The sequence below is a fragment of the Mytilus californianus genome, unplaced genomic scaffold (assembly GCF_021869535.1).
Source record: "Mytilus californianus isolate M0D057914Y unplaced genomic scaffold, xbMytCali1.0.p SCAF_12, whole genome shotgun sequence".
Lineage (NCBI taxonomy): Eukaryota > Metazoa > Mollusca > Bivalvia > Mytilida > Mytilidae > Mytilus > Mytilus californianus.
Window position 1 is genome coordinate 51931608 of NW_026262604.1, and position 72089 is coordinate 52003696.

Below are 72089 nucleotides of genomic sequence, written 5' to 3' on the forward strand. Positions count from 1 at the left end.
CTGTACGGTAAAGTTCGCCACCGGACATGGCTCAAATGAAAGGTAATAACTTGGGGAAGGCCACACTGAAATGAATTTTTGGGAGTTAGGCCCATTCGGAAATTGTTGGGGTTCAAAGTTGCTGCTAAGGAAAAAAATATGTATACACCCTATATTCTTTCGGTAAGCCTCGCCAGCGCTGTACGGTAAAGTTCGCCACCGGACATGGCTCAAATGAAAGGTAATAACTTGGGAAAGGCCACACTGAAATGAATTTTTGGGAGTTAGGCCCATTCGGAAATTGTTGGGGTTCAAAGTTGCTGCTAAGGAAAAAAATATGTATACACCCTACATTCTTTCGGTAAGCCTCGCCAGCGCTGTACGGTAAAATTCGCCACCGGACATGGCTCAAATGAAAGGTAATAACTTGGGGAAGGCCACACTGAAATGAATTTTTGGGAGTTAGGCCCATTCGGAAATTGTTGGGGTTCAAAGTTGCTGCTATGGAAAAAATATGTATACACCCTACATTCTTTCGGTAAGCCTCGCCAGCGCTGTACGGTAAAGTTCGCCACCGGACATGGCTCAAATGAAAGGTAATAACTTGGGGAAGGCCACACTGAAATGAATTTTTGGGAGTTAGGCCCATTCGGAAATTGTTGGGGTTCAAAGTTGCTGCTAAGGAAAAAAATATGTATACACCCTATATTCTTTCGGTAAGCCTCGCCAGCGCTGTACGGTAAAGTTCGCCACCGGACATGGCTCAAATGAAAGGTAATAACTTGGGAAAGGCCACACTGAAATGAATTTTTGGGAGTTAGGCCCATTCGGAAATTGTTGGGGTTCAAAGTTGCTGCTAAGGAAAAAAATATGTATACACCCTACATTCTTTCGGTAAGCCTCGCCAGCGCTGTACGGTAAAGTTCGCCACCGGACATGGCTCAAATGAAAGGTAATAACTTGGGGAAGGCCACACTGAAATGAATTTTTGGGAGTTAGGCCCATTCGGAAATTGTTGGGGTTCAAAGTTGCTGCTATGGAAAAAATATGTATACACCCTACATTCTTTCGGTAAGCCTCGCCAGCGCTGTACGGTAAAGTTCGCCACCGGACATGGCTCAAATGAAAGGTAATAACTTGGGGAAGGCCACACTGAAATGAATTTTTGGGAGTTAGGCCCATTCGGAAATTGTTGGGGTTCAAAGTTGCTGCTAAGGAAAAAAATATGTATACACCCTATATTCTTTCGGTAAGCCTCGCCAGCGCTGTACGGTAAAGTTCGCCACCGGACATGGCTCAAATGAAAGGTAATAACTTGGGAAAGGCCACACTGAAATGAATTTTTGGGAGTTAGGCCCATTCGGAAATTGTTGGGGTTCAAAGTTGCTGCTAAGGAAAAAAATATGTATACACCCTACATTCTTTCGGTAAGCCTCGCCAGCGCTGTACGGTAAAGTTCGCCACCGGACATGGCTCAAATGAAAGGTAATAACTTGGGGAAGGCCACACTGAAATGAATTTTTGGGAGTTAGGCCCATTCGGAAATTGTTGGGGTTCAAAGTTGCTGCTAAGGAAAAAAATATGTATACACCCTACATTCTTTCGGTAAGCCTCGCCAGCGCTGTACGGTAAAATTCGCCACCGGACATGGCTCAAATGAAAGGTAATAACTTGGGGAAGGCCACACTGAAATGAATTTTTGGGAGTTAGGCCCATTCGGAAATTGTTGGGGTTCAAAGTTGCTGCTATGGAAAAAATATGTATACACCCTACATTCTTTCGGTAAGCCTCGCCAGCGCTGTACGGTAAAGTTCGCCACCGGACATGGCTCAAATGAAAGGTAATAACTTGGGGAAGGCCACACTGAAATGAATTTTTGGGAGTTAGGCCCATTCGGAAATTGTTGGGGTTCAAAGTTGCTGCTAAGGAAAAAAATATGAATACACCCTATATTCTTTCGGTAAGCCTCGCCAGCGCTGTACGGTAAAGTTCGCCACCGGACATGGCTCAAATGAAAGGTAATAACTTGGGAAAGGCCACACTGAAATGAATTTTTGGGAGTTAGGCCCATTCGGAAATTGTTGGGGTTCAAAGTTGCTGCTAAGGAAAAAAATATGTATACACCCTACATTCTTTCGGTAAGCCTCGCCAGCGCTGTACGGTAAAATTCGCCACCGGACATGGCTCAAATGAAAGGTAATAACTTGGGGAAGGCCACACTGAAATGAATTTTTGGGAGTTAGGCCCATTCGGAAATTGTTGGGGTTCAAAGTTGCTGCTATGGAAAAAATATGTATACACCCTACATTCTTTCGGTAAGCCTCGCCAGCGCTGTACGGTAAAGTTCGCCACCGGACATGGCTCAAATGAAAGGTAATAACTTGGGGAAGGCCACACTGAAATGAATTTTTGGGAGTTAGGCCCATTCGGAAATTGTTGGGGTTCAAAGTTGCTGCTAAGGAAAAAAATATGTATACACCCTATATTCTTTCGGTAAGCCTCGCCAGCGCTGTACGGTAAAGTTCGCCACCGGACATGGCTCAAATGAAAGGTAATAACTTGGGAAAGGCCACACTGAAATGAATTTTTGGGAGTTAGGCCCATTCGGAAATTGTTGGGGTTCAAAGTTGCTGCTAAGGAAAAAAATATGTATACACCCTACATTCTTTCGGTAAGCCTCGCCAGCGCTGTACGGTAAAGTTCGCCACCGGACATGGCTCAAATGAAAGGTAATAACTTGGGGAAGGCCACACTGAAATGAATTTTTGGGAGTTAGGCCCATTCGGAAATTGTTGGGGTTCAAAGTTGCTGCTATGGAAAAAATATGTATACACCCTACATTCTTTCGGTAAGCCTCGCCAGCGCTGTACGGTAAAGTTCGCCACCGGACATGGCTCAAATGAAAGGTAATAACTTGGGGAAGGCCACACTGAAATGAATTTTTGGGAGTTAGGCCCATTCGGAAATTGTTGGGGTTCAAAGTTGCTGCTAAGGAAAAAAATATGTATACACCCTATATTCTTTCGGTAAGCCTCGCCAGCGCTGTACGGTAAAGTTCGCCACCGGACATGGCTCAAATGAAAGGTAATAACTTGGGAAAGGCCACACTGAAATGAATTTTTGGGAGTTAGGCCCATTCGGAAATTGTTGGGGTTCAAAGTTGCTGCTAAGGAAAAAAATATGTATACACCCTACATTCTTTCGGTAAGCCTCGCCAGCGCTGTACGGTAAAGTTCGCCACCGGACATGGCTCAAATGAAAGGTAATAACTTGGGGAAGGCCACACTGAAATGAATTTTTGGGAGTTAGGCCCATTCGGAAATTGTTGGGGTTCAAAGTTGCTGCTATGGAAAAAATATGTATACACCCTACATTCTTTCGGTAAGCCTCGCCAGCGCTGTACGGTAAAGTTCGCCACCGGACATGGCTCAAATGAAAGGTAATAACTTGGGGAAGGCCACACTGAAATGAATTTTTGGGAGTTAGGCCCATTCGGAAATTGTTGGGGTTCAAAGTTGCTGCTAAGGAAAAAAATATGTATACACCCTATATTCTTTCGGTAAGCCTCGCCAGCGCTGTACGGTAAAGTTCGCCACCGGACATGGCTCAAATGAAAGGTAATAACTTGGGAAAGGCCACACTGAAATGAATTTTTGGGAGTTAGGCCCATTCGGAAATTGTTGGGGTTCAAAGTTGCTGCTAAGGAAAAAAATATGTATACACCCTACATTCTTTCGGTAAGCCTCGCCAGCGCTGTACGGTAAAGTTCGCCACCGGACATGGCTCAAATGAAAGGTAATAACTTGGGGAAGGCCACACTGAAATGAATTTTTGGGAGTTAGGCCCATTCGGAAATTGTTGGGGTTCAAAGTTGCTGCTAAGGAAAAAAATATGTATACACCCTACATTCTTTCGGTAAGCCTCGCCAGCGCTGTACGGTAAAATTCGCCACCGGACATGGCTCAAATGAAAGGTAATAACTTGGGGAAGGCCACACTGAAATGAATTTTTGGGAGTTAGGCCCATTCGGAAATTGTTGGGGTTCAAAGTTGCTGCTATGGAAAAAATATGTATACACCCTACATTCTTTCGGTAAGCCTCGCCAGCGCTGTACGGTAAAGTTCGCCACCGGACATGGCTCAAATGAAAGGTAATAACTTGGGGAAGGCCACACTGAAATGAATTTTTGGGAGTTAGGCCCATTCGGAAATTGTTGGGGTTCAAAGTTGCTGCTAAGGAAAAAAATATGTATACACCCTATATTCTTTCGGTAAGCCTCGCCAGCGCTGTACGGTAAAGTTCGCCACCGGACATGGCTCAAATGAAAGGTAATAACTTGGGAAAGGCCACACTGAAATGAATTTTTGGGAGTTAGGCCCATTCGGAAATTGTTGGGGTTCAAAGTTGCTGCTAAGGAAAAAAATATGTATACACCCTACATTCTTTCGGTAAGCCTCGCCAGCGCTGTACGGTAAAATTCGCCACCGGACATGGCTCAAATGAAAGGTAATAACTTGGGGAAGGCCACACTGAAATGAATTTTTGGGAGTTAGGCCCATTCGGAAATTGTTGGGGTTCAAAGTTGCTGCTATGGAAAAAATATGTATACACCCTACATTCTTTCGGTAAGCCTCGCCAGCGCTGTACGGTAAAGTTCGCCACCGGACATGGCTCAAATGAAAGGTAATAACTTGGGGAAGGCCACACTGAAATGAATTTTTGGGAGTTAGGCCCATTCGGAAATTGTTGGGGTTCAAAGTTGCTGCTAAGGAAAAAAATATGTATACACCCTATATTCTTTCGGTAAGCCTCGCCAGCGCTGTACGGTAAAGTTCGCCACCGGACATGGCTCAAATGAAAGGTAATAACTTGGGAAAGGCCACACTGAAATGAATTTTTGGGAGTTAGGCCCATTCGGAAATTGTTGGGGTTCAAAGTTGCTGCTAAGGAAAAAAATATGTATACACCCTACATTCTTTCGGTAAGCCTCGCCAGCGCTGTACGGTAAAGTTCGCCACCGGACATGGCTCAAATGAAAGGTAATAACTTGGGGAAGGCCACACTGAAATGAATTTTTGGGAGTTAGGCCCATTCGGAAATTGTTGGGGTTCAAAGTTGCTGCTATGGAAAAAATATGTATACACCCTACATTCTTTCGGTAAGCCTCGCCAGCGCTGTACGGTAAAGTTCGCCACCGGACATGGCTCAAATGAAAGGTAATAACTTGGGGAAGGCCACACTGAAATGAATTTTTGGGAGTTAGGCCCATTCGGAAATTGTTGGGGTTCAAAGTTGCTGCTAAGGAAAAAAATATGTATACACCCTATATTCTTTCGGTAAGCCTCGCCAGCGCTGTACGGTAAAGTTCGCCACCGGACATGGCTCAAATGAAAGGTAATAACTTGGGAAAGGCCACACTGAAATGAATTTTTGGGAGTTAGGCCCATTCGGAAATTGTTGGGGTTCAAAGTTGCTGCTAAGGAAAAAAATATGTATACACCCTACATTCTTTCGGTAAGCCTCGCCAGCGCTGTACGGTAAAGTTCGCCACCGGACATGGCTCAAATGAAAGGTAATAACTTGGGGAAGGCCACACTGAAATGAATTTTTGGGAGTTAGGCCCATTCGGAAATTGTTGGGGTTCAAAGTTGCTGCTAAGGAAAAAAATATGTATACACCCTACATTCTTTCGGTAAGCCTCGCCAGCGCTGTACGGTAAAATTCGCCACCGGACATGGCTCAAATGAAAGGTAATAACTTGGGGAAGGCCACACTGAAATGAATTTTTGGGAGTTAGGCCCATTCGGAAATTGTTGGGGTTCAAAGTTGCTGCTATGGAAAAAATATGTATACACCCTACATTCTTTCGGTAAGCCTCGCCAGCGCTGTACGGTAAAGTTCGCCACCGGACATGGCTCAAATGAAAGGTAATAACTTGGGGAAGGCCACACTGAAATGAATTTTTGGGAGTTAGGCCCATTCGGAAATTGTTGGGGTTCAAAGTTGCTGCTAAGGAAAAAAATATGAATACACCCTATATTCTTTCGGTAAGCCTCGCCAGCGCTGTACGGTAAAGTTCGCCACCGGACATGGCTCAAATGAAAGGTAATAACTTGGGAAAGGCCACACTGAAATGAATTTTTGGGAGTTAGGCCCATTCGGAAATTGTTGGGGTTCAAAGTTGCTGCTAAGGAAAAAAATATGTATACACCCTACATTCTTTCGGTAAGCCTCGCCAGCGCTGTACGGTAAAATTCGCCACCGGACATGGCTCAAATGAAAGGTAATAACTTGGGGAAGGCCACACTGAAATGAATTTTTGGGAGTTAGGCCCATTCGGAAATTGTTGGGGTTCAAAGTTGCTGCTATGGAAAAAATATGTATACACCCTACATTCTTTCGGTAAGCCTCGCCAGCGCTGTACGGTAAAGTTCGCCACCGGACATGGCTCAAATGAAAGGTAATAACTTGGGGAAGGCCACACTGAAATGAATTTTTGGGAGTTAGGCCCATTCGGAAATTGTTGGGGTTCAAAGTTGCTGCTAAGGAAAAAAATATGTATACACCCTATATTCTTTCGGTAAGCCTCGCCAGCGCTGTACGGTAAAGTTCGCCACCGGACATGGCTCAAATGAAAGGTAATAACTTGGGAAAGGCCACACTGAAATGAATTTTTGGGAGTTAGGCCCATTCGGAAATTGTTGGGGTTCAAAGTTGCTGCTAAGGAAAAAAATATGTATACACCCTACATTCTTTCGGTAAGCCTCGCCAGCGCTGTACGGTAAAGTTCGCCACCGGACATGGCTCAAATGAAAGGTAATAACTTGGGGAAGGCCACACTGAAATGAATTTTTGGGAGTTAGGCCCATTCGGAAATTGTTGGGGTTCAAAGTTGCTGCTATGGAAAAAATATGTATACACCCTACATTCTTTCGGTAAGCCTCGCCAGCGCTGTACGGTAAAGTTCGCCACCGGACATGGCTCAAATGAAAGGTAATAACTTGGGGAAGGCCACACTGAAATGAATTTTTGGGAGTTAGGCCCATTCGGAAATTGTTGGGGTTCAAAGTTGCTGCTAAGGAAAAAAATATGTATACACCCTATATTCTTTCGGTAAGCCTCGCCAGCGCTGTACGGTAAAGTTCGCCACCGGACATGGCTCAAATGAAAGGTAATAACTTGGGAAAGGCCACACTGAAATGAATTTTTGGGAGTTAGGCCCATTCGGAAATTGTTGGGGTTCAAAGTTGCTGCTAAGGAAAAAAATATGTATACACCCTACATTCTTTCGGTAAGCCTCGCCAGCGCTGTACGGTAAAGTTCGCCACCGGACATGGCTCAAATGAAAGGTAATAACTTGGGGAAGGCCACACTGAAATGAATTTTTGGGAGTTAGGCCCATTCGGAAATTGTTGGGGTTCAAAGTTGCTGCTATGGAAAAAATATGTATACACCCTACATTCTTTCGGTAAGCCTCGCCAGCGCTGTACGGTAAAGTTCGCCACCGGACATGGCTCAAATGAAAGGTAATAACTTGGGGAAGGCCACACTGAAATGAATTTTTGGGAGTTAGGCCCATTCGGAAATTGTTGGGGTTCAAAGTTGCTGCTAAGGAAAAAAATATGTATACACCCTATATTCTTTCGGTAAGCCTCGCCAGCGCTGTACGGTAAAGTTCGCCACCGGACATGGCTCAAATGAAAGGTAATAACTTGGGAAAGGCCACACTGAAATGAATTTTTGGGAGTTAGGCCCATTCGGAAATTGTTGGGGTTCAAAGTTGCTGCTAAGGAAAAAAATATGTATACACCCTACATTCTTTCGGTAAGCCTCGCCAGCGCTGTACGGTAAAGTTCGCCACCGGACATGGCTCAAATGAAAGGTAATAACTTGGGGAAGGCCACACTGAAATGAATTTTTGGGAGTTAGGCCCATTCGGAAATTGTTGGGGTTCAAAGTTGCTGCTATGGAAAAAATATGTATACACCCTACATTCTTTCGGTAAGCCTCGCCAGCGCTGTACGGTAAAGTTCGCCACCGGACATGGCTCAAATGAAAGGTAATAACTTGGGGAAGGCCACACTGAAATGAATTTTTGGGAGTTAGGCCCATTCGGAAATTGTTGGGGTTCAAAGTTGCTGCTAAGGAAAAAAATATGTATACACCCTATATTCTTTCGGTAAGCCTCGCCAGCGCTGTACGGTAAAGTTCGCCACCGGACATGGCTCAAATGAAAGGTAATAACTTGGGAAAGGCCACACTGAAATGAATTTTTGGGAGTTAGGCCCATTCGGAAATTGTTGGGGTTCAAAGTTGCTGCTAAGGAAAAAAATATGTATACACCCTACATTCTTTCGGTAAGCCTCGCCAGCGCTGTACGGTAAAGTTCGCCACCGGACATGGCTCAAATGAAAGGTAATAACTTGGGGAAGGCCACACTGAAATGAATTTTTGGGAGTTAGGCCCATTCGGAAATTGTTGGGGTTCAAAGTTGCTGCTATGGAAAAAATATGTATACACCCTACATTCTTTCGGTAAGCCTCGCCAGCGCTGTACGGTAAAGTTCGCCACCGGACATGGCTCAAATGAAAGGTAATAACTTGGGGAAGGCCACACTGAAATGAATTTTTGGGAGTTAGGCCCATTCGGAAATTGTTGGGGTTCAAAGTTGCTGCTAAGGAAAAAAATATGTATACACCCTATATTCTTTCGGTAAGCCTCGCCAGCGCTGTACGGTAAAGTTCGCCACCGGACATGGCTCAAATGAAAGGTAATAACTTGGGAAAGGCCACACTGAAATGAATTTTTGGGAGTTAGGCCCATTCGGAAATTGTTGGGGTTCAAAGTTGCTGCTAAGGAAAAAAATATGTATACACCCTACATTCTTTCGGTAAGCCTCGCCAGCGCTGTACGGTAAAGTTCGCCACCGGACATGGCTCAAATGAAAGGTAATAACTTGGGGAAGGCCACACTGAAATGAATTTTTGGGAGTTAGGCCCATTCGGAAATTGTTGGGGTTCAAAGTTGCTGCTATGGAAAAAATATGTATACACCCTACATTCTTTCGGTAAGCCTCGCCAGCGCTGTACGGTAAAGTTCGCCACCGGACATGGCTCAAATGAAAGGTAATAACTTGGGGAAGGCCACACTGAAATGAATTTTTGGGAGTTAGGCCCATTCGGAAATTGTTGGGGTTCAAAGTTGCTGCTAAGGAAAAAAATATGTATACACCCTATATTCTTTCGGTAAGCCTCGCCAGCGCTGTACGGTAAAGTTCGCCACCGGACATGGCTCAAATGAAAGGTAATAACTTGGGAAAGGCCACACTGAAATGAATTTTTGGGAGTTAGGCCCATTCGGAAATTGTTGGGGTTCAAAGTTGCTGCTAAGGAAAAAAATATGTATACACCCTACATTCTTTCGGTAAGCCTCGCCAGCGCTGTACGGTAAAGTTCGCCACCGGACATGGCTCAAATGAAAGGTAATAACTTGGGGAAGGCCACACTGAAATGAATTTTTGGGAGTTAGGCCCATTCGGAAATTGTTGGGGTTCAAAGTTGCTGCTATGGAAAAAATATGTATACACCCTACATTCTTTCGGTAAGCCTCGCCAGCGCTGTACGGTAAAGTTCGCCACCGGACATGGCTCAAATGAAAGGTAATAACTTGGGGAAGGCCACACTGAAATGAATTTTTGGGAGTTAGGCCCATTCGGAAATTGTTGGGGTTCAAAGTTGCTGCTAAGGAAAAAAATATGTATACACCCTATATTCTTTCGGTAAGCCTCGCCAGCGCTGTACGGTAAAGTTCGCCACCGGACATGGCTCAAATGAAAGGTAATAACTTGGGAAAGGCCACACTGAAATGAATTTTTGGGAGTTAGGCCCATTCGGAAATTGTTGGGGTTCAAAGTTGCTGCTAAGGAAAAAAATATGTATACACCCTACATTCTTTCGGTAAGCCTCGCCAGCGCTGTACGGTAAAGTTCGCCACCGGACATGGCTCAAATGAAAGGTAATAACTTGGGGAAGGCCACACTGAAATGAATTTTTGGGAGTTAGGCCCATTCGGAAATTGTTGGGGTTCAAAGTTGCTGCTATGGAAAAAATATGTATACACCCTACATTCTTTCGGTAAGCCTCGCCAGCGCTGTACGGTAAAGTTCGCCACCGGACATGGCTCAAATGAAAGGTAATAACTTGGGGAAGGCCACACTGAAATGAATTTTTGGGAGTTAGGCCCATTCGGAAATTGTTGGGGTTCAAAGTTGCTGCTAAGGAAAAAAATATGTATACACCCTATATTCTTTCGGTAAGCCTCGCCAGCGCTGTACGGTAAAGTTCGCCACCGGACATGGCTCAAATGAAAGGTAATAACTTGGGAAAGGCCACACTGAAATGAATTTTTGGGAGTTAGGCCCATTCGGAAATTGTTGGGGTTCAAAGTTGCTGCTAAGGAAAAAAATATGTATACACCCTACATTCTTTCGGTAAGCCTCGCCAGCGCTGTACGGTAAAGTTCGCCACCGGACATGGCTCAAATGAAAGGTAATAACTTGGGGAAGGCCACACTGAAATGAATTTTTGGGAGTTAGGCCCATTCGGAAATTGTTGGGGTTCAAAGTTGCTGCTATGGAAAAAATATGTATACACCCTACATTCTTTCGGTAAGCCTCGCCAGCGCTGTACGGTAAAGTTCGCCACCGGACATGGCTCAAATGAAAGGTAATAACTTGGGGAAGGCCACACTGAAATGAATTTTTGGGAGTTAGGCCCATTCGGAAATTGTTGGGGTTCAAAGTTGCTGCTAAGGAAAAAAATATGTATACACCCTATATTCTTTCGGTAAGCCTCGCCAGCGCTGTACGGTAAAGTTCGCCACCGGACATGGCTCAAATGAAAGGTAATAACTTGGGAAAGGCCACACTGAAATGAATTTTTGGGAGTTAGGCCCATTCGGAAATTGTTGGGGTTCAAAGTTGCTGCTAAGGAAAAAAATATGTATACACCCTACATTCTTTCGGTAAGCCTCGCCAGCGCTGTACGGTAAAGTTCGCCACCGGACATGGCTCAAATGAAAGGTAATAACTTGGGGAAGGCCACACTGAAATGAATTTTTGGGAGTTAGGCCCATTCGGAAATTGTTGGGGTTCAAAGTTGCTGCTATGGAAAAAATATGTATACACCCTACATTCTTTCGGTAAGCCTCGCCAGCGCTGTACGGTAAAGTTCGCCACCGGACATGGCTCAAATGAAAGGTAATAACTTGGGGAAGGCCACACTGAAATGAATTTTTGGGAGTTAGGCCCATTCGGAAATTGTTGGGGTTCAAAGTTGCTGCTAAGGAAAAAAATATGTATACACCCTATATTCTTTCGGTAAGCCTCGCCAGCGCTGTACGGTAAAGTTCGCCACCGGACATGGCTCAAATGAAAGGTAATAACTTGGGAAAGGCCACACTGAAATGAATTTTTGGGAGTTAGGCCCATTCGGAAATTGTTGGGGTTCAAAGTTGCTGCTAAGGAAAAAAATATGTATACACCCTACATTCTTTCGGTAAGCCTCGCCAGCGCTGTACGGTAAAGTTCGCCACCGGACATGGCTCAAATGAAAGGTAATAACTTGGGGAAGGCCACACTGAAATGAATTTTTGGGAGTTAGGCCCATTCGGAAATTGTTGGGGTTCAAAGTTGCTGCTATGGAAAAAATATGTATACACCCTACATTCTTTCGGTAAGCCTCGCCAGCGCTGTACGGTAAAGTTCGCCACCGGACATGGCTCAAATGAAAGGTAATAACTTGGGGAAGGCCACACTGAAATGAATTTTTGGGAGTTAGGCCCATTCGGAAATTGTTGGGGTTCAAAGTTGCTGCTAAGGAAAAAAATATGTATACACCCTATATTCTTTCGGTAAGCCTCGCCAGCGCTGTACGGTAAAGTTCGCCACCGGACATGGCTCAAATGAAAGGTAATAACTTGGGAAAGGCCACACTGAAATGAATTTTTGGGAGTTAGGCCCATTCGGAAATTGTTGGGGTTCAAAGTTGCTGCTAAGGAAAAAAATATGTATACACCCTACATTCTTTCGGTAAGCCTCGCCAGCGCTGTACGGTAAAGTTCGCCACCGGACATGGCTCAAATGAAAGGTAATAACTTGGGGAAGGCCACACTGAAATGAATTTTTGGGAGTTAGGCCCATTCGGAAATTGTTGGGGTTCAAAGTTGCTGCTATGGAAAAAATATGTATACACCCTACATTCTTTCGGTAAGCCTCGCCAGCGCTGTACGGTAAAGTTCGCCACCGGACATGGCTCAAATGAAAGGTAATAACTTGGGGAAGGCCACACTGAAATGAATTTTTGGGAGTTAGGCCCATTCGGAAATTGTTGGGGTTCAAAGTTGCTGCTAAGGAAAAAAATATGTATACACCCTATATTCTTTCGGTAAGCCTCGCCAGCGCTGTACGGTAAAGTTCGCCACCGGACATGGCTCAAATGAAAGGTAATAACTTGGGAAAGGCCACACTGAAATGAATTTTTGGGAGTTAGGCCCATTCGGAAATTGTTGGGGTTCAAAGTTGCTGCTAAGGAAAAAAATATGTATACACCCTACATTCTTTCGGTAAGCCTCGCCAGCGCTGTACGGTAAAGTTCGCCACCGGACATGGCTCAAATGAAAGGTAATAACTTGGGGAAGGCCACACTGAAATGAATTTTTGGGAGTTAGGCCCATTCGGAAATTGTTGGGGTTCAAAGTTGCTGCTATGGAAAAAATATGTATACACCCTACATTCTTTCGGTAAGCCTCGCCAGCGCTGTACGGTAAAGTTCGCCACCGGACATGGCTCAAATGAAAGGTAATAACTTGGGGAAGGCCACACTGAAATGAATTTTTGGGAGTTAGGCCCATTCGGAAATTGTTGGGGTTCAAAGTTGCTGCTAAGGAAAAAAATATGTATACACCCTATATTCTTTCGGTAAGCCTCGCCAGCGCTGTACGGTAAAGTTCGCCACCGGACATGGCTCAAATGAAAGGTAATAACTTGGGAAAGGCCACACTGAAATGAATTTTTGGGAGTTAGGCCCATTCGGAAATTGTTGGGGTTCAAAGTTGCTGCTAAGGAAAAAAATATGTATACACCCTACATTCTTTCGGTAAGCCTCGCCAGCGCTGTACGGTAAAGTTCGCCACCGGACATGGCTCAAATGAAAGGTAATAACTTGGGGAAGGCCACACTGAAATGAATTTTTGGGAGTTAGGCCCATTCGGAAATTGTTGGGGTTCAAAGTTGCTGCTATGGAAAAAATATGTATACACCCTACATTCTTTCGGTAAGCCTCGCCAGCGCTGTACGGTAAAGTTCGCCACCGGACATGGCTCAAATGAAAGGTAATAACTTGGGGAAGGCCACACTGAAATGAATTTTTGGGAGTTAGGCCCATTCGGAAATTGTTGGGGTTCAAAGTTGCTGCTAAGGAAAAAAATATGTATACACCCTATATTCTTTCGGTAAGCCTCGCCAGCGCTGTACGGTAAAGTTCGCCACCGGACATGGCTCAAATGAAAGGTAATAACTTGGGAAAGGCCACACTGAAATGAATTTTTGGGAGTTAGGCCCATTCGGAAATTGTTGGGGTTCAAAGTTGCTGCTAAGGAAAAAAATATGTATACACCCTACATTCTTTCGGTAAGCCTCGCCAGCGCTGTACGGTAAAGTTCGCCACCGGACATGGCTCAAATGAAAGGTAATAACTTGGGGAAGGCCACACTGAAATGAATTTTTGGGAGTTAGGCCCATTCGGAAATTGTTGGGGTTCAAAGTTGCTGCTATGGAAAAAATATGTATACACCCTACATTCTTTCGGTAAGCCTCGCCAGCGCTGTACGGTAAAGTTCGCCACCGGACATGGCTCAAATGAAAGGTAATAACTTGGGGAAGGCCACACTGAAATGAATTTTTGGGAGTTAGGCCCATTCGGAAATTGTTGGGGTTCAAAGTTGCTGCTAAGGAAAAAAATATGTATACACCCTATATTCTTTCGGTAAGCCTCGCCAGCGCTGTACGGTAAAGTTCGCCACCGGACATGGCTCAAATGAAAGGTAATAACTTGGGAAAGGCCACACTGAAATGAATTTTTGGGAGTTAGGCCCATTCGGAAATTGTTGGGGTTCAAAGTTGCTGCTAAGGAAAAAAATATGTATACACCCTACATTCTTTCGGTAAGCCTCGCCAGCGCTGTACGGTAAAGTTCGCCACCGGACATGGCTCAAATGAAAGGTAATAACTTGGGGAAGGCCACACTGAAATGAATTTTTGGGAGTTAGGCCCATTCGGAAATTGTTGGGGTTCAAAGTTGCTGCTATGGAAAAAATATGTATACACCCTACATTCTTTCGGTAAGCCTCGCCAGCGCTGTACGGTAAAGTTCGCCACCGGACATGGCTCAAATGAAAGGTAATAACTTGGGGAAGGCCACACTGAAATGAATTTTTGGGAGTTAGGCCCATTCGGAAATTGTTGGGGTTCAAAGTTGCTGCTAAGGAAAAAAATATGTATACACCCTATATTCTTTCGGTAAGCCTCGCCAGCGCTGTACGGTAAAGTTCGCCACCGGACATGGCTCAAATGAAAGGTAATAACTTGGGAAAGGCCACACTGAAATGAATTTTTGGGAGTTAGGCCCATTCGGAAATTGTTGGGGTTCAAAGTTGCTGCTAAGGAAAAAAATATGTATACACCCTACATTCTTTCGGTAAGCCTCGCCAGCGCTGTACGGTAAAGTTCGCCACCGGACATGGCTCAAATGAAAGGTAATAACTTGGGGAAGGCCACACTGAAATGAATTTTTGGGAGTTAGGCCCATTCGGAAATTGTTGGGGTTCAAAGTTGCTGCTATGGAAAAAATATGTATACACCCTACATTCTTTCGGTAAGCCTCGCCAGCGCTGTACGGTAAAGTTCGCCACCGGACATGGCTCAAATGAAAGGTAATAACTTGGGGAAGGCCACACTGAAATGAATTTTTGGGAGTTAGGCCCATTCGGAAATTGTTGGGGTTCAAAGTTGCTGCTAAGGAAAAAAATATGTATACACCCTATATTCTTTCGGTAAGCCTCGCCAGCGCTGTACGGTAAAGTTCGCCACCGGACATGGCTCAAATGAAAGGTAATAACTTGGGAAAGGCCACACTGAAATGAATTTTTGGGAGTTAGGCCCATTCGGAAATTGTTGGGGTTCAAAGTTGCTGCTAAGGAAAAAAATATGTATACACCCTACATTCTTTCGGTAAGCCTCGCCAGCGCTGTACGGTAAAGTTCGCCACCGGACATGGCTCAAATGAAAGGTAATAACTTGGGGAAGGCCACACTGAAATGAATTTTTGGGAGTTAGGCCCATTCGGAAATTGTTGGGGTTCAAAGTTGCTGCTATGGAAAAAATATGTATACACCCTACATTCTTTCGGTAAGCCTCGCCAGCGCTGTACGGTAAAGTTCGCCACCGGACATGGCTCAAATGAAAGGTAATAACTTGGGGAAGGCCACACTGAAATGAATTTTTGGGAGTTAGGCCCATTCGGAAATTGTTGGGGTTCAAAGTTGCTGCTAAGGAAAAAAATATGTATACACCCTATATTCTTTCGGTAAGCCTCGCCAGCGCTGTACGGTAAAGTTCGCCACCGGACATGGCTCAAATGAAAGGTAATAACTTGGGAAAGGCCACACTGAAATGAATTTTTGGGAGTTAGGCCCATTCGGAAATTGTTGGGGTTCAAAGTTGCTGCTAAGGAAAAAAATATGTATACACCCTACATTCTTTCGGTAAGCCTCGCCAGCGCTGTACGGTAAAGTTCGCCACCGGACATGGCTCAAATGAAAGGTAATAACTTGGGGAAGGCCACACTGAAATGAATTTTTGGGAGTTAGGCCCATTCGGAAATTGTTGGGGTTCAAAGTTGCTGCTATGGAAAAAATATGTATACACCCTACATTCTTTCGGTAAGCCTCGCCAGCGCTGTACGGTAAAGTTCGCCACCGGACATGGCTCAAATGAAAGGTAATAACTTGGGGAAGGCCACACTGAAATGAATTTTTGGGAGTTAGGCCCATTCGGAAATTGTTGGGGTTCAAAGTTGCTGCTAAGGAAAAAAATATGTATACACCCTATATTCTTTCGGTAAGCCTCGCCAGCGCTGTACGGTAAAGTTCGCCACCGGACATGGCTCAAATGAAAGGTAATAACTTGGGAAAGGCCACACTGAAATGAATTTTTGGGAGTTAGGCCCATTCGGAAATTGTTGGGGTTCAAAGTTGCTGCTAAGGAAAAAAATATGTATACACCCTACATTCTTTCGGTAAGCCTCGCCAGCGCTGTACGGTAAAGTTCGCCACCGGACATGGCTCAAATGAAAGGTAATAACTTGGGGAAGGCCACACTGAAATGAATTTTTGGGAGTTAGGCCCATTCGGAAATTGTTGGGGTTCAAAGTTGCTGCTATGGAAAAAATATGTATACACCCTACATTCTTTCGGTAAGCCTCGCCAGCGCTGTACGGTAAAGTTCGCCACCGGACATGGCTCAAATGAAAGGTAATAACTTGGGGAAGGCCACACTGAAATGAATTTTTGGGAGTTAGGCCCATTCGGAAATTGTTGGGGTTCAAAGTTGCTGCTAAGGAAAAAAATATGTATACACCCTATATTCTTTCGGTAAGCCTCGCCAGCGCTGTACGGTAAAGTTCGCCACCGGACATGGCTCAAATGAAAGGTAATAACTTGGGAAAGGCCACACTGAAATGAATTTTTGGGAGTTAGGCCCATTCGGAAATTGTTGGGGTTCAAAGTTGCTGCTAAGGAAAAAAATATGTATACACCCTACATTCTTTCGGTAAGCCTCGCCAGCGCTGTACGGTAAAGTTCGCCACCGGACATGGCTCAAATGAAAGGTAATAACTTGGGGAAGGCCACACTGAAATGAATTTTTGGGAGTTAGGCCCATTCGGAAATTGTTGGGGTTCAAAGTTGCTGCTATGGAAAAAATATGTATACACCCTACATTCTTTCGGTAAGCCTCGCCAGCGCTGTACGGTAAAGTTCGCCACCGGACATGGCTCAAATGAAAGGTAATAACTTGGGGAAGGCCACACTGAAATGAATTTTTGGGAGTTAGGCCCATTCGGAAATTGTTGGGGTTCAAAGTTGCTGCTAAGGAAAAAAATATGTATACACCCTATATTCTTTCGGTAAGCCTCGCCAGCGCTGTACGGTAAAGTTCGCCACCGGACATGGCTCAAATGAAAGGTAATAACTTGGGAAAGGCCACACTGAAATGAATTTTTGGGAGTTAGGCCCATTCGGAAATTGTTGGGGTTCAAAGTTGCTGCTAAGGAAAAAAATATGTATACACCCTACATTCTTTCGGTAAGCCTCGCCAGCGCTGTACGGTAAAGTTCGCCACCGGACATGGCTCAAATGAAAGGTAATAACTTGGGGAAGGCCACACTGAAATGAATTTTTGGGAGTTAGGCCCATTCGGAAATTGTTGGGGTTCAAAGTTGCTGCTATGGAAAAAATATGTATACACCCTACATTCTTTCGGTAAGCCTCGCCAGCGCTGTACGGTAAAGTTCGCCACCGGACATGGCTCAAATGAAAGGTAATAACTTGGGGAAGGCCACACTGAAATGAATTTTTGGGAGTTAGGCCCATTCGGAAATTGTTGGGGTTCAAAGTTGCTGCTAAGGAAAAAAATATGTATACACCCTATATTCTTTCGGTAAGCCTCGCCAGCGCTGTACGGTAAAGTTCGCCACCGGACATGGCTCAAATGAAAGGTAATAACTTGGGAAAGGCCACACTGAAATGAATTTTTGGGAGTTAGGCCCATTCGGAAATTGTTGGGGTTCAAAGTTGCTGCTAAGGAAAAAAATATGTATACACCCTACATTCTTTCGGTAAGCCTCGCCAGCGCTGTACGGTAAAGTTCGCCACCGGACATGGCTCAAATGAAAGGTAATAACTTGGGGAAGGCCACACTGAAATGAATTTTTGGGAGTTAGGCCCATTCGGAAATTGTTGGGGTTCAAAGTTGCTGCTATGGAAAAAATATGTATACACCCTACATTCTTTCGGTAAGCCTCGCCAGCGCTGTACGGTAAAGTTCGCCACCGGACATGGCTCAAATGAAAGGTAATAACTTGGGGAAGGCCACACTGAAATGAATTTTTGGGAGTTAGGCCCATTCGGAAATTGTTGGGGTTCAAAGTTGCTGCTAAGGAAAAAAATATGTATACACCCTATATTCTTTCGGTAAGCCTCGCCAGCGCTGTACGGTAAAGTTCGCCACCGGACATGGCTCAAATGAAAGGTAATAACTTGGGAAAGGCCACACTGAAATGAATTTTTGGGAGTTAGGCCCATTCGGAAATTGTTGGGGTTCAAAGTTGCTGCTAAGGAAAAAAATATGTATACACCCTACATTCTTTCGGTAAGCCTCGCCAGCGCTGTACGGTAAAGTTCGCCACCGGACATGGCTCAAATGAAAGGTAATAACTTGGGGAAGGCCACACTGAAATGAATTTTTGGGAGTTAGGCCCATTCGGAAATTGTTGGGGTTCAAAGTTGCTGCTATGGAAAAAATATGTATACACCCTACATTCTTTCGGTAAGCCTCGCCAGCGCTGTACGGTAAAGTTCGCCACCGGACATGGCTCAAATGAAAGGTAATAACTTGGGGAAGGCCACACTGAAATGAATTTTTGGGAGTTAGGCCCATTCGGAAATTGTTGGGGTTCAAAGTTGCTGCTAAGGAAAAAAATATGTATACACCCTATATTCTTTCGGTAAGCCTCGCCAGCGCTGTACGGTAAAGTTCGCCACCGGACATGGCTCAAATGAAAGGTAATAACTTGGGAAAGGCCACACTGAAATGAATTTTTGGGAGTTAGGCCCATTCGGAAATTGTTGGGGTTCAAAGTTGCTGCTAAGGAAAAAAATATGTATACACCCTACATTCTTTCGGTAAGCCTCGCCAGCGCTGTACGGTAAAGTTCGCCACCGGACATGGCTCAAATGAAAGGTAATAACTTGGGGAAGGCCACACTGAAATGAATTTTTGGGAGTTAGGCCCATTCGGAAATTGTTGGTGTTCAAAGTGTGTAGGTTTTTACTATACAATTTTTGGGACAGGTGGGGGCTTTCCATAAATATTTCTATTGATATTTTTTAAATGTTTCTAGCGTTAAGGTTATATTTCTATTGTTTTAAGAAATATTGTATATAAAATACATCTTCAATGTTGTTTTATTTATAAAAACTATATTTTACATAAAGACAATTATGCAACTTACATAAGGGATTATATTCGAGGACAACGAGAATTTACGACAGCTTGAAGGGGTCATAAAACGATTTCCTACGTATTTTTTCACTCCTCTTAATCCTCAATTTTTTATGATTTTCAAATAAGTTTGAATATTGAACCGACTGCTCACAGCTAGTTGAATATAGAATATCGAACCGGCGGCTAACTGCACATATATTAGTTATGCAGAAACTAGATATTTCTATACACATTGACACCAATATGCCGGATTTAGAAATCAAGCTAGTGAGTGCTTTCAGTTACTGACGTCATTTGTGTTGGTTTGTTCAACGTTCACTTCTAAGGCTGAACATCTGTGGTCATTTAGACGTTAAAAAATAATACATATCGTATTGGTAGCTATAATTTCGAAAAAAAAGTGGCTGCTATCATTATTGGTATTTAAAACGAAAAAATCCTTTGAGAATCACTACAAGCCGTGAAATTGTCGAATTCCGCTCTTAAATTACATTTAACTTAGATTTTGAGATTTTTGGAACATTCGAGTCTGTTATAGTTTTTGGGCTTTTAGAGATATCATCAAAATTGGCTGCTGGAAAAAAGTGGCTGCTATCTTGATTGGCTGCTAAAAGTGGCTGCCAGCTTGAGTCTAGTACTTCAGAGGAATGATTTTCTCCTAATTATAATAATAAAATTACTCTAATCGTGGTCCTTGTTCGTGCGACATGATCTGTCAAGCGTTAAAAGCATTATTTATTAATGTATTTATTATTTTATTTGTAGCTGAAAAGGATATTAGGAAGAATGAGAGCAACACCAGAGGTCGATTTGTCCAAAAACGGACGATGACAAATATTTTGCAAAAGGAAATGCCCTACAAGCACCAGAAAACAAAACTTACAACAAGCATTATAACCAAATTGATGCTTAAAGAGACAACCCAAAAATGGAGAAAAATAGCCTTGAAATAAGTACGGATGCTGGCTGTGTTAAAATCGATTTGAAAGGTTTGTTTTTAAAGAAACCGTCATAATGAGTGACGAAATTATTGTAATTGAAGGTGACCTTCATAATATGTTTTAATGTAAATTTCATTTGTTCTTTCGTTGTATTTCTTTTCATATGATAAAACAAATTGTGTGAATTAATTGAGTTTTTTTTCAGTCCTTGAACTATCACCTACCTTTAAGAATCAATTATGCTACCTTCAGCTGTCCGATATTTTTAAGAAAGAGGCGAGTTATTCTTAACAATATTGGATAGTTAAAGGTTGCATAATGGTTTCGTACAGGTAAATGATAGTCCAATCACTGAAATTAAGAACGGGTACAACAATAGAATGACGTCACAACAATGTTTTAAAAGGAAATCTGTATGCACCCAGATTGATCATTCTCTTATTGATCTCGCATGAACATGTCCAGTTCATTTTTTAATGTTACAGATCAGTTATGGTTAAATGGACTCTCAATTTCCCTCTTGTTACTCTATTCTTTTAATGTTACACAGTTCTCATCGGGGTCTCGTTCATCGGAAAAAAAATTATTTCAGGATCTTTGCATAAGAATGAGAAGTACACCTACCGTAACTTCATGGACATGTCTTGCTCATGATGCATGAAAGCCTCTAAAACAAAATCTGCTGTTCATGAAATACTATATTTCCTTGATTAAACACTTGTTCGACCACTGTTTTCTAACCAATCACATAAGATTCTCAACGATTAAATTTGTATATGAAGACCTTAAACAAAAACATGCTTTGTTCTGATAGAAATATGTTTGCCGAGTTGCACAATTGACTAATTGTATCAGGTTGGCATACATTTATTTCTGGTTAGACAATTGACAGAGTGCATGTTCATAAAACGGTAATTATAAGATGTAAGTATGAAACGCATTGTTATATTTGGTTGTCATTAAGGAAATACATTGTATCTTATTCTATAGCAATATTTATATATTATATACTATAAACTAAGCTAGAGCAAAAATACGAACAGTTGTGCTTGCGCATAATATAAAGGTGAAAGTACCAGAGATAATAAGGGAAATGCATATATTTCAAAGCATAAGGTTATGACGAATTTGTCAAGTTAGACTTAGAAAATGCTGATTGTAACGATTGTTTTCAATATTGTCCACGGCTGCTATTGTAATATCGCCAGGATTCAAGGGAGGAACCACATATTCAAGTTGAATGTTTCAAAGATGATATATTCTAGTTGTCATACAGATTGTTGCAATTGCTTATTTAAATGCAACATCAAAATAATCATTTAACAGGATAAGCAAGCACATGCCTTGTTAATGGCCTGGCAAGCCCGAGATAACTGCATTTTTTAAGATCATTACTATGTCCTTTTCAAATTGATCATAACGAAAACTGTTCGAATCGAGAATTATACATTCTAGTTAATTCTAGCTTAAATATTGGGAAAACGCCGGTGTCTATACGTGATCTGTCGTTGTTGACTATTGTTCTGCAAGAATGGTACCGTAGTTGCGATTTTCTATACTTTCCTCACAAATGCTTTGATGGATGTCTTTAGTATATATCTATATATATATATATATAAACAAGTCTAAATTGAAAACAACGTTCAAACCTATGATTGCGTTGGATAAAAACCGCAATTTTTATACGTGTGAATGCAAAACAAATTTCTTGTTAGAGGGGTCTAAATACAGCACAAACAACATTTTCCAAAAATTCAAAAAAGTGAAAAAGTATATTTTAACAAAACGCATTTGACTAACAGGTCGAACAACAAATGTTCTTAAACCCTGCTGACTGCCATAGGCGATTGCCAAATAAACGGATCACCCGGTGTAATAAATGGATCTTAATTATAAATTTAATACCAAACAGAAAACAATAAACTTGCGGAAAAAATGGTATACCGCAAACAAAAGATGCAAAAACTTTTGGTACACCATATCTGGATTTCAACAATTAATGTCTCTTCAGTGATGTTAGGAATCAAAACGGTATTTCGAAGGCCATATAATTTACCTCAATTTAGGATAGACTCAAAATAGGATGAACGGATCATATAAACCCGAAGGCAAATATAATACAAGCCCAAACGAAAAAATATAAACAAGTCTAAATTGAAAACAACGTTCAAACTTATGATTGCGTTGGATAAAAACCGCAATTTGTATACGTGTGCATATATATATATAACGGTATAATACTATCTCCAGATAGACGGCACTAGTATGGGCACAAAAATGGCCCCGTCATATGCCAACATATTTATGGGCCAACTCGAAAAACGCCTCTTGGCTAGTGCTCCATACCAGCCATTATCGTGGTTTAGATTCATTAACGATATTGATTTTAAATGGACAAACTCGCAAGACCATCTTAATGAATTTCTAGAACACTGTAACTCTTTCCACCATTCAATTAAATTTACATACATCTATGGAGAAAATAAACTTCCTTGATACTACGAGTTTCATCCAGAACGGAACCATTATGACGGACCTTCATGCCACAAAAACCGACAAACATCAATTCCTTTCTCCTAAAAGTTGCCATCCTAAACACTGCTCCCGTGGTATCCCATTCAGCCAGGCATTGCGAATCAAGAGAATATGCTCTACTGAAAATAAGCAAAATGCTAGATTTGGACAACTACGTAAACATCTAGTTGTTCGAGGATACAATAACAACATCATTGATACAGCTATCGAAAGAGCAAACAAAACTAGTAGCCAAGAACTTCTAGAGTACAAGGATAAGAATAAAGAAGTCAACAGAACACCTCTTGTACTCACTTACCATCCTGATTTTAAAAATGTGTCATTCATTGTTCAGAAGCATTGGAAAATTATAGAAAATGACTCAAATCTAAAGAAAGTATTTTCCTCACCACCAGTCATGGCCTTCAGAAGACATAAAAACATCCGTGACAAATTAGTGACATCTGTATTAGCAAAGCAGCCTACTCCACCTCCCGGTTGCTACAAATAATGTGGTCGAAGGAATTGCTTATGTTGTAAAGCTGCCAATACAAGCAGTTCTTTCATCAGCTCCGTTACTTAACAAAATTATACCATCTACTCAAATTCCAACTGTAAAACGGAGAACTCAATGTATATACTAACATGTAACACTTGTGGCATTCAGTATGTGGGAGAAACAATGGATAAATTCAATATTCGGCTCAATAACTATCGTTCATGGTACAAAACCAACAAAAATTGTCTTCTCACAAGACATCTTCGCTCAAAGAAACATCCTTTTGATAATGTAACTTTCCAAATCATAGAAGTCAACACCGAGTGGGACACCACGGCGAGAAGGACAAGAGAAAACTTTTGGATCCACCATCTCCACACTTTAGAACCGGATGGTCTTAACGAAAAAGACGAGAAGAGATACAGGAAAGATATAGAATAATTTAATACACAGCATCGTTGTTTTTATCCTGTAATATTGGCCTATGGACGTAGCAAACTTCAACCACAAATTTTGTATATAATCTTGAACTTCATCCACGTTATGTATTATTTACAAGGCAGCTTAATTCATGTGCAACATGTACATTGAGCTGCAAAAGTTTCATATCATCTACACCCGATTTCACCTGGATAGATGCACGCTTGATAAAGCTAGTTTGTCTAGCGAAGTATTGCGTTTATTTTTATTGTTTTGTAAATATTTTAAACATTCTAATATTTACATACTAAATTGTGTGTTAAAATTACATTGTTAGGCAATCTATAATTTTATGTGTAATTGTATTAATCTCTGTACTGATTAATCCACACTCCCATAGATTTGTATGTCATGTGTTGCTATTTATAGGCACTTATATAACGATATATTCATCCAGTCTATACTCCCCTCCGTCATCCTTCAATGAAAGAGGCCGAGATACGGTCAGATAGGTTGGTTATGTCGAGTAATGTCATTTTATTGGAAATCTCTATTATAGCATAAATAGGTATGTCATATCGTAAAAAAATATCTTACAAAACGACCTGTATACATTGACTAGCTATACAATAGTGATAAATAATTAAAAAAAAATGGAAAATAGGTGAACCGGGGTCGCAATTCCGAACGTTTTGAAATAGGAAAAATCCGTAGCTCTATGGTCCGCAAATTGTCAAAATATATCATAAGGACCTATGAGCTACGGTTCCGCAGCTATATATAAATTGGATTCGTGTTGCTTAATCCTGAGTTTCTGTGCATAAGTCTAAAATTTCAGTGTTTAGGTTTGAGCGTTTCTGATGAAGGTAAGTCCAAACTAGAGGCTCTTAAGAGCCTTTGCAGCTCACCTTGGTCTTGTGCATATTCAACAAAGGACACTTTCTAATATTGTAGACGAGAATAGAATTCATGACAAAAATCTCTGTTTTGTTGATCTTGTTTTGCTGATCATTTAGTCTGTTAAGTTTTTCTCTATCTTGTTTAGTTTTGCTGAAAACAAGACAAATGGTAAAAAAAAACTCATATAAAGGGCAATCACTCCTATAAAGAGTGACAGTCTACTAACTATATCGTCAAAATTTGACTTGTAAGTAGATCTTGCCTTGTTGATCATTTTTGTGATTAAAAGTGTCTATTTATCTATTATAATTTTTATCACATAAGGCAATATGCCAAAAAAATTGTAAAAATCGTCATTAAAGGGCAATTACTGCAATGAGGAGTCGTCGAACAATTTCCTCCTTATTGTTTTAATTGTAGCTCCTGTCTTGCTTATCATGTTTGCTTATTCAAGTTTCTATCTATCTAAAAAGATTTTTACGATGTGAGACAAAAACGCAAAAAATGGTTAAAATCGTCATCAAAGACCAATAACTCTAATTAGGAGTCGACTGACGATTTCGATTATTGAACTTATTTGTAGAACTTGTCTTGCTGATCATTTTTGCAATTTAAAGTTTCTCTCTAATTATTATAGTTTTCAAGATAATAGACGAAAACAAGAAAAAGGGTAACATTTGTCATTTAAAGGCAAAAACACCTATAAGAAGTCATCTAACAGTATTGACGTATACGAACAAATGGTAAAGCTCAACATTCTGAACACATCGGCTCCTGTCAGATTTTCTCTATCTATAACGGTTTTCAAAATAATAGAAAAAACTTTCATTTTACTCATTCGTTCTATTTTTATCCATCTTGTTGGCAGGCAGGGTCATCGCACACAACTAAATACCCAAATAATGATTGTGGCCATGTTTGGTTTAATATGGTTCAGTAGTTTCAGAGGAGAAGAGTTTTGTGAAAGTTAACGACGACGAAGCAGGTGAGTTAAAAAGGGCCTCAAAATTGATACATTTAAAAAAAAGCATTCACTGTCGAAATAGCCTCATACTGTTACTGTTAATATTAAGATATGACCCAAGGCTTTACTAAATTATGTGCTGCAAGAGGTCTTCTCCAAATATGTTTTTTGGGTAAAATATGTTCTGAGTAAGGTCCTGCTTGCCAACATATCGGCGTAAAATGGATTTTTAATGTTTAATAAGTCACTTTTTTCTAAAGATTCCAGTCGTAACTGTGATATCAATGCTGGCATATTTGTTTTAAAGTGTCAATATTATATAATTAACACAAAGCTGAAAGGGTGATAGAGCAGATTGTTACCCGAGAAAACATTGTGAACCGAGGCGAAGACAAGGTTGACAAAGCAGATTGTTACCCGAGAAAACATTGAGATCTCGCAAAACAGGTTTAGCCCCGCCGCATTTTGGCGCCTGTCCCAAGTCAGGAACCGCTAGCATTTGTTAGTCTTGGATTTTTATTAAATTTTTGTTCATTTATATAATTCGGAGTTTAGTGTGACGTCTATTTTCGCTGAACATTATTGTTTAGGGGCCAGCTGAAGGCCGCCTCCAGGTGTGGGGTTTCTCGCTGTGTTGAAGACCCATTTTTGGCAATGGGCTATTTCTAGCTCTTTTGTCAGGTTATTGTCTCTTTGACGCATTCTCCGTTTCCATTCTCAGTTTTATTGATGTTAGAGTTGTTGTTATTTTTCATATGTTATTTAATTTTTTCTTTTAGTATACTGTAAATTCAGAAATTACTGCGTGCATTTATTATTGCGATTTTGTCATTTTAGACTAAAATGCGATTTTAATTGTTACGATATTGAGACAAATATTGTTTAATTCATATACAAAATTTCAAAATGCGAGTTTAAATTATTGCGATTATAACCCTGTCGCATTTTTCGCAATAATTTCTGAATTTACAGTATACTAGATACATATATATATATTCGAAAGTGTGAATATCCAGAATTGTCAACAATAAAAGATTATTTCTTTGAGAGCGCAGTCCGAAGTGAGAGTAATTTGTAGGGTTGACAATCTTGAATATGCACCGCTTAGAATGAACCACATTTGATTAATTGTACAATAAGGAAGGGCCCTTCGAACCATTGAAAAATATATGTTGAAGAAGTTCTTTGTAGTAACAAATAATTTGTCAAAACACTTAGTGATTAACGTCAGAGAATTGTTTTGTGATATAAAATGCCTCATATGTACATCAAAAAGAAAACTCTCTCTATAAAGTATTGGTGGCCCTGAACATGGCCGTTTGTGAAAGCTATCCTCGGGACGAGATGGATTTCAAATACTTGTTTCTTTGTCATTGACCGGTTCTTACCTGGACGTTGCCATTTTGTTTACAAACGTCATGGATGTCATTTTGATGGGAGATAACTCGTGGATAATCAAGAGGTTCAAAGGGTTATTAATCGGTAAATAAAAGGGTAATTCATCGCACATTACTAATTTTTATGGTCATATAATTACTTGCATTAAAATTATCATTAACCCAACTAGTTCATATTGATCCTGAATGAGTCTACCTACAGTCGTGTTTATTCTCAGTCAGCTTTGGTGGTTATTTTGAGGCATTGGTTAATAAAGGTGTCAATCAGTTTTAGTTTGTAACCCGGATTTGTTTTTTTCTCAATCGATTTATGAATTTCGAACAGCGGTATACTACTGTTGCCTTTATTCATAAAACGGATGTTTGCAATACTGTTTTATGTTTAAGTATAGTCGAATTGGATCGAGGTTAGCTGTATTGGCTGTATCGAAGCGTTTATTAATAATCCTACTGTTAAAGTGATTTTAGAATATTGAATTATTTTGAAACGGCAACTGCAAGATAATTCATCTCATAGTACGTTCTCTTACGACATTTTCTTTGTTCATGATATACCGAGTGTTAGAAAGCTTTAAAATAATGATAAATTGATGTATCATATATTTAGTAATAAATACAGACATTTTGTATATTTAATAAAGGTGCTTTTCTATGCTGTATTTGGCAAAACGTTTAGGAATTTTTAGTCCTCAATACTCTTCAACTTCGTACTTTATTTGGCATTTTTAACTTTTATTCGAGAGTCACTGATGAGTCTTTTGTAGACAAAGACGAAACGCGCGTATGGCGCAAGTACAAAATTTCAATCCTAGTATCTATGATGAGTTTATTTTATCCAGTCTGTATCACATACCCTGTATCTCATACCCCGTATCGCACCCCTTTCGGAGTATCTCCAGATTGTTTTCGAAACTCCTCAATTTTATCCGCTTGAAATTTCAGAAGACAACAATGTTGGATATGTAAGCCCTTTTGCCACAATAAGGATACAAGTGCCAATATATTTAATTTATGCAAGCACTTGTTCATTATCACATCTCTTTCAAATAAAAACCCCGCAGAAAATAGAGTAAATTTTTTTTCTTCAATAGGTCTCCAATGTAACGTCATCAAGGCGTGACGTCATATTTTGAATAACGTCAAAGTTTTACATATGACGTCAAGTTGCTGTATTTCCTGGCATGTAACCACTTTCAATAAGCGACAACAATATGTTTGATCCGCAGTCTGCGAACAGTGGAATTGGGAATTAACTTCAGCCATGCCTGAAATTTGTTCATATCGGACTTCGTTTTGCTGATTGTGTTTGTATAATTTAAAACAAAGGACAAAGACTGATTATCTCAGAGAAAGTAAAATGAGTTGGTTTTCCTGTCATTTCCTCTGTCCGCGGACTATGGAATAATGTTGACGCACTCTAGACACATTGGCATCGAGAAAAATCTGCGCCAGGACAATTCGGCTTCCGTGAAAAACATTTCGGCACTCAAGAAAGTCAGTTCGGTATCAAGACAAATCAGCACATAGACAAATCAGCACATCATAAAGCTACTTTTTTATATTTCACTGTTGAGCTTTCAGACCTTAATATTAACAACTAATTGTGAGGCCACAATGGCCTGATCCTGATGTAGGATTGCTTAGAATTAAATACATGTTTTCGATTTGGAAATTTTGTGTATTGGGGGGGGGGGGGGGGGGGGGTCAGTCAAAGCAAATATTTTGTAATATGAAATCATTTATAGAATACATTATACATTCGTTATCTATGTTTTGAATTGTAATTTGGAGAAGTAGGTGTTGATGACAGATCCTTTTATTATGATATCAGATATGTTTCACCATGCACGTAACAATTTATATGTTAATGTATACTGGTAAATTTTATCCACGGTGATATGCATGGATCTTTAGTTAAATAACAAAATACGTGTATCATTTTTATTCTATTTATTTCAACTATCAATTCAATCAAAATAAATACAAGTACATTATTTTCGTAGACTTGATTCATGTTTATACACTAGACCGTTGTTGAAGACCTGCAGACCTTTATTGGATCTCTATATTTACTGTGGATTTATTCATTTTCTTTGGTACCACTTATACTCTAGGTAAACAGTTGCATCACGCAACCTTCTGAAGCTTTGAATTAAATTGCTCTTTAACCTCGTTATTGATTTTGCCATCCAACTATTTTGCTTCGCGCGCAACTTATGATTCGTATGAATTTCAAATCTCGCGTCTGCCGTACGTAGTGTTTATAACCATTTGATATATTAATTTTGTATTGGCCAAAACTAATTGATAAATGATATATTTCAATTTTGATTGGCCCTGAAACTATAATTTTTTTTCTTCTAAGAATGATAATGATGATGATGATGGTGGGCACTTCTATTATAATTATGATTATGATTATGAATATGATTATGGTTATGAATATGATTATTATTATGATTATGATTATGATCATGGATATTATTATAAATATGATTATGATTATGATTATGATTATGAATATGATTATGATTATGATTATTATAATTTTAAGTGTAACAGATTTCCTATGATTTGCACTAGAATCAAAATATAACGTCAGCTTTAATTTGTTTTATTAAGGATGTCAGTCAGTGACTTCTTCTCCTGCTGACGTTATTTTCGTTGTTGATGAATCCGGAAGTGTAGGCAGTACTAACTTTGATAGAACAAGAGCCTCCATTGTGGATACAATCCGTGATCTTGATATTAGAAATGATATTATACGAATCGGGGTCATGACCTTTGACGATACAAGCCGGACAGTTTTTAATCTTAACACTTATCCAGGAAATCCTCAATGCCATATTCCTCTGGAAAAGACAACTAACATAGAAGTAATTTAATCTGCTGCAACATTAAAAGGAAAGCGGATTTCTATTATGATTTGGAAATTTTGTGTATTGGGGGGGGGGTCAGTCAAAGCAAATATTTTGTAATATGAAATCATTTATAGAATACATTATACATTCGTTATCTATGTTTTGAATTGTAATTTGGAGAAGTAGGTGTTGATGACAGATCCTTTTATTATGATATCAGATATGTTTCACCATGCACGTAACAATTTATATGTTAATGTATACTGGTAAATTTTATCCACGGTGATATGCATGGATCTTTAGTTAAATAACAAAATACGTGTATCATTTTTATTCTATTTATTTCAACTATCAATTCAATCAAAATAAATACAAGTACATTATTTTCGTAGACTTGATTCATGTTTATACACTAGACCGTTGTTGAAGACCTGCAGACCTTTATTGGATCTCTATATTTACTGTGGATTTATTCATTTTCTTTGGTACCACTTATACTCTAGGTAAACAGTTGCATCACGCAACCTTCTGAAGCTTTGAATTAAATTGCTCTTTAACCTCGTTATTGATTTTGCCATCCAACTATTTTGCTTCGCGCGCAACTTATGATTCGTATGAATTTCAAATCTCGCGTCTGCCGTACGTAGTGTTTATAACCATTTGATATATTAATTTTGTATTGGCCAAAACTAATTGATAAATGATATATTTCAATTTTGATTGGCCCTGAAACTATAATTTTTTTTCTTCTAAGAATGATAATGATGATGATGATGGTGGGCACTTCTATTATAATTATGATTATGATTATGAATATGATTATGGTTATGAATATGATTATTATTATGATTATGATTATGATCATGGATATTATTATAAATATGATTATGATTATGATTATGATTATGAATATGATTATGATTATGATTATTATAATTTTAAGTGTAACAGATTTCCTATGATTTGCACTAGAATCAAAATATAACGTCAGCTTTAATTTGTTTTATTAAGGATGTCAGTCAGTGACTTCTTCTCCTGCTGACGTTATTTTCGTTGTTGATGAATCCGGAAGTGTAGGCAGTACTAACTTTGATAGAACAAGAGCCTCCATTGTGGATACAATCCGTGATCTTGATATTAGAAATGATATTATACGAATCGGGGTCATGACCTTTGACGATACAAGCCGGACAGTTTTTAATCTTAACACTTATCCAGGAAATCCTCAATGCCATATTCCTCTGGAAAAGACAACTAACATAGAAGTAATTTAATCTGCTGCAACATTAAAAGGAAAGCGGATTTCTATTCTTGTAAACGCAAATAATCAACTGCTACATGTGGCTTTATATTGATCGAATAGAGGCTGGATCGTCAGGTAAAAGGTTTTTCGCCTTTAGATGAAGAATGTACATGGATCCTTTTCTTTATTTACAATCGATTGCGTTCTGCATCAAAATGATATATATATATATATATATATAAAGAAACGCTGTTTTGTGTTTTTTCTGTATGTACTTGTAGAGGCAATGATTATTTCACGTGACATACGAATGCTAAATTTCCATTTAGTTAAATTAAAAAACTGTAATTGCATTTTTACAATGAATGTGATAAGACTTATTAATGATACAGTATAAATATCTGAATGTTGTATTATATAATATCATACCCTATCGTATTCACAGTTTTCAGGATAAGACATTTAATTCACACCCTTTGTTATCCTCCTTGGTATTTTCGCCTCTTTTTTTTTAAAACATGAAATGAATAAAGAAAACCCAAATAAAGAAACAAACAAAAAATCAAACTTGGAGTCAACTCCATCTAACAAATGAAAACTATTTATGTCAATTATAAAATATTTAGCAGCTATTGTGTGTAAAAGAAAAACAGAGCTTATTTGTCTTTAAAAATATAACCGATGAAATAAGCCTAAATAATAATTGTTTTCAACAGAATCAACAAATGCCAAACATATCAATGTTAACTGTCAGCACAGTAGTTGGTATGTTAAAGTCCACCTACCGCCATTGGAACAACAGTATTCCGACTTTAAAGAGACCGACGTCTACCTCGGCTCTCACAGTTGTACTGGAACAAGATCCGGCGATTACCTCATTTTTAATGAAGATTATACAACATGCGGAACAAATAAGATTGTAAGTAGTGCATTGATAAACATGTATTTTCAATTCTAAATAAACATCTAAATTGCAATTTTTATTGACTAGTAGATGGTTAATAAGCCGGCATTGGTATCATGGGTTCATGAGATATATTTCACAGAATCAGATAGCAAAAAGGGTGACAATTCAGCTGTCAAATGAGTCTCATTTGTATCGAAAAATACCAGTAACGAAGCAGCAATATTACCAACTCAATAGTTTTCCCTTACTACAGTCTAAATTGAATGTTTAACTAATTATGCATATCTTTGTTTTGGTCGAAGTTTGAGATACATTTTTTTTTCTGAATTTCGAAATCGTCTGGCAATTGTTTAAATGACCGGATTTCTCATATTACATATAACCTGTACGCGTCCTATATCAGGATCATAAAGCTATCGACGACGATGCATTTTTACATATAAATTGTTTTACACATATATAGAAAGTAATACATGTCAGTAAAAAACACATATGGAAAGTAATACATGTCTTGTTGACCAGATTTTAGCCCGTATAGGTTGGGTGATGGATTTTTGTGTTGAACGCCACCGTCAGTTACATCATGGTTGTCTTTTTTATATCGGAAGAACCCTGGGAGGATCATTAATCTTTAGTGCATATAGTTGGAATGTTCCAAATTCAAAAACGTGATTAGAGAGACATGTCTTTTTCGATTTGGTTCAAGATGAAAGACTATTGATACAAATTAATGTAAAGAAAACAACTTAGGTCTTTGAATATTCAGCGACATATATCATCCTTGAAAGAACTAGATGTTTTAGACATCTGTATTTCGTGTGACAAAATAAATTGTTGTGATGCATACCAACACGTTAAAATAACTTTGTTTTTTTGTTATATCAGCTCTTCAAAATATTCTTTTAGGTTTTGGAATTTAAATTTATTTGGCATAAAAAAAACCAAAAAAACACTAAAGTCTTCTTTAACAATTCCGCCAGAAGATTAATAACTTAATGTTTTCCAAATTTGCATTTTACTAAATTCGACAATAAACTATTTTTGTTACAGTTATATTTAATAATATTTGTTTGTTATTTTCATACTGCCATGGTCATTTTGATATTACTTTTATATTATATATCATCAATGGAAGAAGGATTATTACGTTCTTTTACGAAGCTTGTTTTATTTCACAGACATCTGCAAATGGAGTTATTTATACAAACACACTTGTCTACGCTGTGCACGATCCAAACCAATCATATATTGTCCACGAGTACAGGTTTCGTGTAAGTGTCGAATGTGACATGTCAAAGCGGGAGTCAGGAGAAAAAAACATCAACAACATCCATGGCAACTTAGAACAACAGACAATTTCTGGTGTAGGACATTTTGTCGTTCAACTGAAGTTCTTCAGTGATTCAAAATTTCAGCACGAATTCAATTGATTCCCTCCGTCCTACATGGTTGGTCAGAATGTTTACGCCAAGGCAACAACTCCATTCCTTGACTATAATGTTAAAATGAGGTTATCAGACTGCTACATAAAGCCAAGTAAATCAGCAAGTGATTCGTACATCTACTATCTAATCAAAAATGGGTGCGATGGACTATTTAATCAGAAATGGGTCAAATTATTAATAAATGTTCATGAATTATTTCATCAGAGATTAAAGTGCAACAATTTAATGGCTATTCATAAAGAAGCGATAACGGAATGATAACTTCCTAAAGCTTTCAGAAGATTGGTCACAACTCTTGAAATATGGTTTGGTCTCTATATCCGGCAACATCAGATAGAGCTGCGGACTAAGCAAGAATCTAACATCATGAGTTTTCAAATTACACAATGAATTAAGCTTGAAGACAAAAACTCTTTGCTTTAAGATCTCGCAGCTAGCAGACGACACCATTTTTTCTCTTTAATCTAAAGATGATGTGAGAAATACACAAAATATCATTAACACAATTGAATTAGTAGGTTCAAAAATTATTTTTAAATTGATAGGTAAAATTCTGTAGGCCAGACGTATGCTATGTCTTCATATGATTCGTCAGTACCGCTAGTATTATGAACAGTTAAAAGCCAAATACTAAGTTGAATAGTATTAAAACCAAAGTTAAAAATTGCCAAATACGTCTATTGCAATCTTTTCCTTGGTAGGAAAGCATAAGTGGTTCGAATAATTCAAGATTTGATAAACTTAAAAATCATATCAAACCTGACATATCTAGTTTACAGAATAAATGTATTCAAGAGTTTAAAACTCTTAACTTTATAGCGAAGTCTAAGAAAAGTAAACCGAACGACAAAAAGTCAAGAAACGTCTGTCAGATGTCCTCTGTTGATAGATATAGACAATTATATAACAGCACTTCAAGTAGAATTGGTCAGGTGACTGACAATAAATTATCTTGCTAACGGGTAAATAATTCAGACATTCAACATTAAAAAAAAATTTGAATAATATCAAATTAAATTTAGATTTACATAATTTAGAAAACATAAGACTAGACATCATAACGTAATCTATGTATTACTGGTAAATTATTAAGCCAGGGATTTCGTTACCACAAATTACTTAAAACCTTTTCTAAATTCTTCTCTTCCACAGATATAAAGATTAGGTTTTGAAGTTTGGTTGTACCTGTAGCAAACGTTTTCAAACGGGATTGCACATCCTCATTTTTACGGCAATATTGTTTACCGTGCCCGGAAATTTAGAAACGATCCTGGTAAACTTATCGATCCTTTAAATAAACTTATTCTGGGGGGTTACCGGTTCGGCACTGTGGTTGAATCATTGAGTGTTGTGTTTGTTGGTGCTGGTGTTGGTTTTGTTGTCGCTGGGTTGGGGGCAAGCTGAATGTTGTTGTTGTATACGTATGCACATTCATGGATCTGCTGTCTGTCGGTGCCTGTGTCTTGGCGTTGTACGGGGTCATGTTTTTCTCTGGCTGTTTGTGGCGTCTTTGCGCTGGGTCCGTTGGATGTTGGATGTGTGTGGGTTGGTTGTTTGGTCTTGGATGCGTGGTTTTTTTTATTAGTTGTTGGTGGCTTTGAACTAGCTGTCAGTGACTGCTAGTGCTCTCAGATCTGTACTTGGTGTCTTTTTGTTGTTTGGGTGTGCAGGTGCCCGGCCGCGTCCACTTGTGTTTGTGGTGTTTGTGTTTTTGTCCATCTGATGGGTTGGGCCTCTTTCGGCTGGTTTATGTGGTTCGTTCTTGTGTTGTGTTGTTGCACCATTGTCCCGGGTTAGGGGAGGGTTGGGATCCCGCTGACATGTTTGACCCCGCCACATTCTGTATGTATGTGCCTGTCCCAAGTCAGGAGCCTGTAATTTAGTGGTTGTCGTTTGTTTATGTGTTACATATTTGTTTTTCGTTCATTTTTTGTACATAAAGTGGGCCGTTAGTTTTCTCGTTTGATTTGTTTTACATTGTCATTTCGGGGCCTTTTGTAGCTGACTGTGCGGTATGGGCTTTGTTCATTGTTGAAGGCCGTACGGTGACCTATAGTTGTTAATTTCTGTGTCGTTTGGTCTCTTGTGGAGAGTTGTCTCATTGGCAATCATACCACATCCTCTTTTTTATATCATATAAAGAAACGGAATATAAAGTGCGTTTAACAGTCTATTTTGGAATGTATTCAAATAAAACATAATTTGTGAATGTGTAATATTACAAGTAGTTTCATAATCACCAGTTAAAATACACTTATCAATATGCTCATGGGTAAGGTTTATGGACCCTTCTGTAGCCATGTGTATTACTAAATTTTCAAAGTGCAATAATATCAAAACAGCAAAGATACTGAATAATAGAGATGTGCTTTTAATGTACATATACAAAAGGGAAACTTCGTTCAAAGCATAGTGTTTATTGTTTTATTGCATTGAATAGAAAATAGAAAACTTGTGGCAAATAAATCCACAGAGATTTTCAGTTTAAAAATACATAGATCCACTTACTTGTGTTTCCATTATGTGCTAGCGTTTATTGCTTACGAAATGTCCTGAACAACCTTTACATAAAAAAAAAAACACTCGTGCTGAGTCACAAAAATCGAGCGCAACCTAGAAATTGAACTTGAATTGGTCCATATTTATAATCTTTTAAACAAATAAATTAATTTATAAACTTATTTTAAGGAAATCATTGCTAGCACTGCATGCAATTATCCTCTCTCTATCAAGCACCGAATTTTTAAATATTAGAGTACAAGGGGGAAAACTGTGGATTTTTTATAAAATTTCAATATGTTTAGCATTGAAACAACAAAAGAGTATATAATCCTTAAGCTTTCTTAAAGTGGTAATGCCGCTGGGAAAACAATTACAACTTGAACAAATTCGTGCATGTCTTTTGACAGGCATTAAGCATGCTATAATTAATGTATTTGTTAATCAAAACATAAACAGAACCTCTACGATTGACTATTATATATGTTTTTTGACAGATGTCCAGCTGTACCTAGTGCGTTTGTCACTACCAAGTCTACACATGAGACAAGATTCCACTTCAAAGAATTTGGAGTACGCTTTCCACCCTATTTCAATGTATGTTCATTGCAATGCCACATCTTGTCATAGCAATGACTACTAGAGTGACTGTGAGCCTCATTGTAGCAACAGGAAGCGAGTCGGGAGCATATATCAAGATGATGAACCTATTGAAGGTGTTGGACCAATTGGTTCTGCTGAAGATGAAGCTACAGTTCTTTTTCAAAACGGCAAGTTGGTTAAGGAAATTTGAAATCATTGAGAAGGGCAAAGTAAACTATTAACGTCGGTAACGATGTTCAAATTTCTTAAATAAATAAAGAAAATAAATCAAGGTTACAAACAAAAAATGTTAACTTTTAACAGACGTAGAAGTGTATTGATTAGTTGAAGAAAAACATTATCATAATTATCAATAATCATAAGGGAATACAGGCATTGACTTTAAATGAAAATAACCCTTTTTAAATTTCATATGTTAGGAACCCTGTTCTTGATTTACCTTCATCCAGGACGTTCAAACCTAAACATTTTAAAACCAGGGATATATATACATGAACACGCGTAGCCAAATTATTCAAAGACAACTTTGGCTGAAAGAGGGAGAAACTTAGTTTTTTGACAATTTCCTCATGTATTAAAAAGGGTTAAAATATTTTAATAGACATGTTAAAATTATTGATAATTTAAGAAATCATTTAGATCACATGTGTGCAAAAGGTTTTTAAAATATACTGACGGACTTTTAAAAATAACCTTGTACTAGTTTCTAATATCGTTCTTAGCAATTTAGCACATTAATCAGGTGACTGTTTGGCATCTGATTGGACACGAGAAAAACACAATATCGGATCAATTATTGTTGGAAGTCGGAACTCAATGTTTTTTTTCAAATTATAACAGGTCCAGAGGAGTTAAATTCAGGAAAGAAAACGGAAGTAGGAAACAATTGAACAAAGCCTCTGTACGTCGTTGGAGTCGTCGTTGTATCTGTGTCAATGTTTGCTACTTTGGTTGTGACGTCGATATACTTCAGATCAAAGAGACGACAAAATGAAATCGTGTAAACAAATATCTTGTGGCTCGTGTACTCAAATAAGTGAACTTAAATATGGACAAAAAAACGATATGTATGATTGTTCTGTATATATGACGAAGATGTTTTATTTGTGAAAGAGTGTATTAAAGCCATCAAAGATTATTTGTCTCAATATTTAGCAAAAAGAGTTTCATCTCAGTTATGTGTTATAAATGTTTAAGTTTAGTTTAGTTTTAACAGGAGTTAAACCTTTATCTCTGAATAATGTTGGTTAAGAACAACGGCAACATAACATGACATGAACATCTGTACCTATTGTACATGGTAACACGTTTTTCTTATATTACACCCATTTTATATAAAATGTCGCAAGTGTAGAATATCTCAAAATGAAATGATTTGACAGAACAACACATTGAATGTATACAGTCAACATGACATTGCGAAGTTTTAACTGAAGTTGTTTTGCTGTTTTATAATTCATGAACATAACATTTGAGAGCATGTTTCATAACCGCAAACACATCAATAATATAAGCATCATAAAATGAATACATAGGAAACAGAAATCTACAGGTTGTTTTATTGTAAAACATATGAAATACACAAATTGAGATTTCTCTATTAAAACTTTTAGTCGTCCTTAACATGAATGAACTATTTGTCACTGGAATTTAAGCAGCACACAATCAATTGATCAAAACTCATAGCGAAGGAAACAGTTTTCAGTTTCTGATCAAAACCTACTTCTGTGTTTCCCATAGTGTGCAGAACAAAACCATCAGGGTGGCTTTTACCTCCAAATGCAAATCGATTGAAGAATTTATTAAAGCGAAGAAGGCTGAATGTTTATCCTGAAAAAATCCAAATACACAAACAAAAAATAAATAATTATTTTGAGTTTTAAACATTTTTTCTCCATTAACTACAGTACTGATAAATGTACTTCTTGAGGTTACTATACTGAAACATTGACTATTAACAAAGACTAGTGTATGAATATCCTAGGTTTACAGTGTACCAATACACTCACACAATTGTCGTTTCATTTCTAATTGTTGTTTGTCTTTCATTGGCTTTTAAATATAATTCATTTTTCTTTACCAACAAAGCAATTGAGAAAAAACGATTGAAACTTCAATCAGAATGTTAAAGTTACCATGAGCAACAAGAAGGACGCAAAAATGAAGCAGAGTCTGCTTACATTTCCGGGGCCCCTGACATTAGATTTGTGAGTAGTGTTGTGTAAACAGTCGTCGTTGTCGTTACTTTTATGTATTGCCATTGTTCTGTCGATTGCTCTTTGATTTATGAGTTTTGTTTCTCCTTTTGGTATCTCTTTTTGATGTAATTATTTAATTTAGAAAAACGTTAGGGAAACCGACATAACTGTCTCATGACCATTGTAAGAATACTACAGATAGTCCGAGGTAATTAAAATTTAATTAAAATGTCAAGAGATCAAGCAAATTATCTAATTACAATGTGATTAAAATGACAGAGATCAAGGTAATTGTCTCATTACAATGTAGGAAAAACGATAAAGATCAAGATAATTGTTTCATTACAATGTAAGGAAAACGACAGAGATCAAGGTAATTGTCTCATTACAATGTAAGGAAAACGACAGAGATCAAGGTAATTGTCTCATTACAATGTGTTGAAACGAGTGATTAATGTAATCTTAATATTTTATGTAAAGAAACGTCTGAAATATCCGGAATCTAGCACCAGAAATCAATCTAAATGAATATATAGGGAGTTATATAAAAACAATTAAACGTGGTATAATTACATATAAATCAGCTATAAACTTATACAAAAGTAGACAATAATGCTATACATAAGCAACATAAGGACAGCTTTAAAAATGTGTAATATGTGTATGAAGTGAAATTTATTCCTGATTAAAAAATAATCCACCAAAATAATGACTGAACTTTGTAATTAGTTGTATTGAGCAAATCCCTATGCATTGTTTTAATAAAAAATTTAGTATCAAATAATACGGTTATTATGATAAATTTAAAGATAAACTTAACTGAGTAAGAGGGAAGTACTTGATAATGTAAAGATTATGCATAACATATCTATCTATAATTCGTCACAGGGACAAGATGTGCTTAATCAATACTTTTTTTATCATAAGTTCAATATAACAAGGTTAAATCAAGTTCATTTTTTGTATTAAGAATACATTATTAATTTTATTCAATTTAAATTTTGATACAAATATCTATAATACTTTTCGTAATCGTTTATGACTTTACTTAAAAAATAAAGATAAAACAAAACAAAATTTGAAAATATTTTCCCATTTTGTGCCCCATTAGGACAATATCAAATTTTTAGAAAATTTATTAACTGATATTTCGTTTACCCCATTTACCCGAAATGGGCCAAGGGAATATAATGCTTTTAATTCTAGTCTCTGTGAGTATTTGCTTTGTGTCGGAAATCCTTAAGCATGTTATTCATCCGTTAAATTTGTACATTGAATTAAGGGCCATTTTAAGCTTATGTCTATGTAGAGATGATGAACTCTTTTTCCATGAAGTCGAACTTTTCATTTTTGTGGAATTTTATTACACTATAATAGCTTACTGAAATATTTTGCATGTTGCTAAATTTTTTCACTACCATCAATCATTCAATCAATCAATCAATCAACCAATCAATCAACCAAAACGATGAACATGTGATTTTACAAGACTTTCTAGATATATTGGTACACTCTCCGACATATTAAAATGTGTAACATAAAGTCAAATATATAAATAACATCACATATGAACATGCAAATACATTTATTTTCGTTTGAATTTAGAAACCGTAGTTACTGCGATCAATCAAATCTATATTAGACTTTTTATCTTATTTATACTAAAGAATTTAGTGAAGATATACTTCGGACGATAATGGCGAGAGATTATTTGAATATGTTAGAGTCAATACCAATAACACAATCTAAACACAAAACGATGTAAAACATTATAAAAATTGTTATTTATATATATGGATGAATATGTCAGAAACCAAAGGAATACATAAGGTATATAAAACAGTGGAATTAATTACTTTTGGAGTTTCAAAAATTCACTGGAAGTACTTGATGGATTGCATGCTTATATTGGTGATTTTGATTCTGTTCAAAGTGTTTGGTTTTCTACTCTATATACCTACCTGCATCACAATCTCATTTAGAAAAAAATTCACACATATAATTAAATAAGCATTTAAAAAGTCATAATTCAAAAATATATGCTCTACCTCACTTGGGTCAATTTTTAGTAATAACAAACAAAAGAACTATGTAAATTGGACCTTCTTTGATATAATAACTGCACATGAATTTTTACTAGATAACATTTTTGGTCGCTATGGATCAATCGTATATCGTCAAGTTTTCGGATTTCCAATAGGAACTTACTGTGTAACACTTATTGCAAACCTGTTTCTGTATTGTTATGATTTACAATTGAAGACTAAAATCGGCCAAAACAAATCGAAACAACAGCTGATACAAAAATTTGATAACACTTTTAGATATTTGGATTATATTTTGGCACCCAATAATGACGACTTCAGTATGTACACGAACGAGATTTTTCCTACTGAACTGACTGTAAATAAAGCTAATATTAACGATGAGCACAGCATGTCCTGGTTATTGATATCTATATCTTTAACAGGCAGTTTAATACCAACATTTATTATTAAAGAGATAAGTTTTCATTTCCTATTGTTAACTATCCATTTTTAAATGGTGAAGTTCCCTTATCACCATCTTATGGTGTTTATATCTCTCAACTTGTTTGATTCGCTCGTGTATGTAACAACGTATTTGACTTGAACGAAAGAAATATCTCTACACCAGGGTTTTCGATATCACTAACTAGTCAACACAGTTACTTATTTATTATCGGTACAAGGACATCATTAGTAAATAGTCATCAGCAAAAACAAATCGAAACAACAGCTGATACAAAAATTTGATTACACTTTTAGATATTTGGATTATATTTTGGCACCCAATAATGACGACTTCAGTATGTACACGAACGAGATTTTTCCTGCTGAACTGACTGTAAATAAAGCTAATACTAACGATGAGCACAGCATGTCCTGGTTCTTGATATCTATATCTTTAACGGGCAGTTTAATACCAACATGTATTATTAAAGAGATAAGTTTTCATTTCCTATTGTTAACTATCCATTTTTAAATGGTGAAGTTCCGTTATCACCATCTTATGGTGTTTATATCTCTCAACTTGTTTGATTCGCTCGTGTATGTAACAACGTATTTGACTTGAACGAAAGAAATATCTCTACACCAGGGTTTTCGATATCACTAACTAGTCAAAACAGTTATTTATTATCGGTACAAGGACATCATTAGTAAATAGTCATCAGCAAAAACAAATCGAAACAACAGCTGATACAAAAATTTGATAACACTTTTAGATATTTGGATTATATTTTGGCACCCAATAATGACGACTTCAGTATGTACACGAACGAGATTTTTCCTGCTGAACTGACTGTAAATAAAGCTAATACTAACGATGAGCACAGCATGTCCTGGTTCTTGATATCTATATCTTTAACGGGCAGTTTAATACCAACATTTATTATTAAAGAGATAAGTTTTCATTTCCTATCCATTTTAAATGGTGAAGTTCCCTTATCACCATCGTATGGTGTTTATATCTCTCAACTTGTTTGATTCGCTCGTGTATGTAACAACGTATTTGACTTGAACGAAAGAAATATCTCTACACTAGGGTTTTCGATATCACTAACTAGTCAAAACAGTTACTTATTTATTATCGGTACAAGGACATCATTAGTAAATATAAATCAACATGCAGACATTTCACATCCAATTTTTTACAATAATATTTTATACAAAGCACAAAAACTGTCGTCATTCACCTTAAAAGCTAACCAAATCTCTAAACAGATTTAATCAGAAGGGATATAGTTACTTTACTGTTGTCGGGTTCATAAAGGATGGCACATTTTGGTTTTAAATTGATTCTTTCATCATGTTCATAGAGTATTTGCATCGGAAATATACACATTTATTTCTAAATCAAGTTGGTGGCATGATACGATGACACAATCAATGTCTTCTCATATATTTTGTGATGTTATGATACTAAACCCATTATGGGAGGGATTGTGTTTAATTTTGCTTTAATAAAAACATTACCTTTCAATCAGTTTAATTGAGGTCTGGAGCTGGCATGTCAGTAACTGCTAGTAGTCCTATGAACAGTTATGTATAATTTTCATTTTGCTTAGTTTTTATGTTTCCTATTCTGACATCGGACTCGGACTTCTTTTAAGCTCAGTTTTACTGTGCATATTGCCATGTGTTTGTTTATTCTACATTGGCTAGAGGTAAGGGGAGGGTTGAGATCTCACAAAACATGTTTAACTTTGCCGCATTTGTGCGCTTTTTTCAAGTCAAGAACCTCCGGCCTTTGTTAGATTTGTATGCTTTTTTCAATTTTATTTCATTTATATGTTACGTACATTTTCATTTAACTAATACACATTTTGTTTAGAAGAAGCTCAAGCCCCCTCGCGATGCGGGATTTTATCGCTGTGTTAAAGATACATTGGTGGCCTTGGGCTGTTTTCTGTTCATTTGTCTGGTTGTTGTCTCTTTTAGACGTTCCCCATTTCAATTCTCAATTTCATTAACTTTTTCTAATGAAGAAACGAATCTTTTTGTATAGTTCAGTATAAAAAATATACAGTCAACCTCCAAGTTTGAGACTGCTCCGTTGAGGTCTATAATGTGAGATAATGATGTATATCTAAATGAATCTGATTCTTATATCTACAGGTTAGTTGCGTCTTTGTGAACGGAATATCTGCATTTTGGTTAAATAATGGTAAGTTAATGTTACCTTTTTATTTGTTTAGAAATTATAAAAACAATTACTAGTAGTTGTTTCATCATCTTAGTTTTTAGAGTTTGTTTTCAACATACAAATCAGAAGATGTGGTAGGATTGCCAAAAATATACCAAGGCGACGTTCCAGCTTATGAGTCGACAATAAACAGCCAACGCCATGGATATAAAAAAAGACAAACAGACAAACAACAGTACTAAAAACACGAGACTGATTAAACGAACCCCTTAAGGTGATTTCACGTGCTCTGGAAGCTTTAAATGTGGCATCAGTTGTGTTGCTAATGTAAGTATAAAGCCGGTGATCAGTCTAATTCGGTAGGTCACATTCGGGGAAACACTGCATACTACCAATAACCAGAAAAGGGTATAATCGGTCAAACTCTAGTCTGCTTATTAGGTGGATGGAGTTAAGTCTAGATCTAGATCTAGTCTGTATCTTTATTTTTCGATTGCATTGCAATAACTTCTAATATGGTGGCAGACAAAAAAACCAACTCCACGGGTGACTAGGGTATAGAGATATGGTTATCTCTTGGTGTTTCTCCGGGCAATGAAAAGCTTGCCACAGTGGGGCGTCCGTTTGACTATGCAGAATGTATAAATTCGCAACCAGTTTGGTCAGAATAGTAACATTAAATATGATGTTTGGTGTAGAGTGCCACGCTGTCTTATAATAGGAAACCTTGTAACAACTCTTTTAGGGGTCCATGGGTTGCATGTTGCATGGCTAACATTAAATTCTTTTTATATCATTTTCTAGTGACATTTCAAACATCCTGACCATCATTCCGATCGATTGACTATCTTAGAGCCTGCCGATTGTATTTATTGTTACTTTGTTCTGGTCATGAACGGTCAGAGAGTATATCTTCAATCCCCTCGCTTGTTTATTTAAACGTTTTTACGTCAATCTCAGCATTTACCTACAACTGAGATTTATGGAACGACTGTATCGACTTTTCCAAAGACTCTGGCTTTGATTTACAGGAGAATTGGCAATCGCAGAAAAGCTGATAGCCAATCTAAATTTGAGTTAAAGTAAAACTTGGTTAATGTTGTCTGTAAAATCACGCCGACGTTCAATATTCTAAGACATTTCATATACTTGAAATCGTATAGTGTAGTAAATATAAAATTCATTTGTACGAGCTTTAAAAAAAAGAGGGAACTGCGAGTCAAGTCGAGATTTTTAATGTTTCGTATCGAGTAAAATATATTAAAGTGTGTGTACACTGTACGAATATTGTTTTTATCCTGCAATATACATTGTAAGATTGAACTTAATCATGCAGCTATTTTACATCCTAACAGTTGAATTTGATTATGGAAGATATCGACCTGACATGACTTAAACGCGGATAACAATGAGGACCTTGAACATTTTGTTGGCTAGCAAAAACAGCAGGAAATCAGGAGACTACCAGCATATACATTTATCGCTTGGTGTTATCTATAAACTTGTATTTGTAAAGTAGATAAAGTCGAATGCAGGATAATTTTTTTTATATTCGAATAAGGACAATTAATATCTTTTTGTAATATATCTCATAAGACGTGTACAGCCACTGAAGGGATTCCTGGCATTGAAATAATAGAAAGAAAGGAAAACAACTCTTTATTTATGTGTTGTTTCCGACGCACTGTTTTGACTTTGCCTTCATCAGAGAGGATACTCAAAATATTGAAAGCCACAGATGTATAACTACCTAACATGCGACGAACTATATGATCAAAAGGGGCCAAGACGAATATTGAAATCGGTCTAAGGTCTAAGATAATCAAGGCGTCAGGTAAATAGATTTCCCATTTGTGATGAAAAGGCGTGTTGAGATTTGAAAAGGCTAGTTGTATCCCTCTCAATATCTTTATGCCTTAGAGTCTAGTTGGGGATCCTGCATTTTTGTATTCTTTCATTTTTTAGGCATGTTTCCTCTATTCTTTATACATTTTGCTCAATATTCTTTATTCTTTTTAATTTTGCATCACATATTCCTTATTTTGGTCGGTCCTTTTTTCGATTCTTTATATTTTTGCTCATTATTCTCTATTCTGTAAACCTCCATCCACACCTTCATGTCTGTCCAATGATATGATGTCTAATATCATGTAGCTTAACATGTTGTTCGTTTCTTTTCTAAGTGATGAAAGTGAAAGTCAATTCTTTTCTATCCTGTGTTAGTTATTTGCAATACACATTTGTATTAACCAAAATCATTTCAGAAAAATCATCTGTTAATACAACTTTTAAATGATAGCGTATTAAAAATTTTGAGTAATTTTGAGTATAACATCAACAATCGCCTCAATATCGTATCAGCTGAGAAATACACACCGGTTTTCCCGATCTTAAACTGGGGAGGGATCCGAATTCCGAGGAGCAATTAATGAAACGTTTGAAAATTTGGTGAAGTAGAGTGTTAATCTTAGTCCAAAGGAGGAATAACATGAAGATAATATGAAAAAATTACAATTTTGTGGACAATGTATGAGTATTATGAAAAGATAAAGGTATCTTTTAAGAGTTGTGTATATAACGTGCAATTTAAAGCGCTGTCAATCATCTTAATGCGATCTATAATCACTGCATGCTACTAGCCACAGCTTTGTCAAACATTGACACATTTGAAGTAAATTCCTTTACAGTCAACTAGCAATCAACAGTTGAATTCTTGGAAGAATTGTAGTGCTACATTTTTTTATTTGTTTTATCTATTTGCCAAGATGCATTTGAATAGTTATTAAAAAGCATAAATAAACCGAGGTTTGAGTTAGTAAATTCAACCACACATGTAGCAAACCTCACTCGGAAAGCTTCAAATCGCATCCTTGGTGGTGCCTTCAAACAAAGAAACGATCAGATAAAATTCTATGAAAGTGTACCAGCTATAACTTTCTAAGCACTTACTGTTTTGTTGGAGCTTATGTACATCTAATTGAAGTATATTTTGAATTAATTTTTTATCTTATAGGGAATCTCAAAATTTTGAATTATATGTTTAAGGTATCCCTACTGAAGATCGATCAAACATATCTACACGTAAGTGATACTAAGATTTTTACATCGCTTTAAAAATGTATTTATTTCCATTATATATCCATCTGCCAATTTTTTACTGCGGGATCCTAGTGTCACCTGAAGGAAACCAATAAGTAAATATTTTTTTTATTTTCTTATTTCGTCTTTTTTACTTCAATTTATCGAGACGATATGGATATATACTGTGTATTAATTAAAGCAAACATCCATTTCATTCTAAAAAAAGATATCTAAGTCTGAATAATATTCTAGTTTAAATGTTGGATAGTGACAATTGTTTAAAATGCACATACATCTTTTAATAAGCGACACAGGCTGCAGCTACTTTCATTTGTGATGTCGATAATCTTTTCTCGACCGATGTGTAACTAAACTCTCCTTGGTGAAAAACAACATGTCGAACATTTTAAATCTCGTTTTTATAAGTTTCCATGTAGCCAAATGTTTGTTAAACAATCCTTTGAATTCATAATACCTTTTTGATATGACGAAATCGGTTAAAGGTTATAGATATAACAACAAACAACAGGAGAAGTTGATACAACAGGTAAGATTATTAAGATGTTTTATAACAGTGTTATGTTCTCTACTTGACTTCTAATAAGGTCTTTCCACTTCTACGTTGAAAGACCTTTTCCTTTGGTTCTGGTTATTAATTTTTTCTTCCGCCTAATTTATTTCTTGCGAGGTATTGTTGTTTCAAAAGATGTCGCTTAGATATTTGGTTTATGATATCGAACTGCTTATTCGCTTTTAAAACAAACCCTATTCAACCGAATACTTTACTTTGTAAGAGATATCTCCACGAACACCGTTTTTCTTATGCAGACTACTCAATAACAACCGTAAAAGATTACGACAAATTAATTTTACCAAATTGATCGTTATATTTTAAGTACTGTGGATTCATTATTATTCGTTGGATACCAATTTACGTGGATCTCGTGGGTACAGGTGAACCACGAAATTAAATGTTCAACGAATGACAAATTTTCTATAGGCTTGTACGCAGACTTCAGCTAAACCACGAAATTAAACATCCACGAATATGTAAGTTTTCCTTAATCCACGAAAATTGGTACCCACGAAAATAAATGAATCCACAGTATATAGAGATAATAATAATTTGAAAATAAGGTCAAAGTCATATTCTAAATTATGATTTTGGCTTTCTTTCACTTCTTTTTAAAACCGTATAAGATATTAACAACACACTTTTACTAAATTGTTAGTTGCGACTTGTCGTTACACATAAATTTTGTTTGAAAGGGTACGTTGACATTTCATGGGAGATTTCTCTCCTCTTAAATTTTTAGATATCCATTTAACCATATCTTATAAAGACTAATGTTCTTTTGATTGAAGGTCGTCAGTTTATGTCCTTGAAATTGAGGTCAACGTCATATGTACATTCGACGTTCTAGATTTTGACCTTTGCTTTAACTTCATATGTATACATGATAAAGCTTTTGGACTTTGTGCATTAGGTTTCAAGCCTTATGACCTTGAAAAAAACGACCAGAAATTACCTTGTGGTAACCGGAAGTAGCTATTTTTTTACTTATTTAATGTAAAATTATTTAGAACCATATATTATTTGAATCAGTGTCAAGTAAACTATCAATTAATACTGGAAGTGACATTTTTTGTACCGGAAGTAACAAATTATCTTCCTTAGTTCAAACTGAAATGTAGAAAAAACATATTTATTTTGGAACTGGTGAAAAAGTTATAATTTAACACTGAAATTGACATTTTAATCAGGAATTTAATACTTTTATATCAAAATATATTGTTTTGGGTGGATAGACCTTCAATTGTACAAAGGCAAATCTTTCATTCATGTCGTTGCGCAACGAGAAGAATTTAACAATTACAAAAGGTAGGTCCTTGTAAAAGGGAGCCTGAAATGAAGGGCGGAAAATTTGGAATGTGACAGGAGATTATGTAATATAAGGTAGGGACAGAAATTAAGCCTCGCAAAAGGTCACCATTGGGCCCCTCAAAGAGTTGTTCTTTATGTTCTCAAAGTGCAGAAAGCGTGGTACTCTTTCTACATGTTCTATTTAAGGCATTATATTCTCCTCAACATCTTCTATGTATAATTTCTTTAATAAAAATCAAGTTATTACAAAATGGTTTTTTTTTTGGTCCCCAATACTGTTCAACTTCATACTTGATTTGGCATTTTAACGTTTTTTATTCGAGCGTCACCGATGAGTCTTTTAGAGACTAAACGCGCGTCTGGCGTTAACCTAAAAAATCAATCCTGGTATCTATGATGAGTTTATTTACACCCACTGCGTCGATGCAGCACTTCTGTGCTGACAAGAATTTGTTTTGATATGGTCATAATTATAAATTAACTGTTAACAAAACTTTGAATTTTTGAAATAATAAGACTTTTCTACCTTAGGGAAATATTACCTAAGCTGTGTTTGGCAAAACTTTAAGGAATTTGTGGTCCCCAATACTCTTCAACTTCATACTATATTTGGCCTTTTTAACTTTTCTTTTTGATTCGAGGGTTACTGATGAGTTTTTTAAAAGACGAAACGCGCGTCTAGTGTAACCTAAAATTTCAATCCTGGTATCTATGATGAGTTATTTTTAATTTGTTTTTAAGTAAGCTAAGAGGATACGTCAAACAACTTATAAACATAAAGTAAATACGGAATTTAAGTTAAGTTCCTGTTGTTGGTCAGGATTACAAATATGAAAATTACCCCCCCCCCCCCCCCCCCCCCCCCCCCCCCCCTCATCAACAAAAACAATAATTAAAAAATATTAAAGATAACTATACAAGAAGTCAAAACATGTTAGAGGGGCAACTATTTTGCTTGAATATTCTCCACAACATGAACATATTTTTTTTATGCTGTCACATATATTGACATACTGCATCTTTCTTATCTTTGCATAACATGCCGTGGAACTTAAAATCCAATTCTTTAATTCCAGAAAAGAAAAAAAAGAAAACATATTTTATGAACTTTAACAGAAAAGATATATGTAATGCATGTTTATTTTCAATACAGAAAACACTTCATATGCTGGCACGCGTAAATAAATATGATTAAAATGAAAATAAGAGACAAAACCTATAAATATGATATAAATGAAAACAACACATTATAAATCGAAGCGCTTTTCTTGATTTACCTCTATCAGAAACACTCAAACACTTTGACATCCGGGATTGTATGTAATCTTTTTCATTTGATAATTTATTACAAAACCAAAATTTAAATTTCGTTGATCCTTAAATTGTGACTAATAAGGATTTTGATTAACACGTATGTATATTTTATGAGTTATTGCTTTCATGGCAAATATTTTCATTTCCGTCGTGGTTAAACCTATATGTTTATTACACACTGTATGATGTGCTATCTAACATCCTAAAATGACAACGTAAACGTAACCTCTCTGAACCTGTAATCGTTCGATTTTTTTTTCACCAGGAGAAACTAGTGTTACAAGTCAGTGTTTAAAACACCATTCAATATAACATCTAGCGTTCGGAAAGTGTCTTAAACATTCATTTATGCATGTTAAATAATAAATGACTAATAATGAAAATATGCATTATGCATGAAAAACTAAACTCATTAGATTGATTTTATATTTGACTTTATCTTAGCTAAGTCATTTTATATTCAACATGTTAAAATAAAACAAGAAAAGAAATTATCATTTCTATTTTCTAATTTTTTGTCAAATTGTTAATTTAAAGATTTCATGCATTTTAGAGACTTACGCTGTCGATGCTCCCGGTTTGCACTGTTTGAGTTCATGCGTTTCCTCAGTCGTATTATATGTGGATCAACTTGTCTTTTCCGGGTTGATTTGAGAGAATTGAACAGTAACTGTAGCCGAAATGGATGGTCTGTGGATGACATGACATTATGCATTGATTAAAATTAACTTGAACTTTGTCGAAAATTTGTACATGCTTATCATATTATTTCTTCTCAATGACAAATTTCTAAGCGGCATTAAGACAGCAATCAACAGAAAATAAAACAAAAGATAAACATGCAATCTTCGAAATAGAAAGGTGTCTAATGAACATGTTTAGCTCTAAATAGCACTGAGTCTAGATAAAGAGTAAGGGACATTTAAAATCCCAAATATAAAAAAGCCGACAACGCCATCGCGACAAAACACGACCAAAAGAAATATAATTTGACAGGATCCAGTTTTGATTGCATTTTACATGGAGTTATTGAATACAAAAGCTGTTATTTGTAGTAAATAATTCATTTATATACTGCTCATCCTGTTTTGTTATTTCTTTAGAAAAAAATAACTGACTTTAAAAAAGTAGAGAAAGCTTCCATTATTATTGTATTTGCCTTGTTAAATACAATTACTGTTTTGTTTACCAACATATCAGTTACTTCAAAATAAAAGAGGTGTAAAAGTAAAAGAAAAATAAGTACTGAACTCTGAGAAAAATTCAAAACGGAAATAAAATCACCAAAAATACCAGCATTAAATTATTTTACACCAAACGCGTGTTTCGTCTGTAAATCAGTTTTGAAAGATAAAAAATATTTTTGCGTGTGTATATTTTGTTTTTTTAAACGTTTTTCAAACTTCTGAAGTTTATTTCATTTAACATTGTCCAATGCAAATTTTAACATTGTCCAATGCAAATTTAATATTGTCCAATGAAAAGATGTGCATACTGTTATTTCATATGTAACTGACAGTCACACACATATATATATATATATATATATATATATGTATATATCAAAATGCGTAAAAAGATTCTTTGTCGAATTGAAGGTACATGTACCTTAAATCAGGAGGTAGGAAGTACAGTTACATCTAATGCATTGTAATAGACGTATTAACACTTTTTTGCACATGTTTGTCCTCCTCTACCTGGAATCTGTCAAATTCCCGTAAAATGTAACATCATCGTTAAACAAAACGTTAACATAACTATTAGAAAGTGACTGTTGTTTGATGTCAGAAGTTTATTAGGAGACAGCTCTAAGGTAATTCGGAGACAAAATTTGGCTAATTATCAAAAGTTAAAATACGTTTATTGCAGTCCAATAGTGAACAAACTTGTTCATTCGTCAAAGATTTGTAAACACAACAGTCATATAATTTACCAATGTTTACGTCATTAAAACAATGAACTCCCGTGCACGTTTGATAAAATCTCTTTCAAATAAAGGTTGAATGTTTTTTGTCATTCAAATGTTCTCGGATTGTCAACATAACAGTTATAAAACTTTGATTATTTCTTTTCATCACCATAATACGAATAAAATTAAAGCATTCAAACAATAATTTGGCTTAACTAGTAGTGCATGTTAGAGGGGCACTAGCTGTCAAATTCATGTTCACCGATTTGACTCAAATTATCATATTAGCTTTATAACCTTGTAAAACATTACTCCAAATTATGAAAATTCTAAAATTAACTATTTACAGGGCATGGGATCGATAATATGTACCTTCGTTTCGTGTGTATTTTAGTATAGACGCCATCTAATTAACAATCGAGATGACCACGAAAACAACAGACGGTCACAAAACACGATATAAATATCAACATAAATATAAATTGATATATTGACCTCGTGCAAATGGATTTTTCTATGTCTATTTGATTTGAATTGTAAGGTTGAAAATATAAGTTCATTTTCAATTGTATAAGAATGATTTTTTTTAGTGAATTGAATCAGTCAATCAAATTATTTACCTTTGTTTCACTTTCAATGTTGACATGTTTTCTTTTAATATCCTTACACGCATCAATCATGCATAATCTATCTCTAGCTAAATGCTTAAATTGAAGTTCACATGAATACGGATTCAATGAGGTCGAATTATTCACTTGAAAGTGATCAATTCATCATCGATGTTTCCTAGCATATTTTGACAAAATTAAACCAAACTGACTTCAAAAAGCGAATTATCATTTCACTATTTCTCTTTCTTTAATGATTGAACAAAAAAATGTTTAATGTATCTCTTAGCTAGAGCCCCTTTAACGAGGCCTATCCATAACATTTGAAAGAAAAGCGTTTGATTGAAGATAAAAAGTAAAATAAAAAAACAAAATACCGAACTCCTAGGAAAATTTAAAACGGAAAGTCCCTTATCAAATTACAAAATCAAAAAACCTAACACAACAAATGAAAGGATAACAACTGTCAAATTCGTCACTTTCTAGAGACATTTTCTTATGTAGAAAATGGTGGATTAACCTGGTTTTATAGCTAGCTAAACCTCTCACTTGAATGCCAGTCACATATAATTCCATTGTTAAAAAAAAACTATTCTCTTTGAATTTTTAATATTTGAGACGAAAGAGCTTTGATAGGTTTTATATATAACAAAAATTTCATAACATGTATATGAGCTAAAATCAACAAAGGATAACCGGGTTCTTCACAATGTGCGTGAAAAACCCATTGTGTAGCTCAACAATAGTTATATTTTACATGTATGTTATACATTTCGTGTCTAAAATGTAAGAAATGGGATGACATGTTCAAATAAGATCGGCATAGCACTCGCTTTTTTCAGTTAATCAAAGGGATTAATTTTGGATATTACACACTAACATATAAATAGATATAAGAAGATGTGGTATGAGTGCCTATGAGACAACTCTCCATCCAAGTCAAAATTTATAAAAGTAAACCATTATAGGTCAAAGTACGATCTTCAACACGGAGCCTTGGCTCACACCGAACAGTTAGCTATAAAGGGCTCCAAACATTACTAGTGTAAAACCATTGAAACGGGAAAACCAACGGTCTAATCTATATAAAAAACAATAAACGAGAAACACGTATGTACCACATCAACAAACGACAACTACTGAACATCACATTCCTGACTTAGGACAGGTGCCAACAAATGCAGCGGGTTTAAACGTTTTAATGGTACCAAACCTTCACCCTTTTTCTGAAATAATAGTGTAACATCACAACATAGAAATATGCATTGATGTTGAAATGATTTTATTTGATTTCATCAACTATTTGTAATAACATCCTTATTTTAAATTGCGTTCTACTTTTAGGAACAAAAGTTACATTTGGTCAATACGTTCAAAGAGATACACCTGATGACGTACTTGGAAGACGAGGTAAAAAATCAATATCTTTTTTTACATTTTATGATAAGAAAGAACATTGTTAGTGTCCTGTTCCATTTTATTATGTCACACAATAAAAAATACTGTCTCGAACAGTAAAAATTTTTTTTTTTTGTAAAAGAAACAGTCCAAATAAACAACGGTTTGACATCAACAGACTATATACTGTTGTTTATGTGTTTGCTTATTGTTAGATGACGACACTGATGACCACTTTTATGATCATCAAACTTACTTATTTGTGTAGAAAAGAAATTAAATCAGGTATGGGTCCTTTTAATTGATATTTCAACTGTAATCTGAAGAGAAAGTAATTGAAAAATAATGTGGTAACTTTGTATTTACATTGTACCATTAAAAGTTGGAAACAACCGTATTGCACATTGAAAATAAAAATGAACATCTGGTTTGGAACTATCGGATACAATTTTTATATAAGATAGATCAATAGTATTATATACTGAGTAGTAATCAAAGATAAATTGTATGTCTAATACGGTCAACGGCAATCATGCTGTATCAGCTATCCATAATGTGTCGATTTCAGTTACGATTTCAAATGCTTTATCACACCTTTAATCTGTATGACGTTAAGTCATAGATGTCAGTAGCTACAATACTTATTCGATATTTCAAACCTTATTACAATTTTGTGTTGTTTTTTCTAAAGATTCTTTTTAAAGTACGTCCGAATCAAAAAGAGCAGCAATATACATACAGACACTTGCATACATATATTTCATTGGTTATGTGTATTTGTTGTTGGGTCAATTATATATTGTATTAAGAACTGAATGATTGTGTATTATGCTTATGCGTGTTTGAATAAAAGACTGGTTTATTTGATCAACAGGTAAATTAACATTCCACATTACATACGACTACGAAGGATATCTAGAGATTTTCTTTGAAAGACGTTGGGGTTATGTATGTTACAACAATACTCAACATGCACACCAGTTCGACTTCGTTTGTCAGTCTCTTGGATACTCATCGTATGTATGAATAATTTACAAAATTACAAATTTAATTTTAGGAATTATTACGATTTTTAAACAATCCTGATAAAAATTAGATACGTTGAAATGCAAGCGCTAAAACAAATCAATAGTAATTATAAGATATGTGAAGAATGAAGAATTTTTTAATATGTAGCATTCAACTTGTTTTTCTTCGGTTTCACGAGAAATTATTTGCATTTCTGCGTCAAGTTACACCAAAACAAACTATAATACTGTATCCTTTATTATCATTGCAGAGTATACAACATATCTGCAAAGACTGCGGTTCGACATGCTATAGTTACAGATTTCAATTGTCCTAGTTATTCACATAGTAATGGCGTAAACGATTGTACTGGGCGCAATTTAGGAGCCCACACTTACTGCATCTTCATGTTATATATTAGATGTGGTATGTAAACTGAACCAATATATTATTGTACTGTTGATTCATGTATTATAAAATAATAAGGAAGTGTATTCAAGATTGGTTCCATGAAGAAATGATGTACCGTTAAATCAAATTGCCTATTGAGTTTACTGGTATTCGGTATTGCCCACTTTGGAAATTACGCGACGCCCTCAGTTTTTGTTTGCTACTCTTACAATAATGTATTGTGACTTATTCAATATTTTGGGGACGGTTCTGAAAGTAATGTGATTTCATTATTAAAGAATTCTTGGTTTAAGAAAATAAACAAAATCTTTAGTTTCTTGATAATTTCTTTATTGATAAACAACTGATAAACGGGCGAGAAAAGTTTTAAATAAATCATGTCAGTACTGACGTACTGACTAATAAGCTGATGGAGATTATTCAATGGAAACTACAGTTATTAGTTGATGCTTTAAAGTTTATCAGATAGTCGAGATACACAATGTAGAGTATAAACCATATCATATGGTAACTGTCAACATTTTAAAAATGTATATATTAATGAATCATTATTACGATGATCTATTTTGATTTCGTATGAATATACATATTGGTATATCAGTAATAGTAATCAAGACGGTTTCATCATATGGAAGGGGATATCTTTTCTTTTCCGGAGCACTAATAGCACCCCTGGATTTGGTGAGTCTGCTGCTCAATCTTTAATTTTCCTTTTTGTGTCTTTTGATCGTTTAAATTTTTTTTTGTCATGGCATATTCAGTTTGTTTTTGACTTTTATTTATGAGTATCCCTTTGGTATTTTTAGACCCTCTTTTATCATAACTGTACTAAGTACCAAATTCATTCTTTGACGATTCCAGCAAACTAGTATTCATCATCTACACTCATTCCGTAGTTACTACACAAAATGGATAAAACGAGAATAAAAATGACAAAAAAAATCCTTAGATTCTTTTTTTTTAATTCAGTTATTAACAGAGTTGATGATCGTAGTAAACATTCTAAAGATTATTTGAATCCTCACAACAACCTTTAAGTTAATAGTTCTATTTCTCGTATCAAACATTAGCTAAAAAAACTCGCCAACGAATTTGTTTTTCTCCCGACTGATTAGGCTGTCAATAATATTATTGTTTGACGTAAATTTTACACTGAGGTTCTGCAAAAGGAAATCACAAATTCCCCAACATTCCAACTGACTCCATTTTCGGAAACATTATATTTGTACATGTATAACCACATACAATGAAAGTTTAAACTATGTACTTCCAAAGCTGCACAAAACTCCTTATACAAATTGATTCATTTTGTCTTCAAGCCATGTTCATTACTCAACTGTCTATTCTACTAACTAGTTCATATGGTACAATAAAACATCTTGTAATAAATAGTTCACACAAGGCCTTATCAAATGGTGGAATTAATTTCTTTTTAAGTGTCAAACATGCATTGGAAGTACTTCATGCAGCATGCTCATATTGCTGATTTTGAGTCTGTTCAAAGTTTAGATTTTTCTACCCTGTCTACCACTTTGCTTCAGAATCGCATTAAGAAAACAAATTGCACTCCTAATTAAATGGGTATTTAAAAAAATGTCAGAATGCAAATTAAATGTTCGAACGTTTGTAGGTCATTTCGTAGTAACAACAATCATAAAAACGATGTTGGACCTTCTTTGATAGTTAGATGACTGCACTTGAATTTTTACAAAATGATTTTTTTTTTCGTTATGAAGATTATTTGTATCGGAATTCCAATGGGGATTTTCAGTGCACTACTTATTGTGGACCTGTTTCTGTATTGTTATGAGTTACAATCAATGACTAAAATCACATAGACTCATTGAAAAAATTGGTACAAAAATTAAATAACATTTTTAGGTCATTAAATGATGTGTTGACTCACCATTATATACAATAACGATATTTATCCTGCTGAACTAACCTTTTAAAAGCTAATAATGACGATGAATACTGGCCTTTCCTATATCTTAATGTCTATTTTTTTTAATGGGAAGCTTAGGATAAACATTTCTTATTGTTAATTAATCATTTCAGGTGTGCCGTTTCCTTTCACCATCTTATGGTGTTTATAAATCTCATCTTGTTCGATTCGCTCGTGTATGTAACAACGTATTCGATTTTAGCGAATGAGAGAGATCTATATTATGGAAAAATTATTACACCAGGGTTTTCGATATTACAAACTAGTTAAAGCATTTGATAAATTCTATCATCGATAGGAGGACATCATTCGTAAATATAAATCAACTTGCAGACATCTTACACGTTCAGGTATTTCACATCCAATCTATTATGATAATATTCTATACAAAGCACAGAAATGTCGTTATTCGCCTCAAAAGTTAATTCCAATGCTTTGAATAGAAGGTTCACATATATTCTAAAGGGATACAGATACGATACGATTGTCAGGTTGTCATGTAATTGAAGATGGCATGCTTTAGAATAAATATTGATTCACGCATAGGGTATTTGCATCACAAATAAACACATTTATTGTTAATTCAGTCGTTCGCATGATACAGATTATCATGGTTATGTTCTTCTCATATATTTTATGATGGAATGATACTAAAAAGCTAGCGAGAGGGATTTTGCTTGATTTTTATATGTTGAGGAAATCATCTTTTGATCAGCTTAAAAGAAGAGCAAAAGATACCACAGGGACAGTCAAACTCATAGATCGAAAATAAACTGACAACGTCATGGCTAAAAAAGAAAAAGACAAACAGACAAATAATAGAACACAACACACAACATAGAAAACTAAATACTAAGCAACACGAACCCCACCAAAAACTGGGGGTTATCTCAAGTGCTCCGGAAGGGTAAGCAGATCCTGCTCAACATGTGACATCCGTCGTGTTGCTCATATTATTACAAATCCGGTAAATAGTCTAATTTAGTATGTCATATTTGTGAAAAGGGAAGGGGATTGTAGTTACGACATAAGGAACATATCCGATATCATCTGTTCATTGAGTTCTGGAAATGGCATGTCAGCAACTGCTAGTAGACCTTTGTTAATTTATGTATTATTGTTATTTTGATTAGTTTTTTTTTTAACTTATTCTGACATCGGACTCTTCTTTTGAACTGAGTTTTACTGTGCGTTAACTGTCTGGTGTTAATCCTGGATTGGCTGGAGGTATACATGATGGTTGAGATCTCACGAAGAATGTTTATGAGTTAAGGTTCTTTTAAATATTGTAAAAGTATAATTATATATTGTTCACGGTGATAATAACAAACCTTGTTTGTTTTCTTGATAGAGATTGATTTATCTATATATATATAAAAGAGGGACGAAAGATACCAGAGGGACATTCAAACTCATAGATCGAAAACAAACTGACCACGCCATGGCCAAAATAAAAAGACAAACAGACAAATAATAGTACAGATGACACAACATAGAAAATTAAAGTCTAAGCAACACGAACCCCACCAAAAACTGGGGGTGATCTCAGGTGCTCCGGAAGGGTAAGCAGATCCTGCTCCACATGTGGCACCCGCCGTGTTGCATATGTTATTACAAATCCGGTAAATAGTCTAAATTTGGTAGGTTACATTCATGAAAAGGGAAGAGTATTGTAGTTACGACATAAGGAACATATCCGATATCATCTGTGAAACGGTTATTCCATAACGGTCAACCAACTCGTGATGGCGTCCGTAAAACTTACGAAGGAATGATTTCAACTTCACCATTTGGAACTCTTGGTTTAATAGCTTCCTTGTGAGCAGCAATCCTCTATCAAGGAAATCATGATAGAAAATACAAGCCCGGGAATATCGTATCAATTGGGAGATATATACTCCGTATGCAGGCGCTGCTGGCATGTTGCTACATAGAAATGGAAAGTTTACAATTGGGAAGCTGAAATCATCTCTTTTACAATTGTAATGCCTTTTTGTTTTCAATGTTTCTTTTGTGTTTATCCGTTCAGTGTATGTTTACTTGCTTTTGTTTCTTTGTCTTTTTGGCAATTGTTAGTCTTGTATGTTTATTTTTTATTCAAGATCATTTATATGTTTCAGAGTGTAGTAGGACGTCCATTTTTACTGTACAAGTACATATGTTTGTTTAGGGGCAAGCTTAAAAACGCCCCGGGGGCGGGATTGTCTCGTTGTGTTGAAGACCCATTGGTGGCCTTGGGGTTTTTTTTCAACTACTTGATGTTTTTGTTGTCTCTTTGACACATTCACCATTTTCTTTCTCATTTTTAAACAATTACAACTTTTTATTACCTGTTAAAGTTATTTAACATATTTGGCCTGAAATACTTTTGCTTGTTTATAGTCTCCGGTTCATAATAAAGTGTTTTTTTGGGTACACTAAAAAGTGTTTTGGAGAAAAAAACATCCAGTTAAATATGCACTTCATCTCCGTGTTTTCTCTCCTTTTTACATTTCAGACCATTCAACCACTGTGGCACCAGTCACAAAGCCTTTTCATACAGGTACGTAAACCTCAAAATCGAATTACATAATCGACAATTGCTAATTATAAATCATATTATATAGAACATGTTTGTTCATAGCACAAGTTGTCGCTTTGATGAAACATTTAAATCATAATTATTGCGATGATCTATTGGTTTAAAACAAATTTTGTATAGACATAGTTATAGCCTTCTTGTCACAATTGGAATAATTAAAACAAATCAAGTGGTGTATGCTTTGACGTTTGTTGCAAGCCGGAGTGCAAAGAATAAGTTAGTAAGAACATTTAGCTACCAAGAACTAAGCATAAGTGTTTAGTCCTGAAAAAGATTGAAGGGAAACAATACTAAGCATATTGACATCCAATTTAGTATGCATATTATTTCCGTGTCTTCTTCTCTTCTATTTTGAGAGATTAAGCTAGTTATAACACCAGGTTTAATATACCATTTTTCGCATGAGTAAATAAATGTACCAAGTCAGGAATATGGCAGTTGTTCTCAATTCGTTTCAGGTATTTGAGATTTTGATTTTGCCATTTAATAAATGACTTCCTTTTTGAATTTTTCTTGGAGTTCGGTATTTTTGTTAATTTCTTTTTTAGACTCGTTAACCACTGAGGATACAGTCACAAGGCCTCTAGATTCAGGTGTGCATTTCTTTATAAGTTAATATTTTTTTCTTCACTCTTTTGTCAAGATTTAAAATGTTCTTTCAAGGAAAATATATTATTCTTTAACATTCTAATAAATTTAGGTGCATATCAATTGAAAACTGTGTTAATAAATTGATGATATGGCATCCAATGTATGTCAGTCGGGAAAGGAAAGTTACAACATCAAAAGATGAGATCGATCAATAGTATCTCCTCTAAAACTTGATTCAATGTAAAAAGAAGGATAAGCAGTGCTTAACGGATGCCATTTGAAAAGCTACCTAAGTTAATGATTTCATGGAACGTGATTCCCAGTCATAAGCATAGCAGATTTATAGATATTGTACGTACGTGTCTTACCCTTAAGTTTCACTGTATTTATAAACTATCGGCACATTTATAGTCTTTAAATTCAAGACACGAAGCGTAAAAGGTTAAGCTTAACATGATTTATAAGAAAAATACTAAAACAAGACTGTGCCAAAAGCAAAAACCCAACACAAACCTTAAATGATTATTCTTAGTTTACTTAGTGTAAAAAGTTTCTCTTTTTTGACAGAAACTATTGGAAATGTTCTATGACATAACATATTTTCATTTTGATTTTCTACTTGAATAACAACTCATTGTCCCTTCACTATGATGTAGTTTAGGCAGTAAAGGCAACGTATGCATCTTCAATAGACCATATAATATAGTGTTGTTTAGGTAGTAAAGGCAGCATATTCTTTATATTCTTCTCCAGAAGACATTTGTCTATACCATGTCAGACTCTAAATGGCTCCGAGACGTATCAAGTACATATTTAGAAAAACATGGCTTTACGTTTAGTTATATAGAAATCGGTACATTAATATAAGAGCGTAACAGTGTTATTAAATTTATACGTTTAAAAATAGAGACATTATTGTACATAGAAATTATATCAGCAAGAAGCAAGACACTGACGCATGAGCAAACTGAAGAAAATAAAATACAAAGTTTTGACCATTATATAAATACCAAAAGATTAATTGTGTAATTCATATGTTTATAATCTAAATTAAGTAATCAGACACAACCACACATACATGCATGTAACTGCTTTCTTCTTTTTTTCCCTATTAGACCTTTCTCTGTATATCGTGTGTTTATCTGTATGTAAAAATCTAAACATGTTTGTATGCAATTATCATGATTATGTAAGTGTATACTGTATTTTTAAAGAGGCTATGTCAGGAGCTTTTGTAGAAATGTCAAAAAAGTTTTTTTTTTCATGACATTGGTGTTTAATGGTAACACTAAAAATACGAGAGTGTTATAGTTTAAAATCCAATAGTCTCCATGACATTACATTGCATTTACTTAGAAAAAAAAACTCAGTTTAAATCTATGTTGAAGATAGTGTTAATATGTCTTAGTAACCTATCAGTTTTCCATCTATAGTTTACTGTTTTAACTTAAAGATTTTTTTTTCTTTATTTCTTTGTTTGATATTTCAATTTAATGAAACGATAGGCAAGGCGTGTTTGATCACCACAAAGAATTTTGGTCGTTCCATCGTGTCCATGGTTCGGATCATGTTAAAAATGGAGAAGATGGATAGAATTTCGAACAAATGACAAGATGAAATCAGCCATCAAAGCTATGTTTGTATTTATTGGCAATTTTCCACTATGCCATGAATATTATGTTTATTTCCCATATATCATATATCTTTCAATAGATCATTTCCCTTTCTCTAAATTGAAGAGAATTTATTTTTTTTCCGGCTTATTTGTATACTAGTATTTGTTTTAACTAATTTTCCTTCAGTGTTCTGATGATATAATTTTTTATGTTATTGAACTCTCATAACTGTTTTGTACGAAAGACGAATAGCAAGTTATATCACACATGTCACATTTGACATTTGTATTTTCTTTCATTAACTTATTTTAAGTCAATCTATCAAGTCTTAGATTGACAGGGCTGAGACCTCAAAACACCAGCTTAACCAAGCCAGTAATTTTATACATCAAGATATTATAGAACCGCGTTAGTGATTGTCATTTGTCATATATTAATGCGTCAATTTCATTTGGATATTGTTGCAGGAAGGTATTTCATTTTTTTTGTTTAATGTATTTAGTAATTTTATAAACTCAGTGCTATATAGAGCTAAACATGATCTACAGACACATTTCTGTTATGTAGATTGCATGTTTCCTCTTGTGTTTTGTATATGTAACGTCTGTTTTAATTACGATGACAGATCGTTTGATTTTTTTTTTTATATGATCCATTTTCGATTGGCATTAAACATAAGCATATTTAAATTACAAATAAATTGCTCGTAATAACGACTTCATTGATACTCTGCTCATCCTGTTTTATTATTTCTTAAAAATATGATTTGCATTAAAAAAAAAAGAGAAAACTTCGGTTATCTTCAATGATTGTATACACTGTTTTTGCTACTTTCATATAAAACTCGCCAGAGATTCAATTTAAAGGTGTAGATAAACTAAAAAATATATACCAGAATTAAAATTTTGTAGGCCGTACGCGCATTTCGTCTACAAACTAGTTCTTAAAGAAAATAACTGGCATGTACATGTTTAGTTCGTTCCTTTTTTTAACATTTTCAAATTCTCAATGTTTGCTTCTGTCCAATAAAAAGTTATGCATACTTTGATTTCTTGGTAACTGAAGGTAAAACATGTCTTTAATAAATGCACACCAATTCTTTGTCTAATTGCAGGTTACCCTAAATCAGGTAGTAAGTATATTACATGTTATACACGTATTTACACTTGTATGCAAATGTGTCCGCCTTTACTTCGAAACTCTCAAATCCCGTAAAATTCCAATCGGAAAGTCTGTTATCAAATTGCAAAATTAAAAAGCTCAAACACATCAAACAAATTGATACCAACTTTCATATTCCTGACGTGGTACCGGCAGATAGACCAATTGTCAAATTAAAGAAAAATTCTCTTTTATTTTGAAATATTTGAGACGAAGGAGTACTGATATGTTTACTATAAATTGTTTACTTTTTACTAGATAGCTAAATTTTATTTAAAGAAAGACGAACAGATATTAAACTCATCAGATAAAAAAAAAATCCCGCCACTTTTTTTTTTAAAGTTAAAATGACAAGACAGACACAGTCCAAAGAAACCAAATGTTGAAATCAACTGACTAAATATCGTTGTTAATTTTTTCTCAATTCTATGTTAATTCTGTGACTTGGATGGAGAGTTGTCTTATTGGCACTCAGACCGCATCTTAGAATTGTTTCACAGAATTATCATAGAATTGAGAATGGAAACGGGGAATAATGTCAAAGTGACAACAACCCAACCTAAGAGCAGAATGACGTTTATGAGCTAGAATCTGCAAAACAATATATCATGTACACCACCATTTACACAATAAAAACACCATTTGAGTAGACCAACTACAGAGCTTTATTGTACATGTATTTTATAAATTTCTTGTATCCATTGTAACTAAAAATAAAATTATGAGATACTTTAAAACAATTTATTTGCTTAATATCGACAAATTTTGAGGATCAAAAAAGCCTTTGCCATTCTAAACTTTTGCTAGGGATCCATTCAGTATATCAAACACTAATGTATATAGAAACTGTGTTAAACTGATTTGATTTGATTTTTTCACTTTATTTGTAATTATTTGTTGTGTTTTAAATTGTGTTCCAATTTTAGGAACAGAAGTTACAACTGTTCATTCCAATGACAGGGCGACAACCGCTGACGTACTTGGAAGACATGGTATGAAAGTCTTGACTTTTTTTCATCTTAACATAATAATGAAAATTGTAAGAGTCACAGATCCATTCATCATATTACACCATAAAGACTATTTTTTATAATCTAGAATAGCTAAATTTTAATTAAAGAAGACGAACAAATATTAAACTCATCAGATAAAAAAAATCCCGCCATTTTATTTTTAAAGTTAAAACATTGTAAAATGACAAGACAGACACAGTCCAAAGAAACCAAATGTTGAAATCAACTGACGAAATATCGCTGTTAATTTTTTTCCATTTGTAGGAAGATTTTGATGGCAACTTTTAAGGGTATACTAATTTCTTTTTTCATCTGATTAAATGACGTAAAGCTGATTACTCCAATGCTACATCAATGGCAATCTCATAGAACGTAATAGAAAAACCAATTAAAAGTTGAAAACAAACCTGTCGCAAATTGATTATACGAATTGTTATCTGGTATAGAAACTATGGGACACAAATTAAATATAACAACAAAGATCACAGTTTCTTCTGACATTCGAACCAAATACTCGTTGCGATATAGCCTTTTTTTCACTGATGCGACTTTAAGCTATAATCATTCGATCAATGAAATCTTATAACAGGTTTGAGTTTTTAATTTTTGATTCTTAGGCTTTATTTTAAAGTATATCCGTATCAAAATTAAAGCAGCCCACAAACACATACTTACATCTATTTCATTGGTGATATTTAGTTGTTATTACGTCACTTATATATTGTATTAAAAACTACATTAGTGTGTATCATGCTTTATTGCTTTTGAATAAAATACTGATCTATTTGATCAACAGGTCATATATCATTCCGCCTAACAAACGATAGTGAAGGATTTTTACAGATTTATTATAATGGACAATGGGGCTATGTATGTCACAGTTACACTAATCAACATGCATACCAGTTCAACTCAGTTTGTCGCTCTCTTGGATACCCATCGTATGTAATGATTATACATTTTTAATGATTTCCTTTATAAACAAAATTAATCATAAATTTAAATTCATTACAATCCTGATGAAAATTAGATGTATTGATCAATAGCAATTATCAGACATGTTTGGCATGCGAAAGTTCTAAAATTCTGTCCTTTTTACCGTCTCGTGTGAAATTTCTGCGTCAAGTCACTTCAAATTAAATTACTTCATTCTCTATTACTGTAGAGCATATAGCATATATAGATCCTATGAGAGTGGACCAGCTATAGTAACAGATTTCCGTTGTCCTGATTATTACTATAGCAATGGCGTAGACGATTGTACTGGGCGAAACTTTGGAGGCAACACTTACTGCACTTACAAGTTATATATTGAATGCGGTATGTTACGAAAACAAATATATCATGTACTGTTGATTCGTGAGTTTTCAGGGATGTACAGGTAAATAAAAACACGTTGCCTTAATCCAAATAACATATTAAATGTGTTTCATTCAGAACAGAATAGCTCTGAAAGATGCAAATTTAATCTGTACTTAAAACGTTGTTTTAAGACTCTCTTTTAAGAAAACAATGGGTACCTCACAAATTTCCTTGGTGATTAGAATTTTGTCATCTGTATTACTCCATCGTGTTTGCATACAATATTATATTACTCATATGTGTTTCTTTTAATTGTTAGACAGATGTATTATCATCTAGAAATATATTGTAATTTGCATATACAGGGTGATATAATACAAAAGTATTGTATATCAGTAAGTAATAGTTATTCGTGAAACCTACGGTAATTAGTTGGTGCTATATAGTTAACCTTGAATTCGAAATACATAATTGAAAGTTGCTGATTATAAACAATATCATAAGGATATAAAATAAGAAGATGTGGTATAATTGCCAAATAAGAAAACTCTTCACCATAGACCCAATGACATATTTGAAGGCGCCAATCCTCCCCTTAACTTGGATAGTGGCGTAACAATACAGCATAAGACAAAACTATCAAAAAAATCAAAGAAAAGGGCTTAACTCATCAGATCGATACAAAGCAGAAATACATCGAACAGAAACACAGACCGGACGTGGCATATAACTTATATCTCCACATTACAGAAGACACTAACATGACGAAATACAGATCTGAGAGTAAACGAAGTAACTGACAGATAGTTCAAATCCGATAACAACTAATAAAAGAATCATGCATCTAAGACTAAAATATCACATGTTTGGACATAGCACAGGTTCTTTTTTTTTTTAAATTATAAATTAGAATGATAACGATGATCTATACTTTTAAATTCATTTATAAATCAAAGTGCATACTTTTATCCCTGTTATCACAATTGGATTAAATAAACTAAACCGAGTGCATGCTTTGGCGTTTGTCGTAAACTGGCATGCAAATACTAAGTTGGTTTTTAAGAGTTTGGATCTTGATAAAATTGAGAGAAAACAAAAACAATTCTACACATATTGACATCTAGTTTAGTATGCATTATATTTCCGTGTCTTCTCCTCTTTTATTTTAGACTGGTTAACCACTGAGGAATCAGTCACAAAGCCTTCCTATTCAGGTATGTATTTTGTTAAAAGTAAATATTTGTCTTTATCCAAGCAATGTCCTTTAACCATGTTAAAAGACGAGTATATATATTACTTTTGAATAGTATAATACATTGTGGTAAAAATATATGCCAAACTGTAGAAATACATGGATAATATGGCATCTAAAAAGTAAAATCACAAAAAAATGAACTCCGAGGAAAATTCCAAACGGAAAGTCCCTAATCAAATGGCAAAATCAAAAGCTCAAACACATCAAACGAATGGCCAACAATAAAGTATGTCAGTCGGGATCACGAGTCGGGAAAGGACAGTCACAACATCAAAAGATGAGATCGATCAATATTATCTCCTCTAAAAACATCATTCAATGTAGCATGAAGGGTCAGCAGTTTGTGCTTTACGGATGCAAAATGAAAAGCTACTTATGTTGAGGCCAATGTGAAACGTATTACCCAGTCATACGCAATGCATTGTACAAAGAAGATTTATAGATATTATATAAATAAGATTTGGTATGATTGGCGATGAGACAACTCTCCAATAGGGACAAAATGACACAGAGATTAACAACTATGGGTCATAGTACGGCCTTCAAAAGTGTGCAAAACCCATACGTATAATCAGCTGTAAAAGGCCACGATATGACAAATGTAAAATAATTCTAACTAGAAAACCAAGGGCCTAATTGATGTACAAAATAATGAACGAAAAACAAATTTGATACACAGAAACTAACGACAACCACTGAATCCTTAAGTTTCTTTCTATTTATAAACTATTGGCACATTTGAAGTCTTTAAATTCAAGTCATAACCAAGTGTTAAAGTTAAAGCTGAAAGTGATTTAAAAAGATAAATGCTAAAACAAGACTGTTCAATAATAATAAAAAAAACAAAACAAACCTTGAAAACATGCCTTAAATAGAGCACTAAAATCTATAGAAACATGATAAAAGTTTTCATAATTTTCGTAAAAAAATTAATTTATAACAAAAACATGTATTTGCAAGCGTTGTTCAATGTTGTTATTGTTTGTTTTCAGGAGAAACTAGTGTTTCATATACAAGTAAGTTTTTACTATCCAATGGTAATTTAGCGTTCAGAAAGTGTTTAAAAAATCATTTAACCGTGTTTAACACTAAATGGCTTAAATTTGATGATGTGCATTATGCTAAACTCATTAGAATAATTATTTCTTATTTGTTTTACTTAAGCTTGGTGATTTTATAATCAAACAAACACAAGAAAAATAAATCTTCTTTTTTATTCTCTTAATTTAGTATTTAGAAAAAAAATTCATGCATTATATTACAATTATAATGATATTTTAGATGTTAGGCTAGTTGGTGGTAATTATAATTGGGAAGGACGTGTTGAGATATATCATAATGGAGCCTGGGGAACTATTTGTGATGACAACTTTGACACAAACGACGCTAAAGTAATATGTGCAATGTTGGGATACAACAGATATGGGTAATTCAGTTCAGCTTCTCATAAAAGCTTAAATTAGTATAACTTCAAGCCGGGCTCCAAAGTTATTGTGAAACTGCGTATTCTAGAGGTGGCGTGAATCAGATGTGGATACTAAAAAATTCCAAAGATCTTTTAGAGTACATACAATCTAAGACTCTCTCATCTTGCAATAGTATTAAAACATTTGACTTTTCTACACTTTAAAAAGGTATTCCCCATTCCAAACTTAAAGACAAATTGAAAGAGTTGGTATTACTTTGTTTCATTAAAAAAAATGGCGAACGTAGATACAAGTATCTTGTCTTGGGGAAGGATAAATCCTACTTTTTAAAGAATCACTCTTATTTCAACAAAAAATTCTCTAAAACAGACATTATCAAGATGCTTGATTTCTTGATTGACAACATATTTGTTACGTTTGGAGGACGTGTTTTTCAACAGACTGTCGGAATTCCAATGGGAACCAATTGTGCCCCTCTTCTTGCCGACTTGTTTCTTTATTATTATGAGGCTGACTTCATACAGGAACTTCTTAGGAAGAAAGATAAGAAGTGAGCAATATCCTTCAACTCTACGTTCCGCTATATAGATGATGTTCTCTCACTAAATAATACAAAATTTGGTGACTATGTTGAACGAATCTATCCCATCGAAGTAGAGATAAAGGATACTACAGATACAGTTAAGTCTGTCTCATATCTTGACTTACATCTAGAAATTGACAATGAGGGTCGGTTAAAAACAAAACTTTACGACAAAAGAGATGATTTCAGCTTCCCAATTGTAAAATTTCCATTTCTATGTAGCAACATTCCAGCAGCGCTTGCATACGGAGTATATATCTCCCAATTGATACGATATTCCCGGGCTTGTGTTTCCTATCATGATTTCCTTGATAGAGGATTGCTGCTCACAAGGAAGCTATTAAGCGAAGAGTTCCAAATGGTGAAGTTGAAATCATCCCTTCGTAAATTTTACGGACGCCATCAAGAGTTGGTTGACCGTTATGGAATAACCGTTTCACAGATGATATCGGATATGTTCCTTATGTCGTAACTACAATACTCTTCCCTTTTCACGAATGTGACTTGCCGAATTAGACTATTTACCGGATTTGTAATAACATAAGTAACACGACGTGTGCCACATGTGGAGCAGGATCTGCTTACCCTTCCGGAGCACCTGAGATCACCCCCAGTTTTTGGTGGGATTCGTGTTGCTTAGTCTTTAGTTTTCTATGTTGTGTCATCTGTACTACTACTTGTCTGTTTGTCTTTTTATTTTTAGCCATGGCGTTGTCAGTTTGTTTTCGATCTATGAGTTTGACTGTCCCTCTGGTATCTTTCGTCCCTCTTTTTCAATAGAAAACTGAGGTTCCAACTCTATTTAATACAGTCGGGTATAACTTATTAGTTGGAACCCTTTTTGTTTTGGTATGATGTTCTAAATACGATTTAAAATCATTTTGCAGACAATATTTGATCTCATAGGTCTGTTTTTATGTATATGTTATAACATGCACGAGGTATTTTTGTAAATGTTAATACTTGTATTTTTGCATTGTACAAGTTATAACATACACAATATTTATATATATGTTACAATATGTACAAAATTGCAACTGGTACACGACATTTACATATCAAGGAAATCATATATTTCCGTACTGGAATTAAAAAAAAAACAACCCCTAATATATTTATTTTGAACATTCTCATCACGATTGATTCATAATTATTTATTGGATGGATTTAATTTCGTGGTCGTAAGTAAACGCCAAAATGCAAGTTTTCATCTGCATGGATGTAAACAGATAACAAAACAACGAAAACGAATTTAATCCAAACATCAACGTGTGTTAAACCCCGAAAATTAATTACGATAAAAAAAATATAATGCATCCTCATTTAAAAAACGTAACACTTAAAGTGATGATTTACGCTATATAGTTATATTAATGGTTGTATAGTACAACATGGCTGTCTATGAACCCCATTAAAAGGATTGGAATCGTATGCCTCGGTACATAGAAAGTACATTCTAAAGAAAAGTCATCCGTCATATTGCTTATACATTGTAACATATTATATAAGGGCTTTGTTCTAATTGGTGATGTCAATGACTGATTTGCTCAGGTCGTTAGTTAATTACTTTTATTTATATCGGAGCCTTTTTAACTGACTACACGGTATGAGTTTTGCTAATGTTTGAAGGTCGAACGGTGACCTTCAGTTGCTTACATCTTCGTCATTTGTTCTCTGGTGAAATGTTATCTCATTTGCTATCATACCACATCTTCCTATTTTTATATGTATAGCTATAACAAGTCATTTAAAGTCTGTCCATGATATCTGAAATGTTTATTACTCACAATATTTAAACAATAGCTGTTTTTAAGGACGTTTAATTTTGATTTATACTACTTGTTAGGTTTCTAGAAACAAGGTAATAATAAAAAGGAAATACACTTCGCAACATTCTCCTCATATAGACATTAAAGACGAGTTTATTCCTAGATGGCTGTATTTATTTAGGAACATCAACTGATAATGTTTTATTTGTTCGTTGAGTAAAGGTTTTGACGCTTATGAAAAAAAGATAAACACAAGTAGTTTACTGATTTAAAAATCTTAGCACTGGTCATTGCGTATTGCCTTTGTAATTTCGTGATGTTCTGAATTGAGTAGCAATATTCAATCAAATAACCACCAATTAGAAATATCAGAATATTTTACATTAAAATTAGAAGCGTGACAGCATATGGAAATGCTGCATTTGGTGGAGGGTATGGATCAATTATGTTGGATGACTTAAACTGCAATGGATATGAAAGCGACATATCGCAGTGTTCATCAAATGGGTGGAACAGACATAATTGTGGTCATGGTGAAGATGCTAGTGTTTCTTGTCGTAAGTACATTTAAATTAGACGTGCACCTTTTGCTTGTCCACTGATTGATCATTTTCAACCTTGTCAAAAATTCATTTGTCACTTGTCAGTGAACTTGTTAGTCGTTCACTTCTGTAATTTCTTAACTTGTTTTTTAAGCCTTTTACACTATTGGTAATGAGACATTTTTATAGACAAATATTATCAGCAATGCAAAATCTTCAAACAAGTTGAAATGATCAAAATCGTCAGTCGACACCATATTGAAGTTATAGTCCGTTAATGACGATTTTTCTCAATTTTTGCGTTTTTGACTATTATCTTGAAAACAATAATAGATAGATAGAAACCTATAATAGCAAAAATTATCAGCATGACATGATCTACAAATAAGTTAAATGGCCCAAATCGTAAGTCGACTTGTGATTGGAGTTATTGCCTTTTAATGATAATTCACCATTTTCTTGGCATTTTTTTTTCTATTATCTTGAAAATTAATAAAGATAAATAAAAATTTTAAAGGGGAAAATGATCAGCATGATAAGATCTACAAATACATCAACATGAATGAAATTGTCAGTTAATTTTTAATAGAATTATTCCCCTTTAATGATGTGTTTTACTAAAAAGTGGACATTGTTGAAGATGTAGGTGAGCGACACAGGCTCTCTAGATTCTCTTGTTAGTTCATGCCATTCCCTCCTTTTTTATTTGTTGCTTTGATTTGTGTCATCTTTGTCAATTTGCGTGATTTGAACATAGTTAACTACTGCCGTAATTGATGGTCTGTGGATGGCGTAACAAAATCAATTGACCTTTGTTGCCCAGTTGTAGATGGAAAGTTTGGAAAGACATCATCGGTGTATATTGTATATCAGAGATGTCCCTTCAAAAACTAATGTTGAAGTTTGCAACAACTTGGACCATTTAAATAGAAGCTAATTTTCGATTTAATTGACCTGTAAGTTTTAAGGACATAAGCTTAATGCGGAAGACCTTCAAAAGAATTTCAAACAAATGACAAGAAAAAAACAACAATGAAATCAATTTTTTTGTTTCATTTTCATCTATCGGATATATTAAAAAATCAGTAGATCCTTTTTTATATCTAAAATGAATTAAAGTGACTGTCTTTTTTTTTTTTTGCTTTTTTTTGTCTGCTGATTTGTATATTTGTGTTAACATGATTTCATGCCTTCGTTTTATTTTGTTTTGATGATATCATATCCTGCATGTTATTAAACGTTCAAAACCGAATTGCATGGAATACGGAAAGCAAGTAATATCTCATTTGACATTTGTATTTCCTTTTATCAACATT

General features: G+C 35.4%; 1 pseudogene; it reads left to right on the forward strand.

Annotated features, from left to right (window-relative positions):
- The first annotated feature begins 33409 nt into the window (after positions 1 to 33409).
- LOC127721122 (pancreatic secretory granule membrane major glycoprotein GP2-like) lies at positions 33410 to 37515 on the forward strand (annotated as a pseudogene).
- The last annotated feature ends 34574 nt before the right edge of the window (positions 37516 to 72089 follow it).